Source organism: Lycium ferocissimum, chromosome 8 (assembly GCF_029784015.1).
Source record: "Lycium ferocissimum isolate CSIRO_LF1 chromosome 8, AGI_CSIRO_Lferr_CH_V1, whole genome shotgun sequence".
NCBI classification, from domain to species: domain Eukaryota; kingdom Viridiplantae; phylum Streptophyta; class Magnoliopsida; order Solanales; family Solanaceae; genus Lycium; species Lycium ferocissimum.
In genome coordinates this window covers 29,471,092-29,529,468 of record NC_081349.1, presented here as the reverse complement: position 1 = coordinate 29,529,468, position 58,377 = coordinate 29,471,092, and the positions used below count along the sequence as shown (strand labels likewise).

The window sequence follows — 58,377 nt, the reverse complement described above, 5'->3', positions numbered from 1 at the left end:
TTATAAAAGGGAATGCTACAAGTGACTTAAAAAATTTCCTTATTTGCTCGAACTAATTGTATGACTATATGGCATACAAATAATGTTAATTTGGTAAGAGAACTAAATTCAACGTATGCATTAAATAATTTGTAAAACTCATTACTGTAAATTCATATTTGAGAAAAGTGACTTAAAAAATTTCACCTAATGACTAGAATAATGAATTTTTGACTTAAAATATAACAATAAATAAAACACCTTGTACTTAGTATATTTAGGTTTTTTTATAATTAAAATATATGCAAAATTAGTAGGCGTTTGGACATAAAATATGTTATACTGAAAAAAAAAAACCTAGTTTGAAAATCGAATTGGTGTTTGGACATGCATTATTTGAAAAACTACAAAATTTTGTGAGTCGAAAAAAATTACTTAAAATTGGTCAAAATTATTTTTCAAACTTGAAACTCATCTTCAAAAAAATCAAAAAATCGTTCTAATTTATAACCAAATGGTGTTTTAAAATATTTTTTGAAAAAAAGAAAACATTCAGGTTCAAACAAGACCTTAGATCATGCACTAAAACGAATATCAAACGCCAGTGAGATACCAAAAAAATAAAATATGATTGTACCAATTATTGGATGCATGCATGCTATGCAAGGGCAAACCTCCTCTAGTATATAGTAGTAGAAATAGAAAAAATAGATGCAACACAATTTAATTATATTTATTCAGCATTTACTAATGCCAAAGATTGATAAGTAGTCCAAACTAGAAAGATTCACAAGTTACCACACACTTAAGACATGGAATTTACCTTTCTGCCTTGGGATATTTTGAAACCTAAGACAAAAAGATAAATGCATTAGCAGACCTTTCTGGCTTAGGATATGTTGAGGGCCCCTAAAAAAATCCAGCCTCTCCTTTTTTCACACTTAAACTCCGTGTTCATTTCTTAGCTTCAAATTAATAATGCTTCACTTCACTATAAATATATAGAACCAATTTATCACATTGAACAAATAAAGCAAAAACCTCTACCTGAAGAAAACATCTAACACTACTTTCTTACTCTCTCAACCAACATTCACCAAAAATGGATATTTTTCGAAGCAATTTTTCGGACCCACTTAATGAGTCTGATAATACTAGCAGCTCATCTAATCTTACTGAATATTCGTCAGTGATGTTAGCTTCAAATAACCCTAAAAAGAGAGCCGGGAGGAAGAAGTTTCAGGAAACTCGACATCCAATATACAGGGGAGTGAGAAAAAGAAATTCAGATAAATGGGTTTGTGAAGTCAGAGAACCCAATAAAAAATCAAGGCTTTGGCTTGGCACATACCCAACGGTAGAAATGGCGGCTAGAGCTCATGACGTGGCAGCTATAGCCTTGAGGGGTCGTTCTGCTTGCTTGAACTTTGCTGACTCTACTTGGAGGTTGCCTATCCCAGCTTCCTCCTGCACCAAGGATATTCAGAAGGCGGCCGCTCAAGCCGCCGAATCTTTCCGACTGCCACTAAAGTCGGAAAGAGTTTCAGGAGAATACATATACAGTCCTGAAACGCCACAAAGTATGTTCTTTGTGGATGAGGAAGCGCTCTACTACATGCCAGGATTACTTGCGAATTTAGCCCAAGGAATGATGCTACCTCCACCTCAATGTTTAGAAATCGGAGATCATGCCGAAACTGATCATGCTGACATGTCTTTATGGAGTTATATTTAAATAATTAATTCTGGTTATTACTTCTTTGACAGTTTATGTGCAATCGGAATGCTCAAAGTCTCAAAATAGAGATATGCCTATTTTCGTAAATAATCGGACGGGGATGTAAACAAGTTTGTAATTTAGAGACAACGTAGAAATTTCCAACCGCAAATCGGAAAAACATGTAGTCCTATGTTGTCCTATTATTAGAAAGTGGCTCCACCTTAATGCAAATTAATCAATGTGGCCTAGATGGACGTTAGTGCGGACAAGACTATTATGGCGTCATTATGGTCATCTAATTATAATTTGTTGACTTGGTTTACGCAAGTGAAAAGAAAATTAGCTTTGTTATTTCAAGCCATTGTACTTGAATGAAACAAGTCCGCAAGCTACGTTAATTTGGTATACATGACAGGTAAAATGGACGGAGGGATTAATTTTTGCCATTTTGATATTGAAAAAAATAAAATTTCCAACTTCTTTCGTAGTAGCCTTATGAGCATCTAAATTTTAATGTTTTACAGCCACAGAATATTCTTCCGATCATGGGACTTTTGTAGCCCATACTCAGTGATGTTAACGTACGTATGGACCTCGTTGAAATCATTTTTTTCCCTGGATTACCCTTCATTTGGGGTGGTCTTTAATTTTTGCCCTTTAAGTTAGTGGTCTTTAAGTTTTGCCCTTCGCCTAATACCCGAAGTTTTGGGTTCGAACTCCAGCTCAGTAAAAAAAAAAAAAATTGCATGGCAGAATTTTACAAAATTCTTCCCATGCAAATTCTTCCTTAAGGCAGAATTTTCCAAATCTGCCCATGCAAATTCTGAATTCTGGCCATGCAAGTTTTGTCTTAAGGCCAAAATTTTGCCTTAAGGTGGAATTTGCAAAACTTTGCCTTACGAATTTTTAAAAAAAAAAATTAACTGAGCGGGAGTTCGAACCCGAAATCAAGAAACTTTTAACGAATAGAAAAAGTTAAAGACCACCAATTTAAGGGACAAAAATTAAAGACCACCGCCAGCGAATAACAATCCTGCAAATTGCCCCGCTGAAATCATAATTAGGCTTAGCCTATAATGTACATCAGTACATGGCGGACAATCGAAAACACAGCCAGATGTACAACCAACAAATAGGTCGGGCCTACTACTCATTTTTTGTCTCGATTATCCATATGGTATAAAAGGGCATGCTACAAGTGACTTAAAAAAATTCTTTATTTGCTCGCACTAATTGTATGACTATATGGCATACAAATAATGTTAATTTGGTAAGAGAACTAAATTCAACATATACATTAAATAGTTTGTAAAAAGTCATTACTGTAAATTCATAATTGAGAAAAGTACTTAAAAAATTTCACTTAATGACTAGAATAATGAATTTTTGACTTAAAACATAACAATAAATAAAACACCGTGTCCTCAGTATATTTAGGATTTTTTATAATTAAAATATATGTAAAATTAGTAGGCGTTTGGACATAAAAAATGTTATACTGGAAAAAAAAAACTAGTTTGAAAATCGAATTGGTGTTTGGACATGCATGATTTGAAAAACTACAAAATTTTGTGTGTCGAAAAAAATTACTTAAAATTGGTCAAAATTATTTTTCAAACTTGAAACTCATCTTCAAAAAAATTAAAAAATCACTCTAATTTATAACCAAATGGTGTTTTAAAATATTTTTTGGAAAAAAGAAAACATTCATGTTAAAACAAGACCTTAGATCATGCACCAAAATGAATACCAAACACCAGTGAAAAAAAAATATATAATTGTACAATTTATTGGATCCATGCTATGCAAGGGCAAACCTACTCTAGTATATAGTAGTAGAAATAGAAAAAATAGATGCAATACAATTTAATTATATTTATTCAGCAATTACTGATGCCAAAGATTGATAAGTAGTCCAAACTAGAAAGATTCACAAGTTACCACACTTAAGACTTGGAATTTACCTTTCTGCCTTGGGATATTTTGAACCTAAGACAATGTTTAGAAATTGGAGATCATGCCGAAACTGATGCTGACATGTCTTTATGGAGTTATATTTAAATAATTAAATATGATTATTACTTCTTTGACAGTTTAATTATATGCAATGGGAATGCTCAAAGTCTCAAAATAGAGATATGCCTATTTTCGTATGTCTCAAAATAGAGATATGCCTATTTTCGTACTCAATAATTGGATGGGGATTTAAACAAGTTTTAATTTAGTACGGCAAAATACATCAAAACCCCCCTAAACTATACCCGAAAAGTCATTTTCACACTTAAACTATCGTGGCGACCCATTACACACCTAATATATGAAAAAGTGATATTATTTGCTCCCTGAGAGCTGATGTGGCATAAAATGTAAAAATAACTAAAAAATAAGCGCGTTTTAATTCATTTTTCTTTTTTTTTAATACCAAATTTATAATTTTTTTATCCCACCCTCACCCCCAACCCCCCCCCCCACCCGTCCCTTTCTTCTTCATTTCCCCACCCCTTCCCCCACCCGTCCCTTTCTTCCAACCCCACCCATCCCGTTTTTCTCTCTTCCCCTCATTTCCTCCATAACCCAAAATGGAAAGTTCAAAAAAGAAAGAAGCAAACCTCCAAAACCCCATCCTACCCCAAATCCACAACCAATGCCAGCACCTAAACAAAATATCCAATTTCAATTTTTTTTGCATCAGTACATGAAAACAAGCCAAAAAAAGAAAAGAACAAATTTCATCAAGCTATTTTCAAAGAAAAAAAAAAGAATGGCAAGGACTGCTCGTCCTCCCCGTCACTGCCGAGAGCTCTCTTTCATAATGCTTGTCTCTGTCTCTTTGTGTAGATTATTGGTTATTTGGGTGAATATTTAAATATATGAGCAGTTGGATGCAAGAGAGCATTTTGAATTTAATTTGTATAGCTTGAATTTTCTAGTGATTGAAATGATATTAGTGGTGGGTTTGAAGGTGGGTGATTAAATATATGATCCGCACTTTGATTCTTGGTGGTGGAGAATGGCAAGGGCGAAAGGAGTGGTTCGCCACCGTTGATGTAATAGCGGCGGTAGTGGTGGCGGATTGGTGGGGGAGGAGGGGATAAAGAAGAATGGGAGGGTGGGGGAGGGGGGAAAGGAAAAAAATATAAAATTAAAAATTAAAGGATTTTTTTTTGACGTGGTGCGTGTGTTAACGACGTGGCGATGTGTGGGGAGAGAGTGTGTACACTCTCTCCTAGTCTGTGGTCATATATTATATAAGGAGTAACGAGATATCACTTTTTCATATATTAGGTGTGTAATGGGTCGCCACGATAGTTTAAGTGTGAAAATGACTTTTCGGGTATAGTTTAGGGGGGTTTTGATGTATTTTGCCAATTTAGTACCAATGTAGATATTTCCAACCACAAATCGAAAAAACACGTAGTCCTATTATTAGAAAGTGGCTCCACCTTAATGCAAATTAATCAATGTGGCCTAGCTGGACGACTGGTGCGGACAAGACTATTATAGCGTTAACATGGTCATCTAATTATAATTTGTTGACTTGGTTTAGGCATGTGAAAAGAAAATTAGCTTTGTTATTTTCAAGCCATTGTATTTGAATGAAACAAGTCCGCAAGTTACGTTAATTAATTTGGAGCTATTCATCTCTCACAAAATGTTCAGTATATTCTAGAATGAAACATTTTGCCATTTTGATATTGAAAAAACTAAAATTTCTAACTTTTAATTCTGTAGTAGCTTTATGAGCATCTAAATTTTACGTAATGTTTTACAACCGCAGAATGTTCTGCTGATCATGGGACTTTGGTAGCCCATATTCAGTGATGTTAATGTAAGGACCTCGTTGAAATCATAACTGGGCTTAGCCTATTATCTACATGGCAGACAACCAAACAGCCAGATGTACCAGTACAACCATCATGATAACAAGTAACCTTTATATATTATATATATTAAAGATCATATTAATGAGTACAATTTAAATCTATTGTTATTTTATACGGTAAAAACCGGGGTAAAAAAGTCATGACCATCCAACGAGAGGTCAGAGCAAAATAGGAACGTGGACTTCAAAATGTGACGTTGGTTCGAGCTCGGTGATTCGGATGAAATGAAGTCCGAGGGATCGTTAGTCCATTAGGCCGAAGTGATGCCGGCTAGCATCAACAACAGAAATCCGTGATGGGTCAGATTTCTCGCCGCCCATCCCGCCGTCCGTTACGCTACAGCTGTTGTGGCGCCGTTAATAGCAGTAATTAGTATGTTTTACCATAGGTTTTAACTCTTGTACTATAAATAGAGATAAACCCTCTCATTAGGAGGCATCTGATTTTACTCTCGTACTCTTACTTTGTAAAATTTAATATGCTAGTTCAAGTTATATAGCAAATTGGCTCGGGCACATAGCTTCATACTCTGAACCGGACCAATTTCTCAGTTTCAATCAATACACGATACAGGCCATTTCTATTTTTGTTTGTCACATACGATTGATTGTTAACTGATTGTTATTCCATATTTCATTACGTATTTCATATTTCGGTACGTTAACAACAGATTAAACCACGTATCCTTTAAACCGCGTATAAATTCAATTGTTACCTTTTTAGGGTAAACAATTATAACTCTTTTCGACGAGTTTTCATATTCATGGTAATGTCATAAAGTATTCTAAAAAAATGAGTCTAAGCTGGGCATGAACACCCGATCTATATTGAACTGTGAAGTGTTTAATTCGTCGAACTAGAAAGTGCAACTTAATTATAAGCTGTGTCAATTTAACATTCATATTCATGTTTATGTCATTTATTGTATTTTTGGGTAATTAGGAAACTTTATTACCAATAGGAGCAACAAAAATAACTGTAATTGGATAGTAGATGACGACCCCAATTACAATTAACCACTTAGCTTTCTAATAACAACAAAAACAAACTAATAAGTGAACATAGCTATATGGATACTAGTTCACTAACTATTATCCATGGAAAATTTACTCCAGATGTGTTCAGAAAATTTACAGCCAAAGAATAAATGTTCAAGACTTTCAGATCTAGTGTTACAAATAGCATATGTTTGATCTTCTGTGATTCCCCATCTACCCCGTCTATCCCGGCCTGGTATATTAGCCTCACTTGTACAGTTAAAGTTGGAAGATATAACTAAGATATAATGATAATATAAAGAATATAATTATCAATATGATTTATTTGTTATAATAAATTGCGTACCTTATATTCTAGGTGATTAATTCTATGCGGCTAGTTATTTGTACTTATCTTGAAACTAATTTGATAGTGTAAAAGAAACATTATTATTGCATAGAAGTTAAATTTAAAAAACAATTAATTGATTTATTCATTAACGGTGTGAAGACTTTTTCACACTGTTAGATCACCCATAAGATAACCACATCTAATCGAATTTTACATAATAGATAGAACTAATTAGCTAAGAATTTAAAATAAGCAAACAACCCGTATACTTAATGCAATTGGAGAGAAGTGAGTTATAAGAAAATTAATGGAAGTTGGTGACAACTGCATCATAAATTGAGAGCTGGTAACAAGTGCATCAACAAATTGAAAGTTAGTGATAATGTAAATTAACAAATTGGAAGTTGATGACAAAGTGCATCAACAGTTAGAAGTTAATGTAAAGTGCATTAACAAATTGAAAGTTTGGTGATAAAATGCATCAATAAATTGAAAGTTGTTGACAAGTGTATCAACAGAGTGGAAGTTGAAGAGAAGTCTTTCGACAATTGGAAGTTGGTGAGAAGTCCATCAACAATTAAAACTTAAAGAGAAGTGTTTCAACAATTGAGAGTTGATTAGAATTTAGAAGTGCTTTAACAATTGAAAATTGATGAGAACTTGAGAAGTGCATCACTAATTCAAAGATTGGAGAAAAGTGTTACAACATACACAAAAAAAAATTAAAAAAACCATGCATATACAACTTTAATTACTGGATAATGAAAAGATTAATTCAAAGTTGGAGTCGGGAACCAAAAATATTTAGGATTTGATATTCACTAGCTTCTTTAATTCATGTTTAAATAGAATTGTAGTCAAAATTACATAAATATAGGTTTTCCACTTATTCAGGAAATTATTTTTTCCCCTTCATACTAATATAACATGCAGATTCTTATCTAACTATGCACATGTGAATTTTACACCCACTATGTGAGCTCACGTTACTGGTCAACATAAAAATAGCTAATTAGTAATGCTCAAAATCAAAACCACTATCTTTAATCTTTAATTAATGTTGCAAGAAGAGAATGGGAAGAAGATTTTAGAGTAAATACGTAGATAATGGAAAGAACTCAAATTTACGTACCATGTTTGAAAATCAAAGAACCTAGACAAATAAAAAATAAAAATAAAAACAGAAACTAGAGAACTACCAAAATAACATTATTAATCAAATACTCCTACTGCATAATAGCATGATTGTTATGATCGTCCAAGGGCAAATTTTCGCCATCCTAGTCCTTGCATTGCATGTACAACTCAATATAATGATTCATTATAAATCCCATCATTGAAAAGCTCACACTCGGCAATATCACCCCAACCTCATCCATTGACTAACAGCAAGTAAATAAATCACAAAGATAACCATCACTTCCCAACAAACCGTCATTATTCGAATCACAATCCCATAAAACATTAGCACCCTACACAAAGTTACCAATCCTTTCCCCTTTAACAAATTGGCACTTCTCCTTAGTGTATCGAAACCCCATTTGTTTTCAACCACTGCTACCACATAAGCTAATTAATGACCAGTGTTAACCTGTAGCCATATCAGTATTCGTCCGAGCAAAGTCAGGAGCGGCTCAACTATATCGAGTTTAAGTGTATGGGTTTCTGCTGATGCAGTTACTTGTGAATCTTTCTAGTTTGGACAGATTATATATCTTTATGTAATCTTAGGTTCAAAATATCTCAAGACAGAAAGGTACTGTGTAATTAAATAGTGTCGCATTCCTAGAGCAGGTTTAAATAATTCAGACAGCTATATCTTTCTTTCTCTTTTTGTTTCAGGCCGTTGAGAATTCTGCCACCATTCCTTAAGGACATTGAATACACAATTAAAGCAAGTTTAATCATTCCCTAGTTCTGGAATTTAATTTTCAAGCAAAAGAGTTGCAACTTCATGTTTGGATCGAAATAACAAGGCGTCATGCGAAAACTAATAATTGTAAATTTTGAAAGTCGTTAAATCAGGCAAAGGGAACTATACTGAAAGAAACACAATATCATATATGGTTTGGTCAATTGATCTATATATATATATATATATATATAACTAATACTTAATAGTATAAAAACTATTGAGGTGATAGTCTCCCCATAAACAAGACTGTTTAATGACTAAACTGTAAATGTTATTGTGTTATGCATCAAACCAAAACTTTTCCAAAAAAAATGACATATATGGAAGAGTCTTTTTCCACCAAGAAACCTTTTTAAAGTAAATACAATTATAATACAATTCAAAATATAATGTAGAAAATTCAGGGCTAAATCTAGCACTTCAGTCATAAATATAAACCGCAAAAATCAAAGTTGAGGGGTCGAGTATATTTACTACTAGTAGTACTATATATTAGAAACGAATTTTATTTAACTTCCACTTTTACAAGGTGGGAAATGAACTTACAAAACAACAAAATATTGGAAAATAAACAGACAAGGTGATAAACACAAGGAAATTTGCAAAAGGAAAACAAAAAAGATGAAGAAAAATGGGGAAAAGAAGGAAAAAAGAGACCAGATGATAGAAATCGTCGCAATTAATGAATGCAATCGTGTAGCTAGTTATCTATCTTGTCAAGCCGTCTAGAAAATTAGCTAAAGTTATGTGCGTCTAATCCAATAGGATTATGATGTTTTGAACAACTCTAAGATGATTGTGTTTTTGTGTTTTGCACCTTTTTATCACTACGTCTTTTGATTGGTTTCCTACCTGGTACCGATATCCATTGGATATTTGGATTCGTCTTGGAAGCACCCATTCGCGAAAAGTTCTCTCTCTATCAAATTTTCTTTATCTCAAGATCAAGGCACTACAGTTAAGAATGAAAACTCATTCGTTGTGCACCACATTCTTTGGTGGTACCTCATCACTATGTATTGCGTTATATTAGTGGTAGTCAACTAGTATCACAACTCTTCATATTCAAAATTCAGTTTAAATAACATCTACTGATAATATAGAAAAGTTTGGTACATATTTTAATTTGTTAAAACAAGTTTGTTACTCCCTACGTCATAATTTATAGGCACGTTTGACTAGATACAAAGTTTCAGAAAGATAAGAATTTTTTTAAATATGGGATCTAAAACAAACCTTAAACGGTTGTGTGGCCATAAATCATTTCATTAAACAAATAGTCTTCGAGATTGATTTGGGGTCTACCCAAGAAAAATGATTCTTTTAGTGAGTGTAGTTAAAATTTACTGAAAATATATGATGACGCTATATAAAAAATTTGAGGTGGATTGGAGGTGATTTAGATTGATTTGGAATTACAAATCGTTGCTCAAATCGAATATTGGGAAAACGTCGCTATGCACGTGTATTTCATATATATATCTTTGTATATTATAGTACATAAATATATATCACACACACGGATACGCAATATACATAGATATATAGGGGATATATATGTGTATAAATCATGATATACACATATATATACACCAACTCTTCTTCCAATCTGTCCCTACGTATTTAAAATCCGAATGTAAGTCCAACTCAACTCCCTCAATTTTGTTCTAAATGAGTTAAAATTTGAAACAAAAGCTCCAATCAACACCTAAAACAAAACAATCAACCAAAACAAAAAAATCAGGTTGATGTTACATCTAATAAATCAATGAACTCAGTGTCTTTTCTTTACAAAGTAGCTTCGAAATTTTTGTTTACGATTCAAGTCAACTTCATATGCTAAAATTTCAATAAAAAGGTTCCTTCAAACAATAACAACAGGTTTTGAACACACCTAGTTGATTCCTCGCACTATTTTTTCATATATGATTTTCAAACTCTCGAGCTCTGAAGCTTCTCCAATGTGGATTGATTCTTCTAGCAAGTTCTTCCACAATATCACTAATGCTGAAGCGAAGCAAAGAAACAGTCGTTGTGGAGAAGGAGTTAACGAAGCAAAGAAGTATTATGTTGTACTATGTAAAAACAAAAGGAGTAGGAAGAAGTTAAGAGTTGGGCCAAAATGACTAGATATTTTACTTTTAGCCAAGTTGCAAAATTTTCTATTAAAAATTTCTAAAAAGAAAATTTGATTTTTTTTCTTTTCAAAAGGGTAGATTTTTAAAAAAAGCACCAATCTAATATCAAAGTAATAATTAAATGAAGGAGGTGAACAATTAACAAAGAAAAAATAATGATCTCATGTTATCCCGCACATTTCATCGTTATTAATTTAAATATTGATCCAAATATATGACGTTAAAGTATTCGAAATTGAGCATATATGCCTTTCGTGAATAGCTTAACTCATATATGCCATCATCGTTCAATAGTTGGTCCAAATGTGTCCTTAATTTAATTGGAGCTCCGAATTAACCTAATTAGCTGATTAATAAGCGAAAAAGGCGAAAATGCCCTTAAAGTATGCAAAATTGAGCAAATATGTCGTTCGTTAATGGCACCCATGAATGATACTAACATGGTGCAAATTATCTCGTCCTTTTAGGTTGGTACATGGCTTTTGTTGTTACATAAACATGAGTAGAAATGAAATGTGAGAGAAATATTAAACTATTAACGAATGTCATATGTGTTCAATTTCGCATACTTAATAGCATATGTGACCGTTTTCCACTTATTAATCAGCTCATTAGGTTAATTGGGAGATCCAATTAAATCAAGAGCATATTTGGACTAACAATTGTATGGAGATTCAAATATATAAAAGATTTTCACGTTGTTATTTTATACTGCTTGTAACAGGTTATCATATTTTGTAGATTATTATTCCATGCTTACAATAGAAATATTTTATAATTGATTTAAAATGACTTGATAGTATGAGTTCTTTTTAGCCGCCAATATATATAAATTTAACTACTCAAGTTTATATTCTCAAGGCATTGTGCAATAAGTGAACTCTGCAAAATATCAAAAGTTAAAATAATCTAGTCAATGTATGAGTCATTTACATAAAAAGGTTCAAATAAATGCTACAACACAAATCTATCATTTGTAATAGTATAATTTTGTTTGATACCTTATCAGACGAAAACGTCACAATTACAAGTCTTTGCAAGTAGTCCTCACCCTATTTTTGTATAAGATTGGCATCCACTTTCTAAGGTTACTTAGTACTTAGGTCATGAATAGTTATTTTTCAAGAAAAAACGAGAGAGAAGTTGATGAATTTTCTATTAAAAAAAATCAGCTTGAGCAGTCATTTTTAAATTTCGATAGCACTGTTTCTTATTGGATCAAGCTAATATTTGAACAGGATTTTCTTCACATCCTGATGTTAGATTAGAAACTCCAAGCATAATTTTTAGTCATGTAGCTTCAGATTTCAAATAGTTAATATAATAGCTGCTTTTTTTGTGATTTCTCTCCTATCTACTCTTATTTTGTTGTTGCTCCACTTTTTGCATTGATATGTAGTTGTTCTGAAGAACTTTGTAATTCTCTCATTGATTCAGTGGAACTTTGGTCACGTAGTTTTTTATTTTGCACATTGAAGATGTTTTTCCATGTAAATTTTCGTGTCTCTTACAATTGTCTATTTACCTTGCTTATATCTATTGTTGATTGTGTCATAGTTGATACCCGAATTATTTTGTTCTTGTATTTGAGGTCTCATCTTAGTTTGAATAGTTGGAAAAGTTTACTTGGGTATTTCTTTCTCTACCATCTTGTCGTTCATTATTTGGTGCTTGTTTCCCCAACATAGTGGTATCAGAGTTTGTAATTATATTTATTGGCAATATTCTATTTGAATGATGAATGCTCATGAAAAAAATGGTCTGTTTGTATGGAAGTAATTATTATATTTGGAAAGGCGAGATGAAAATCTTCTACATGCCAAGAAAATAAATTTTCATGTATTTTTTTCTAACAAATCTGATTCAATGTCTGATGAGGACTGAAAATTTGAGCACTTTCAAATTTGTGATTATATTAGACAATGAGCTGAAGATAATATCCGAAACCATATTGTAAATAAAAAACATTTAGAATTTTGTGAAAAAAGCTCAAGACACTTTATGCTTCGGAGACTGACAGTAACAAGTTATTTGTACTAAAGCAATTGCTGAATTTGATATTGTAACGACCCGTCCGGTCGTTATTTTATATTTCGAGGACAACCATGCCCAGTCTAGGTAGAGGATTGTAAATAATAAGCTCCATGATGTGTTGTAAGAGTTAAGAATGGGAAAAAATCAATTTCGGAAGAATTTGGAAATTTCAGGCCTGGGAAATATAACGGTAAGTGGACTGCCATAGCGGTACCGCTATAGCGGCGTAGTGACCGCCGCAGCGGTCCACGCGGGACAGTAGCCCGAATTTGGCTACTTAGTCTATTTTCTCTCCTTTTTCAACAAAAGACTCTCAAGGACTGCTCCTAGGGTTCCATATGAAAGAAAAACCATTGACCCCAAGAAAAAGAAGCCCTTCTAATTTCTTTTCCATCATTCCCTACAAATATTATCGCTCATGGATTCGGACGAAGGCTAAAAAGACGAGCAATTCATGGAGAATCAAATAGTTGTTTGTCAAGGAGGTAGGTTATGATTTACTTTAGTTAGACTTTGATTAGCGAATTGTATATACACTTAGCGTTAACGGGAGAATGCATGCTTAGGTCTTCGGACACGGAGTTTGGATGGACGGACTTGTTGATGTGAATAAAGTATGGTGTAAATGATGGCTATTATAATAATGATTTAGTTTAATAGAAAGTGATGTTGTTGCTAAGGAGTTACCTCGTGTTTACTTTATGCAACCCTAGAAGGGAGTGAATTCCGTCTGTATATCTTATTTTGTTGAACGTTCATATGGTTGTTTCCTTGAAAATAAGAGGTTGTATTAAAATAATTATATTGAGTTGAGTTGGCATTACGCCCATCAAAGGCCAGAATTATGATTGATTTGTCATGTAGTTTCGTGCATTGCATTGCATGGTTCATGTGGAAAATCAGGTAGTAGGCAAGGCTGAGTATGGGCATTGTGTTATCTGGCGTGGCCGTTGAGTTGAGTACGTGAATTACATATATGTATATGATTTGGATCCGCGTCCGAGGTTCGTTATGGAGTGGAGGTTTGTGCTCGAGTCCGGGGAGTATTCTGGAACGAGTGATACATGGACACCATGGGTCCTCTGCAGGTCACGACTACTGAGCAAAGACATCAGATAGCGTGTATATACAGTGTGTTTGGGCCCCGCATCGCATTTGCATTGCATTACGTCTCATAATTTTATGTTTACATGCGTGTACTATTGTCGTTAATATCACTTATTTCATCTCATGTTTATAGTTGAGAGTCTGGGTGTAGAGGGGGGAGTTACATCAGATGAGTGTAGTATTGGATGTCCGATAGTGATTTATTTTCCTAGATACATTGTATTATAGTAAGTAATGGGAGTAGCTGAACTCTATTAACAAAGAGGGTAAAAGTTGTAGTATACGATGAGTGAGGAAGCGAGAGTTACTAGGTTGGATGAAGGAAGGGAATGGTTGTGATTTAGTGGAATACCTTATAGGTTGGGAATAAAAGAAGTGATCCTCGAGAGTAAAAAGGTAAGGGGGCGATGTTGTAATGATCTTTATTTAGAATCTTGAGGTTCATTGACTTATCTGCTTATCTTATTGACTTTATATTGTATTGCGTGAACTAATCTTAGTCGACCTATGATACTTACCAGTACGTGTGGTGTACTGATACTACTCTTGCTACGCCCTTTCTGGGTATAGATGTGTTGCAGGTCTTAGCTGAAGTTTCGCCGCGTGGATTTATCGGACCTTCTCCTACAGCTTCGCCTATCTCACTCCCGGCAGAGGCTGTCATTTCTTTTGTCTTCTTGTATTTTAGGGGCTCTTGTATCTGTTTAGACTAGATCCCGGGGATTTATTTCGGATTTTATTGTATTGAAAAGAGTCTGTAAGAAGTGTCTATTTTAAATCTTGTAATTTTTAAAAGATGGTTGTCGTATGCTCTTAAGTGCTGGGTTTATTGGGGAGGGTTCGCCTACTAAGGCCAGTAATATGGTAAGTGCCCGCACGACCCGCGGGTTGGGTCGTGACAGATATAAGGAGGACAGTCTCTTTTAAGATCATAAAAATAGTTATCAAGGCGTTTTTTATCTTATATTCGACCCAAGTTTTGAATTTAATCTGAACCATGGTGAATGCTCAATGCAAAGAAGGGAAGAAACAAAAAAAAAGGAGCAAATGGAGTGAAGATGTTAGCGTGTAGGGGCAGAAATGTCATTCATAGTGGGGACCAAGTCTTCATTCTGCAAACCATATACTGGCCTAAGGCAAAATTCTGGTGCGAGGCCTTAACTTGACAAAGCATATAAATATGTGTGTGTGTGTGTGTGTTTTATCTTAAATTTATCTTTCTAGCTTCTTGAGATGTAAAGTTATTCATAATTTACTCATAATTAATATCTTGTGATAATACATTTTCAAGTAATAGTATCGCTAATCAGCTTAATCTCTTTTGAACATTGTTGACCTTAAGTAAGATTTTATCAATTTTAATTTTGAAAAACTTCTTTCCGCTGAGGCAACGGTTTCCCTATTTTCATATCAATATTTTTATTGTTCACTAAATAATTATCAAGAGCTACTTTTGGGGGTTGTATTAAAGTTTCTATTCTTCTCTTATTTATTTTTTTAGCTTTGAAGAATCAGATTCATTTTTCTATTTAACATAATTAAATTCTAATACATTTAAAAAGTCATTATATATGTATTAAATAATAATATTAAAAATCACAAATTTCAGATAAAAAAAAAGATAGACTAATAAAACCTGATCAAAAGGTAGATAACGTGATACCAAAAATATTAAGACTAAATTGGACTAATGATAAGAATAATGTTTTATATAGTAATTAGTAAATTATTGCCTATAATAAAAAATTCTCTACCAAAATCTATACCCAATAACAGATTGGATCATTAATGAAAGGTGTCAAACCTTTTATGGCACCAACAAACTCTTAAAAATATGCTAAAAAAGGGGCCCAAAAAGTAGTACGTTTTAAAAAAAAAATCAAAATTAAGATAATTACTACATAATAAATGTATACAGAGAAGCAAGTGGTTTGGGGCCTAAGGCAATGGCCTTATTGGCCTAATGGTCAAGGCGCCCCGCTGTGAGCAGAAATGTCATTCATATAGTGGGGACCAAGTCAACATTCTGCAACGCGTCATCATTATGATCACTTACTTTATTCATCTCTTTTTTGTTTGCTGTTTGAAATGGGTGTTTGGTTTGGTGTAGAAATACACAATGACTTTGATTTTTTAATACTTTGCTCTGATACTTGTGCTGAATTTTAGGCACTTTTGCTTCATATTTAGATAAATAAATATGAATTTGGATCAACTCATATTTCAAAATCCCCATAATATATAATCAATTTAAAAGACCTAACTTGAGGTTTGATTTGAGGTGTAATAGAGAGACAGCCTTGCATATTTAAAACGTGTTCAATGTACATAATATTGTAACGTAATATTTTAACATAAATTGCACCAGATTTCAATTTTAAATGAATAGAATTACATATATCGACCGTATAAATAATTTTCACTCTATCTTGGCTATTTATACCTCTTGTAATAAGTTATTAAACATCGTAGATCATTATTCAATGCTTGTATTAGAAGTTACTTATAATTAATTTTACATGGTTTGATAGTATACATTATTTTTACCTGCTAATGTATATAAGTTAGTCTACTCAAATCATTGCACGATATTCAAATGAATGTCGAAAAATATCAAAGTTCAAGTTCTCAAGTCAATGCACATAAAGGTTCAAATGAGTCCTACAACACAAAGATAATATCCCACAAGTACAGAGCCCAAACATCCCTTTCTTCCTCTTAATTCTTTTGATCCTCACATAACCAAATGATAATTATATCTACCTTTCCACTTCTCTATTCCCCGAAATGAACCCATGTTGACCAGGGCTCCTATAGAAAGGAGGAGGTTCTCACCTCCAAAATAACCAACTCTCAAAACTTTTCAGAATGTCAAACAGCAACTAAGAAGAGATGCCTGCTTTTGTATTGGATCGTCTTCCAATGTATGATTCTGTATCGAATGAAAGTCCAAGTGATAGCCCCAAAGAATCCAAGGAAAGCGAGCCGCACAACTCGACCAGAATCTTGACCGTATCTCCCTCCAGCCGTTTCATCTCGACGAACTGAAACAATGATCTAAAGATGTAGAGAACAAGTTGTTTGATCCAGAAGACCCCCAGGAGAAGGAGGGGGAGGACAAGGACAAGGACGTCCTTGAAGGACCGTCTTCAAGACAAAGAAATGATGAAGTCTTCTTCTAACTCTGACTCTGATGCTCCACCAAAGAAGAAAATGAAAAAAGCGGTGAAGAAAGCGGAAAAGGCCGCTAAAGCAACCCGTAACAAGAATCTATACTATATTAAAAGTACGAAAGGCCTTAGAAATATTGTTTGAACTTTTTGTCCTTCATTAAAAGTCTCTACAATAGACAAAACTGTCATTTACTGTTTTCATCAAATTATTGTCATTTAATTATTTTTCTAATTTTTAGTTTTGAAATCAACTAAAACTTTAATTATTATATTCTTCCATGTTTGAACTAGGTAAAATGTCCTAATATTTAGGACCTTATTCACATTGGTTAGTATTTTAAATCTGACATCAAATATTAAGAGTTTGAAGTCAACTCAATTTGGTATTTCACAATACTAAAATAATAAGTCTCCTCCATCAATAAAATCCTCATAGAGTTCGTGGTCTATGTCGGCATCGCAATATTTCTCTCTAACTTATCTTTATCATCATTAAAATATTGGTGTTCTTTAAATTTTATTATTGTTCTAATTTTTGTTTTCAGTAGTCTAGAATTTTTCATACTTTGTTTTGATTAGTGAATCTTATTTGATTTTTTTTGTGTCTGTGTTATACATGTTTGAATATCTTCACTATTTTTCTCATGTTTTGCAAGAACAACAGTAATGGACGAAACAAAAGTCTTACTAGATTTCTCCCTAATTCTGGCCATGCTACTGGTCAGTCAGTCAGGTATATGTTTATATGTGTTATGTATACATAAAAAGTGTTTCTCACGTTTGTTTCATGTAGTATCTTGCTACGCTTCTTTATCGGCGTTTGAATTGGCTCGCTATACTTTGATTTTTTCTTATTTAGGATAGGTTGTGAATTTTGATTTCAATTTGCATACGAAATTTAAAAAAAAATAAAAATTGAAAGTGTTAATTCATTCCCTGAATCTTTTTTGATCAATTTCAATTACCGGTGAGAATTTTGTATTTGCAGAGAATCGGTATTAATTAGTATTTGCTTGCGTCTATATCTTGTTATATTAAAAGCACGAAAGCTCTTATTAAAACGTTGTTCGTCTTCTTACCCTTTAAAAACATATTTTACATTAAATAAAATTGTAGTTTAGTAATTTTCCTAATATTTAGGAATATAAATTTAACTAAAATTTGGTTATTAAATCTTTCCTTATTTGAATTATGTACAATTTAAAAAAAAAAAAATTTTTACCTTAAATAACTTCTTATTTGAACAAATAGCTCAACTTGACAAAGACAAATGCAATTGTCTTGATGTATATTTGCAAAAAAGTTGAAGTTCAGTGATTTTATCATCCTTTGCGAATAGAAGCTATTAAATCATGTTGAGTTCTCTATTTTTTTGTTTTCCAGTTATTGAGTTCTCTATTAGATCACTAAAATACATCATACAGTAACTTTTGTACTCTTTTATTAAAATATTTCTTAACACAATATTCTTTTTAGTTTTATCTTGTAACTAGAGAATGTTTTAGGATATGTATTGGTTAAAGTTAGAAGAAAAGAGTGGTCCGATAATTATTCATGTAATTATTATTTTTCCGATATTAGAAATATATATTATTTTTTCCCTAAAATCTAGGACTTCTTTTCATCCCTAAAATCTCGCAACTTTCCCTTCCTTATAGATTTAGAAGTTATGTTTCCTCATATTTTAGCATGTTTACGTATTCCTTTTTGTTATTAAATTAGAACAGAAACTTGCTCATGAAAAGAATAACACTTTTGCAAGAGAAAGTAAAAAAGTAAAAATATTTTTAAAAGGATAAAATCAAAAGAATTAAATTAGAAAAGTTCGTATAGAATTATTATGGAATAAAATTATAATTACAAATAAATTTTTAAAATTTAGAATGAACTAATATCAAGAATTTGAAATAGTACACAGTAAGTTATCTCCTTTGATATTGCAAACAAATAATTAAAATTTTGAATTAACTAATGAGCAAAAGAATCCAATTTTATTCTTTTTCAAAGTCATCGCATTGGTATACATGGTTTTTCCGTCCACGTAAAATGAGACTGGCTTCACTCGCTTTTATCGTATAAATACAGCAAGCATGTTCTTATCTCTTGTAGTAGTGATGTTTTTGTATGTCCTGATTGTTAAGATAGACCAGTTGAGCTTCCTCAAAAGCACTCTGAAGTTGATGATCGTAGGCAACTTAGCCTTGATAGCTTCATATAGCTTCATTATTTTGTCAGGCAGTTGCATTTTTTTTCGAGGTACTAGTGTAGTTGAGAGAAGAACAGGGCTTCTTGGATTGGCGGTATGCTTAGGGTTGACAATCTTTTTTTAGTACAGGACGTTGAAGCTCGTATGGAAGATGATTCGGTGCACATATGGTTGGACCAAGTTCCGTAAGTAACGTGCTAGTTTTATTCACTAGCAGTAAATTACTTTTTGTATTTCACACAAATTATTTTTATCTTTTTTTTCCTTCGTAACTTCGGTAGCACAATGATGCGTCTCTTACAAGCGCTTTTCAACAAATTTGACCAACTTTTTTCTCATGTTGATTATTTCATACAATCTGTTTTCCATCCTTATCATTCTAGGCAGAATCGTTTTGACTTGCTATTTGTGAATTGCTGGGAAGAAAATTGAAGAGAGGACAACCTTGTTTGTGCATTATATATATACAGTTGTTGGCTCCTTTTCAATATGTGGTTGTATGTGTAGGCATCTTTGTTCATAATGTACATAAATTAGACGAAGATAGTGAGGATTCAATACATGTGGATGAGAGACAAACTCACCGCCATTGCTTGAGGAGAAAAGTACTGAACCTATTCGGGTCTTTGTCGAATCCTACTATTTGTTTGTGTTGCTATTGCACAAATGCAATGTAAATTTTTGGTTCTTTTTTTCTTGATAAAGGTAGCTTCTATTCCAACTTGCGCGTACCTTGATATAATTATTCAACTGCGGTTCCTAGATGACTCTGTCCACCAAGACTTAGTGTAAATTCTTTGATTCTTATATTTGGAAGATGTTTTTTTCTCCCCAAGAAAGTAGGAGAACTAGGTGTGTTTGGTATTGAAGATGTTTTCTTGGAAATATTTTCCAAAAAAATAAGTGGTTTTCTTACATATTTTCTATTAATTGATTGGTAGGAAGAAAATATCTTTTAAAAAATATTTATAGATAATCTAGAAAAAACAATGGGGGACAAGGGTGTGGGTCGTGGGGGACCCATACCCCTCAAATCTGACCCTTCACCCTAAATCACAAAACCTAACCCATCGAACCTCGACCTCAACCCCCAATCTAGAACTCAACCCTAACTAACTACAAGACTTGATCCCCCAGCCCTGACATTCAACCCCTCAGTTAGAGACTAAGGTGGGGGATCGGTTGAAAAAGTTCGCATGTGGCGCTCAGGTTTTGGGCTCCAGGGGCGACGGTTGGGGGTCAGGGTGAAAGTTGAGCTTGGGGTCGAAGTTTAGGTTCCGGGGTTGGGGCTTTTAAATTCAATGTCAACACAACATTGGGATGTACTGTTAAACACTTTCATGGTCAATAACATTAAAAGACTAGCGCATTATAGGCAAGACATAGAAATTTGTCAAATTTCGGAGAAACTGAGGCAAACATCCGCGAATCACATGATTGCAAGAATAGAAAGTATATGGTGCGAACAATCATCAATGGTCTAATTTAGTATAACTTGCTTTAGAAATAGTCCAAACTAAGAAACATTAGCATAATACATGTCTACATGAGATACTAAGTGTGACTTGATTTTTTAGTAGTAGGAGTAGCATGTGCAATTTTCTGTCAAAAATATTCCTTTGAGCAAATTTAAACCGCAAAGCTATTTGGACAGAAAAGTCAAGTTATGAGATAAATGGGCAGACCATCAAGTGAGAAGAGAATCATGATGAATGCACCTACACGGCGATGTAATAGGCTATCAATTATAACTATCACATAGACTTTATCCAATATTACATCCTCAATCTTTTAAGATTGAAATTATATGCAACAACATAGTTACGAACTAGATACTCAATTTTAATAAAGTCATCAAAGACTCAAAATAATAGACAAGGGGATTTAAAGATTGTCTAAATAAGGAAGGCAGAACATATACGAACCCTTGAGACCAATATTATGCTTACTTCTCGCTTGGGTTACCTTTTCACGACTTGTTGAGGATTGTCCCATGTAGAAGAAAGCTTGGGATTGAATTTAATCTTGGAGAAACCTTTAAGCCCTAGAATTTTGGGAGTGCGGCTCTTCTTGGATGAACAATGAAGGGTTTCAAAGCCAACTTAGAGAGGAAAAATAAAATGTGTCCTATATAGCCAAAAAAAAAAAAAAAAAAAAACTTAAGAGGGAACAAAATTAAATTGGGCGCTTTATGTTTTTTCCTTTATATTTAAATATTAGTGACAAAATAATGTGTCACTGATAACTTAAAATCCATCGCTACTGCTATTTAATCAATAACAGCAAATCGTTTTTGGTGGACAACTTTGTCAGCGAAGTTATGTGTTTTGTCACTAAAAGTATGTGGCTCATGTATTTAAACACGAATGTAATTTATGTCACAAAAAGTGAACAACTATTTTGTGTTCAAACCAACCCTTACATGTACTTCTGAAGGATTTTAGGAAGTGATCTTTATAGAAAATATAGTGTTTAATCTTTTAAAAGGTTTGAATATACTCACTTTTCATTTACAATTCTTAAAATATAAGTATACTGTTTAATTACCACTATTTGATATTTTGAAGACTACCTGCTAGTTTGTTTTATATATTTGTGAACTTGACCCAACAACATAATTGAATTTGAATTTTTGCAAAGGAACTATACAATATATGTTCGATCTATTTGATAGGAAGAAGGTTTCATTGTCTTTTATGGACCAAAATAAAATATACTCGGAATGCTAATAATAATAAATTAAATCAGCGGATTATTTTGTGCAAATTGAAAAGATAAAAAATCATAAAAACAATCTACGCCAACAATTTCAATATCAAACTTGTGATCACGCATGGAAGTAACAATAATAAAGTAAATCAGTGACTTTTTTGTGCACACTTAAATGCTAAAAAAAAAAAAAAACATGAAAACAATCTAGGTCAAATCTATTTCAATGTCAAACTTGTGATCAGATGGATGATGGAATTAACAATGATAGAGTAAATCAGCAGGGGTGGCTCATGAAGGAGGCTAGTAAACCATTGCTTTAGGCCTCAAAAATTTTAAAGCCCCAAAGAAACTTTTATTTATAGTGAATATAGTGTAGTTTGTAGAAAAAATTGCAAAACAAGAGAGAGAGAAAGAATGATTCACTACCCTTTAAATGTAGAATATTTTAGAATTTTGAATCAAAATATTCAAATATTCATATTAATAACTAAATTTTTATACAACAAAATCTAAGGTAATGCGTTGCATTTATGTGGGAAAATCTTATTAAATTGAATTAACTCTTACCTCTATAAATAATAATATTACTATAGGATATTTGTCGCGAAAGTAAAAGCTTTATATCTTGTAAAATACGATACTATAAACAACAAGTACGAAAAAAATGACACTAACTTTGTGTGTGTATAAAAAGCTTTAGGCCTCTTCTTAAAATTTAGCTTTAGGTTACTAATTTTATTAAGCCACCATTGTAAAGCAGTGTCTATTTTGTGCAAGCATAAACATACTCAATACCACGATTGAAATAAAAAGGGAAAAACAACTTCACTCAGATCCAAAAAAAAAAAAAACTTCTCGTCTGAAGGAAAAAACATAAAAAATAAAGAAAATATCACCCAAGCAATTCAGAAATTATCTGGCCACATCCACCATATTCTATGATCGATTTCACCTCAATGATTTGAAACTCCAGCCACTTTGCTCGATCGAGAACATCAATCAGACTCATAGCTTGCTGGAGTGAATCAATATTCATGTTGTCCCTAAATTCTACAAGTTGTTTGAAACTATGCTGGATTCTTCATCCAACAAGTAACTAAGTGGATCATATTTACTGGAAAGGTAGCTAGATCCATCACATTGGGTAGAGCCATAAAAGGAACAACAAAAGATCCAACCATACTTTGGGGAACACATGTTTCCAGGCAAGCACTTCAAACATTGAAAAATAATTTTGTTCAAGTTATTCTAATTTTATATTTAGTGATCTTTTTATAATATATTTTAAAAATTATTCATGCAGAGTGTTCGGATGTTGTAGCTGGCGATTTATGAAGTTACATTTGTTGTGTCTCTTCATGTGTCAACCTCTTTTTGTCTTTGTTGTGCTTGTTTCTGGGCAACTTTGTTTTGACACTGATGCAATGTTATGAAATGTAGTAGCTGGATTAGCATTTTATTAGTTGTATTAGTTAGTTAGCTAATGTGGCAAAGTTAGTTGGTATTGTTCAAAAGTTAGTTAAAGTCCCAAAGTTAGTTACAAGTCAAAGTCCCAAAGTTAGTTACAAGTCCAGAAATCAGTTACAGGTTAGCATAGCTGTTGACAGCTGTGTAAATTGATTAAATTCACTTCATATATACCTTGTAACTCATACAATCAATCATCAATGAATATACATTTTCTCATATCTCTCTCAATATTTCTCTCTCTAGCTAAATATCTCGGTTGAACCGTGAACTTAGCTTACAGTTCTTCAAGTTCCCAACTTCTAGATCTGTTATTTTCGAATTTGATTGCACTTTGTGCATCAGACACATTGGAGAAGAAAGAGAAAAAAGTTTGAATTATCACTCTACAATATAATTGTCTTCCTTTTTTCTTCTTTTTCTTGCAAACCCTTTTTCCATGTTTTGATTTATGACATGAAATTCACTTTTATCTGGTTTTTCTTGGTCGATCAGTTTAATGAGAATAAATTTGATCCAATAGGTGGAATGACAGTATTTCCTATCCAAATAGGTGAAGGAGGGGAAATTTAATCCAATGGGTGGAATGATGACATTTTTGAGTCATTTCTAATATGTTAAGGGCATTTTTATCCTTATCCTATTACTGAATCCACCCTTCTGCACTAATTGACCCCGCTCGACCTCTGTGCTACATTACATCATTGTTATAATAGGGTTATCTTCCTTTACATATCCAATTTCCTAATGAATGTATACATGCAAATTGTAAAAACAATTCTTGATACTATGTAGGTGATAGGCTTGCCCCTGCCCGGGGGCGGGAGAGATAGTGGGCTAGTGACGGGGTTGGGCCGGGGCCAATCAAAGTCGGGGGTGTCAAGGGGGCAGGGGTGAATTTAGGGTGGTTGGGCGGGGGTGGGGTAGAATTAACATAGATTTTCGGAAAATACTTTCCTTTTTTTTTAGTAGGAAAGTCATTCTCCTGAAATTGGAGGAAATTGAGTTCATACGAAAATATTTTCTCAAAAATGTTAAAATTGGAAAATATTTTCCTTCGTATCAAACACACCCATATTTTTGCTGATTCTAGTGAAGGTATTTTACTTGTGACCAATTAGGGTATTGCACTAGTAAATCTGATATTGGAATGTCTGTAAAGTTAGAGATGATTGCATTCGTGTCTGTATAATTAGAGATGATTGCCCTACTTGCATATATATGGCGTAAAGCAGTTTAAGACAGTGAATATGTAGTCGAATTTGTCTTATCTTAAGCACCTACAATATCATGATCACATTAGCTTATTCTAAATTCGTTGGTAGCTTAACACATAATTACACCTCCAACAATAGGGAAAAATATGAAAACGAAAATTATGAAGAAAATCGAGTTTTGACTTTCTAACTGCTTGATTATACAGTCAAAGGGGATAAGCTGTCTTTAATATCATCTCAGGCCCTGCTAATGGTGTTGCTAAGCTCTTTCTTTAGATTGTATAAGAAGAAAATTGAAAAATTCCAAAAAAGCAAGTGAACACATATTGGTCGGGGGCTCTCAGTAGCTCAATTGGTTGATTACCTGAATTTTCACCTAGTTGGTGAGAGTTCGATTCCCCACCTGCTATGTAATTTTTCAAAAAGAAAAAAACTCACGTTGACCATGGTGGACGAGAAGTAAATGGTAGAGTGATTTAGCATGGTGCTTACTAAAGCTCAGTAATATCTAACTGTCAAATCTTATATCAGTCATGAAAACGACAAACATTTGACCAATCAATTTATCAAGAATAGCAAGGCAAGTAAGAGAACCAAGCGGTTTCTCCATTAGAACATTGAAGGCACTCCAAAAATTTGTCGAGTCGAAATCCACTTCCAAGTGAAGGCAGCAAGAAGTGATCATTGAATGCTGCATTTGAGGACAAGAGAATAGACAATCTTTTTCAACTACACATTTACAGCACTTCTCTCACCCAAAAACCAAAAATTGAACTCAAATGGCCAATGGAACAGGCCAAGTCGAAGGTATATACTACTGGACAAACATCATCAACAAATTAAGAAATGTCAATAGATCATCATGCAACTTCAAGAGGTTAACAGAAGAATTCCAAGTATGTTGGGAGGCTCAATGTTTCCTGTTGTTAGCCTGGTTTGATGAAGACGGTACCATCAATCTTCTGACTCTATCATCTTGTTGATCAGAGCCAAAAAGAATGCTACTCCACCTTGTTGATCTTTGCACAATTCGAGTAGGCACTCGATCACTATCCTCCCCACCAGATGCCTCATATCCATCACTAGTAGACCTAGACAACGGAGTGTCTCTCTGAAGAGTCATTCCAGATGATAGGTGGCCTACAAGACGTGTAGCGTCTTCAACTCCGGATGATGACACTCGGAGTGGATGAATGTCAGGAGAGTCCAAACTACTCTCTGGTGAAGAAGCAACAACACCTGAGGTGGACAGTCCTCGGCTTGTTCGGAAATCACTCCGCGCTTCAAGCTGAAGGGGAGCTAAACTGCTTGATGACTCAGTTATCATAGGCCTTCTATTGTTTTGAGCTATATCACTTGGAATTTTACTCAAGGTTTCAAAGGGTAGTTCTGCAGGTAGTCGCACTCGTTTGCTAGCTCTCCTTCTATTGTTATCAGGCCTAGGAACCACCATGCGACGTCCACTACTTCCTAAACTGCTATTTGTTTCAAGAGTGTAAGGTTCTTTGTTTCTCACTATTGGCTGGAGAATTTTCGATTTCTTCCTTGCTTCAGCAGCAGCTTTTGAAACATCCTCTGCGTTCAGTCGTGCTAATGTCCATGGGCTAATCTTCACAGCAGCCGGATTCTTTTTCTTGATTGGTTCCTCAAACGTTGACCTTTTACCAAGTGAACTGACCGATACAGTGTCAGGGGGAACAACATCATACTGCAGGGAACCACCAAAAAAATAAACAAAATTTAGTAAATTAACCTTTTCAATTCACCTATACAACAGCATTAACGCATACATTGTCCCTTTGGCTTTAATAAAAGGAAAGAAAAACAAAAGAAACTGAATTGGAAGCATTACATAAAACTGCATGTGTCAGCCATAAAAAGCAACAAAGCAGGATGGTTTCTCTTCTGAATTTCATTTACTTAACAATGATAAAATTTTGCAACACCCGCTCAAGACTTTAATTCCGTAAACCAAACGTATACACCTTAGATAAAATAAAACACCAAACAATGACCAAAGTTTATCAAAGTCCCATGCAAAAATCCAGCTTTTTGCCCTAATTGAAATAGAGCTGTTATTCAGGAGAATGCCTCTTTATTTCAGACCCCCATACAGTTGACACAATTCCATATAATCTCTCAATGCTATGTCATTCTCAAGTTTCTAACTATAATCAGACCATATGAAGTCCTACCTTATACCAATCGCAACCATACAATCCCCTTGATGGTTGATTACCCAAAGAACCAACTGAAGAACTGTTCAAGATTTACCATCTGTCAAAAGTAGATTACTATGCTCACGAGGATATATTGGCAAACCTCCACGGTGAAAACACAAGGTTTAATTTTCCAAAATACCTTAGGACGTTTGACAGCAGAAGAGCCAAAATCTATCAAGCTCAAGATTGAACTCGGGAGTCCACTTCGAAGAACTTTTATTCAGAAGCAGGCAAAGCATTGACTACATTACCAGGTCAAAGGGATTTTTTTTTCTTTTGATAAGTTTAAATGGAATTGAAGCTAAGAAATATGAAAATAGGAACTAAATTTAAATCCGCAAACTCAATAAAGGGCTGCTAATACCATAACCAACTGTTTCGTACTCTACTAAATTCCTCGAACTTGTCATAATTGAATTTCTGTTGATCCATACCTGATCCTCAACAAAAAGGCGAGGTGGAGTGCACCATGCTGCTCGATGGAAAGTATTGAAGGAGCTTGCGCTGCTTAACCCAGTTAGGGAGCTGACAGTAGACATTTGAGGACTTTGCTGACCTGCAACTCCTTGTTGCTCTTGATCTCTGAGAGCAATAATGTAATCATAGGTGCTAATTCCCTGTCATCCAAGCAAACACACAGTCAGTCCGCTGATAAGAAAAAGCCAATAAATAGGATCACCAGATGAGTGATGACAAAAGACTAACCTTCTTTATGAGAAGTATGTGAAAGAAGAAAAGCTGAGCAAGTGGTAGGGTTGCTATCATGGCCAATATGGTACAGACTGCCTGTTACACATGGAACTAGCTTCAAGCACACTTCGGAAAAAAAATATATATATACAAAGACCAAAAATTTTCTTTTAAATATAAATATAAAAACCAATTCGTGTAGATCCCTAACGTTGAAGACATAATTAGGCAAATAAAAGTGCGCTCTCTCAAACAGCATAAACTTTTAGATGAGATGGTAACACATTTTAACATGGGTATCAGAGCGTTGAAGACATAATTAGGCAAATAAAAGTGTGCTCTCTCAAACAGCATAAACTTTTAGATGAGATGGTTACACATTTTAACATGGGTATCAGAGCAAGTACATGTTCTAGGTTCGATCTCACCGGCCACCGCCAGCCATTATCAAAAAGAATTTTCACGTATCTGGCTAAAGAAAAAAAAATTAAGCCCGCATGTCAGGGTGTGTGTTGAAGACCTAATTTAAGTAAATAAGATGGTCACATACTTCAACATTTCACTTTCTATCACAACTTAGTATTGGTATGAACATTTGTGTTACTTCTTTTTCTGCATGCTACTCTCCCTTTCTCAGTATAAAACTTTAATAATGGCATGAAGGAAACATGGAGTCCTGACATAAAGGCAAAATGCAAGGGTACTCACCACCACAATAACAAAGGGAACAAGGGAGAAACTGCTTCCTAATTTGGAGGTGATTTCCGCAGAAAATTTCTTCTTCTCAATAAAGCAACAGATGAGCACGAGAATTCCAGTTGACCACTGAAGTATAAGCTGCAATCTCAAGTCCAAAGTGCACAAACCATGTATAGACCTGTCAATAGTCAATTAAATGGAAAATGCACAAATATTTTAAACTAGCAAAGATTCCTTGATCATACCAGGAGGAGGGCCGAAACCATGAGCGTAAAGAACTTGCGGTAGTTCCTTTTACCTATACAGTTGTTAATCCACTACAGAAACCAGAAAAACAGAAATACAATTAGGAGGTTTTTACATAAATGTCGAAACAGTCAAGCATCTATGCTATATGTAATATATTTCAGACCACTCAAGGTTGTCAAATACCCGGCAATGATGGTCAAACTGATCTACGCACTTGTCGCATACTCTGCAATGCTTGCTGTATTTAAACACCTGCAAGTGTCATCCGGCATTGACTTATATCTTATGAACATATATTAAAGCAATCTATCTAAAATAAGAACAGTTATATCAAGCTAAAATAACTTCACATCAGTTTTAAACAAAATCACAAATTATGATATTCTTATTTTATACCTTGATAACTTAACAAGAGTGTTTTTACTCCATAATTAGAGGGTGCTTCTGTAAACCAAAAAATAATAACTAAATGGTGCTTCTAAAGTTAGGAATTATATTCTTGTTTTGCAACTAGACATTTTTGCAAAAGTTTTTCACTTCAGAACATAATAGTGCTTCTAATAAGTGAAAGCACGAGAAATGATGGGATGTGAAGATACACACCTCGACTTCACACAAACTGCAGTAGAACATGCCATCTTCACTCAACTGTTGCTGAGAAGATTCCTCGTGTCTGCCCGTGCATTTGCTGATAAGAGCACAAGGTAGTAGGACCCACAATCCGGAAGAGCAAGATCTTTGATGAGTAGCTGTCATTTTCTGTTCAGTTTCATTGTGATCTGAAGCTGGTTCAGCTCCTTTATTGCTTTTCACAGATGCATTTTCCGCAATTGAAGCAGCATTAGCGTCCTGTATAGATGAAGTCGTATCACACCCTAATTTAGACTCTTTAAGTTGAACTTGATTTTTGTTGTCTAGCTTCTTAAGGTACTTCTTGGATTTAAAAACTCCTGGATCAGCAGGATCAGCAGCAGCGCACCAGATATACAAGCCAAATGCACTTATTATCTGGAGAAAAAACAAACGATCATATACCAGATGCGTTTAGATGAAAACTCACAGGGTACATTAGCCAAACTTTGAACCCATTTACATATCAGGTTGTTGAGATGTATTTAAGTCATGAAAGAACGGATATCAAATCGCCAACAATCTCATTGGATAAATTTTGACATTCTATAAGTTAAGTTGCAAATTCTAGCACCTTGTTAAAATCTTCTTGAATAAAAATCCATGTTGTGCTACATGATAACATAAGAGACAAAATAATTCACTCTGCTAAGGCCATTTTTCAGCTGGAATATGTACTGAACGTTCAAAATCTTCAGTTACTTTGGGCAGCTAAAGTATGACTGAAAAACCATCTAGCTTCATGATTCTAGATTAAAGAGAAAAGATGTGATTTTTCATTTTTCTATTAGGAGTACAACCGACTTCACAAAATCAAGTTCCTGTTATGTTCAGAGTATGACCAGAGGGTTTGAAGTGGGTTCAAATGAACACATTATCATTTTTAGCATAGGTATATATGTGTGTGTGTGAAAAAAAATACTAAAATAAGTAGGCGTTTGGCCATAGATTTCAACTATTTTCACTTTATTTGATATTTATGAAGTTGGAGTTGAAGATGGAGTTGTATTTGGTTATATTTTTAGCAAAGGAGAGAATAGAGCACTTTTCCAACTTGGAGTTGAAGATGGAGTCGGAAAATAGGTTTGGAGCAGCTTTCCAAATTTGAAATCCAACCCAGAGTTGGATTTGGAAATTTTGTAACCAAACACTGTTCTGAAATAAAGTGAAAGATTATTCCGGAAAAAAGTGAATAATTCTCATGGCCAAACGGGCCCTTGTATTAAATTCTGAACCCATATTTGCAAATAATTAAAGAAACTTGAACCTATAAAGCAGTTCAACTAAAAGTGAATTTGGATTCTGCTAGCTTGCATTGTATCAAATAGAACTGCCAGGTTTATGTAAGATATGAGCTTGGCCGTAACTCAACCACAAAAGCTAGTTCATATAAGGAGACCACCAGTCTGTTCCCCAGCCAATGTAGGACTCTAATACCCCGTACGCCCAGACCGCCAACTGAAGCGTGGACAACATAACATGAGGGCCCAAACGGGGACAAACGTGGCTCTGATATCATGTAAATATACGACTTTCATAATATGTTAAGTCATATAGAGAGAACAACCTAAAGAAAGAAAAGAATCTAGAAAGTACAATGGAACACATAGAGGAAAGATCTGTGACACTGGTTCACAATCAAGAACCAGAAGGCAAATAACAGATAGATCTGAGTTCTTCATTGCCTTGACAAAATGCAGATATGAAATATAACAAAAGAAGGAAACAGAATTCAAGAATGGCTTACAAGTGGAGTATAAAGCCCTATCACAACATACTGAAGCATTTTCTTTCCCACAAAAGGTGCAAAGAATACATAGAAAGCAAATCCCAATGCCAGAAATACAGCAACAGCTACCACCTGCAAACATAAATAGATACCTAAAATCAAACACATGTTACAGAATTCTCAAATTAGACTAAAATGTACACATGAAACACAAACACACACACACACACAAAAAATTGGAACCTGGAGAGGATGATAGGGAAGTTGCCATCCATGTTTCCTCATTGTAGCAGCCTAAAATTTTGCAAGAAAATGCAAGAGAGTAGAAAAAAGATTTGATTTTTACTTTAATCCTCTCTTAAATCTATCTTCTTTCAGTTCCCCACATTTTCTTGGGGAGTAAAGATCAGTTTTTTATTGTACAACAGAAAATCAAGAAATCTTGCAACCCCATTTACCATATAAATCTCATAAGATATGAAAATGGAAGAAATTGGGAAAAGAAAAAAAAAACACAAGAATAGCACCAAATAAAGGTATAGCTTAAAGAGAAAGAAAATGCATAATGTTGACTGACAGTGGAGTTGTGAGGGAAATGAATGACTTAGCTAAGGCTTTTGTCTAGTTCACTCAATCATAATCCACAAAACAAAACACCCCATAAGCACAACAAATGAGGTTGATGAATGAAGAGAGAGAAAGACAATAGCTTTGAGCCTTGAAAACAAAATCAGTACTATACTACTCATTATTTTGTTCCAAATTTTTTTGGGGTTTCTTTATTTTGAAGTTTTTATTTTTATTTTTTATTTGTTTTTGTTTTCTTGGGAAAAGGCCTGTTAGAGTGATTGATCTGTAGGTGGTGTAACTCTATGAGAGAGATTGGCATATGCTTTTCAAGCTTATTATTACATTTGCCAACCAACACAAACCTGCTTTCACTTTTTCCCTTGTTTCTTGCATTGCCTTTTGACATAGGCAAAATCATGTGTCAAAACAGAGGCAACAACAAAAGCCAGTTGTATTTTTCTTCAGAAATTGACAAAAATGGTACCTTATGTTTGAGGGTAGATTTAAATTAGTTCCTTAAGCATGTACTTAACGGTTTTGGTTTTCTAAGTTTGCCAACAGGTAACACTTTTAATATCTGTCCAATTTTTAAGACCCGTTTGGCCATGAGAATTTCACTTTTTTCCAGAAATTTTTTTCATTTTATTTGAAAATCAACGTTTGGTCATGAAAATTTGAAATTTGAAAAACACCTAAAAACCTATTTTCACTTTTTTCACTTTCCAGTACATTCAAACAAGCAAATATTCTTTGCAAAAACTACAACCAACCACAACTTCAACTTCAAAATTCCAAATAAAGTGAAAAATATTTGGTTTTCATGGCCAAACGCCTACTTAATAATTCATGTTCGTTAAATTTGACGAGAAAAGTAGGAAAAAGATTTAACCATAAATATTAAGAAAGTCCCATTAAATTCTAAAATATGCAACAACAAAAATCTACACTAAAAGAAAATTGAAAATTAACAAAAACTACACTTTAAAAAGTTACACCAATGCTCTAGAAATAAATTGAAAATGACATAAACTATAATAATTGCACCTATAAATGTCAGTTACCGCTAAATTTTCCTTTTTTCCATAGTTCTCGTCGAGTCTAACATACATAGTTTGATTAGAGACAAAGTGTTAATTTTTGGCAAACTTAAAGAACCAAAACCGTTAATTGCATATTTAAAGGACTATTTTAAACCTACCTTCAAACATAATGTACTATCTTTGTCATTTTCTCTATTTTTCTTCTCCTTTTTAATTTCCCAAACAACCCTCTCCACATTTATGGCTCTTTAACACTACTCTCTCTACCTCTTTTGTCATTCTTTCTTCTCTCTCTTTGTATAAGACAGTCTTGTCCATTTCTCTGGTAGATACTTACTTTTATCTTCTTCTTTTTTACTACAATTCACCTAAAATGGTTGTTGAAACTTATTCATTTTTATCCATTCCTTTGATATTACTTGTCAGTATATTTCCTCTTTTCGCTCTCCTGGTGAAAATTAATGAGTAAAATTAGAAATTCAAAAAAATCAGTTTTACATTTTTGTTTTTTTACTACAAATATAATCCTTCATTATCTTACTTTTTTTTATAATCAGTTTCAAGGAAAAACTCATCTTCCTATATTTAGTAGTAACTTTCAAATTCTAACATTCTCATTTATCCTTAATGATATTTCCTTACAGTATTGAATCTATTGACATAACATATTTAAGACGAAAAAAATTCAAGGAATATTTTATGGTGTATTATACACATTTAATTTAATATAAGATTCAAAAAAAAAATCTTAAATTTATGTTCAATTAAACTAAACACAAATGAAGTCAAGGGCGTAGATTTTAAGGCTCGTCTCAAATACACTAATGTGAAACGTGAATAACAATTGAGCAGCAAATAGTTCACGAGTTCGGAAGTGAGAGTTAAAGGGTAAAAAACACACCTCAAGTATCACCTTTTTTTTTTTTAGTTTTCTACCTGAACAATTAAGTCTAAACTATCACCAACTATCAGTTATTCACTTTGCCTATCTAAACTATCACAAACTAACTTGCAAAACACACCTCAACTATCAGTTGTTCACTTTTAATGAGGTGTGTTCTGCAAACTAGGCAGTGATAGTTCAGATAGAAAAAGTGAAAAACTGATAGTTGAACTGTGCTTTGCGAACCAGTTGGTGATATTTAGGTAAGAGACTCTTAAACTCCAAAAAAAAAGGTAATACTTGAGGTGATTATTTATAGCAAATCACATTAATTTATTATGACTAAATGATAAGTTGAAGTATTAATTAAGTATGAATAAGTAATACTCCTAATAATGTATCCAAAGACACATAAATACATCATATTTTGATACAGTAAGTTTTAATTTTTTCTTTCTAAACAGATACTACTCTTTTTTGCTCTTTTGAGTGAATGTTGCTTTTTAAGCTCCTAAATTCTTGCACAGCCTGAAAAGGCATGATTTTATTGCATACTAGCATTTGGAAGCATTGGGTATATTTCTGATGAAAGAATAAATTAGAATATACTTGTAAGTTGTAAAAGGAGCAGCTAAGCCTAAAAGACTATGAGCCCGTTTGGATTGGGTTTATAAGTTGGGCTTATAAATTCGTTTTAACTTTTTTTTTTGAGTGTTTGGGCAGTAGTTTAAAGTCATTTTTGCTTAAAATAAGCTCAAAAAAATAATTAGACCCATTTAACTTAGTTTATCTAAAACGAACTTATAATTTAAAACGAACTTATAAGCAAAAAAATAAGTTGGACTACCCCAACTTATTTTTTCAAATTATAAGCTGCAAACAGCTTTAAAGCTATAAGCCAATCCAAACGGGCTCTATAACAGAATTATCTTATAAGAATCTAGTGGCTTAGCCATGTGTTAGTAAAGGCCTAGCTCTATCGCTATGAGTTAAGAAAAAATGCAGTAACTAATATGCTCAATACATAAGGAAATTGACAAGCCGATTGAAATTGTTTTTTCCTTAATGAATGAAAAGTTTAAATTTATTGGAATTTTTTTTCCTTTTCCATCCGGTGTTCGGCACCCGCGCGCATTGGAGCCGACTAATTTGAATTAGCGTTGCATAGGGCCCATTGGGGGGAAATAGTTCCTATTAATAATTTCTTCATACTCATGGCTCGAAATCGAGATATCTGATTAAGGGAAGAACAACACATCTGTCGCACCACATCCTTTGATTGATTTGTATTGCAATTTAACGTGGCAACTCTATCTTACTATCACGCAATGAAAGAATTTGAAAATAATAAATAATGTAAATATCCACCAATTGTTTCAGATTACTATTTTTAATCCAACAACTACCTACCCCTCTTCCCTTTTTTATTTTCCTCCCGTCATCAACACAACAAATCCTTTAAGAAAGAATTCCTCCGTAACATTATTGAAAGTTATTCATTCTCAATTTGTTGCATAAATTGCTTTATATATTATTAGATATTCAATTTTACATAAATTATGAATTTGACAAGCAGTCAAAATATATAAAAATAAGCAATGAAAATGATGAAATACGATGGTAAACAAACAATATATAGACTTTCAAACGTTACTGTATACTATTTGCTCATTCCCGTTTATTTTGCACTTTTTGTTTGTCTTCAATCATCACTAATTTTCTTACCTAAATCAAATTAATTACTAATTTGCTAAAAAAAAAAAAAGTAAAGTTAGAACAAGTTAAACCTTAGTTTGAATGTCGAGTTTCGCACGGCAACAATAAATAAACTAGTCTCGTTTCTAACAAGTTTATAAGTCTTTCTAGATTTCACCTACTAATTCGATTCAAATAAAGTATAGATATAGTTAAATCAATTTGATCCAAAACAAGTAGTATTGCTTTAGGAAATTAAGAAGAAATTAAAAAATCAATTCTACCCTTCTCCAAGAAATAGTAGATATACAGTACTCCCTCCGTCCATTTTTACTTGTCATGTAGTATTGATTTGACACGCCTATTAAGGAGCAAAAAATATAATGATAATTTTACTATATCACCCTTTGAATATAATAAATGCAATATAAAACATTAATAAGTAATTCTAGTAAATAATAAAGGTAAATTAGGAATTAAGCGTCGAATTCTGTCTTGATTCTAAATTGGACAAGTAAAGGTTGATATCTATTTTCAGTATAAAAGACAAGTAAAAGTGAATGCAGTTTTTGAAAGGGTTCTCTTTTCTTTCGATATTTGGCACAAATATCATGTTTTGTGTCATTTTACATCCTACTCTTATGACTTTTGTCGCTTAATCTATGATGAAATCGTCGTATTTAAACTTATGTCGTTATATTTCATATGTATAGGTACGATGAAGACAAACGATGGAAAATTGGGCTAAAAGTGATTGACTTTGGAGCATATGATTACTACACGAGGTGACGAGTCGAAGACCACAAGTGATGAACTAAAAGAAAAAAAAATTGAATTGAAGGTCTCGCTTTTCATCCGCATCGCGTGAAGAAAGCGGACAAAAACTAGCTCCAATACCATCAGGCTTTCCTTCCGCGATACCTCAGGACATTGCGCTTTTCATCCGCATCGCGGAAGGAAAGCAGGGTTCTGCACAGCTTCCCCGGTTCAACTAGGATTAGGTTTACTTATTTTTTGTTTTTACCCTAGACTATATATAGACGTTTTATTAGCTGAGAACGGTGTGTGCTGGGGATTATTCAAAGACTTGTAAGCCACCATTCTATTTTCTCTCTCTAGGTTTACTTTATTTTTCATCTTTTTCAACCCTAGATTATTCATGAATTCTTTTGTCTATGATCGAATCATGAGTAGCTAAACTTCTTAATTCTAGGGTGGTGGCGAAAGGCTTGAAAGTTGATTTGATGACAATTATTATCTATTGATTTTTCATATTTTGGGTTGCTTATTTATTCTTGATCTTAATTGTTTGATTATCGGCCAATAGTTAGACACTATCGTCGTGGCGCGCGGTTGGACTTAAGAAAGGGAATTCACGTACGTAATAAGAATAAATAGAGTTTGTTCGATTTAATCGTTTCGCTACTGAGGATAGAGATATACCCTTTAGCCCTATTTAATTGAATATGGAGAAATAAATGCGTGCTTGTTACCTCTGATGACCATAGAGATATAGGCGTTATAGTAACATTTACAAGCTTGTGAGTAGTTCGAGAGAATATCATAAAGTATAATTAACCCGTCAACTAGTAACCAGGAAATAAAATAGGTGGAATTGTCCGAAGATCAACTGGATTGTCGAAAGTCATGACCCTAGATCTTTCTCTCATCTGATAATTCTTACAATCTTTGTCAAGATATTAAATACAAAAACACCCATCACAAATTATTTACTTTTCCTTTAATTTAGTACAATAAACATCTTGATTTTTCACTTTCTTGAATAGTTTCATCCGAATTTGAATTAGCTTAACAGTAGAATCTAAATCTCTGTGGGATCAATATCTAAACTTAACAGTCTATATTACTTGTACGAACACGTGTACTTGCGTGTGCGTTTGGGAGCAACATGTTTCAAAAAATAAAAAAAGGTAAAAATTAACTAAAGGAGTACTATACGACTTCCCAAACAATTTGAGAAAAGAGAGATAACTCGAAAAGAAATAAGGCTCATATTTAAAGGTGGATGTTTTGCTGTTGTGACATTTTTTTTCATTTTGTTTCGATAAAATACAGATTGAGGAAAAGGGCCTCAGAGAGTCAATGTAGTTTTTCTATACGACCTGTCTTTTTGGCAGCTTCTTGTCAGTTTCATCGTGCTTGATGAGGTTTTATTCTTGATTTACTCAAATACTTTATATTAATCTATTAATTACCCACAAGTCAAGACCTCTAAAGATTTTATTTAGTATAATTGAGATTTTAGATTTGAACACATATATTAAGGAATTCACTTAGAGCCTGTTTGGAAAGTCACTCATGTAATTAAAATTGGGTATAATTACACAGTTTGATCTATTTGTTTGATTAAGTAATTACACAATTAGGTAGGAATTTGGTGTAATTGAGAGAGTGTAATTACATTCTTCAATTCTCCAGAGAGGGTTGAGAATTGGGTGTAATTACACTCTGTAATTACAGGATTACTTTTTAGTTCCTTTCTTTTTTATTTATTTTAATTTCTTTTTATTTTTAATTTATTTTTTATTTCTATTATTTTAATTTCTTTTGATTTTTAATTTTTTTCTATTATTTTAATTCTTTTTTGTTTTTTAAAGTATATTTTTCTTTTTATATTATTTATTTTTCATTTCATTTCTTCTCATTCACAACCTTTACTTCTTGTGGTTCCATGTAATTGCTCGTGTTTTTTATTTTTTATTTTATTCATTTAACATAACCGTATTATTATTCTAATTTTTGAAACTACACCTCTTAATATTGGAAAGAATGAGTCATTAACAAACTTGGCATATAACGAGTAGAATTTCGTTGTAAATGAGGTTATAAACTTATATTTTCCCTTTCTTTTGAATTATTCACTTAAGTTACGTTGGAACTTACTTATGTAATTTTAGATTTGACATAAGAGTATTATGTTAAAAAAAATCTTTTGAATTTTGAATTTAGGTTAAATTTTCAATTTTAAGTTACTTGCTTTCACGTTGCATGTTATTTATTTTTCACTTACATTTGATGGATTTTTTTTTTGTCAAACATTTGAATAATGTTATGCCATTATATTTATAAATATCATTTTTTTGTCAAACATCCAATCCATGACGTTCTCACAAAAAAAAAAAATTCTTTTAAGTTTTATAATTAATTAAAATTAAAAATTATTAATTTGAAAAATATATATCAATTATTTTTTACAATATTAGTTACAAATATATGATTATTAATTAATATATTTTCAAGAAACATATGATTATTAATTAATGCATTTTCAAGAAACAATGTGTTATTAAATAACTAATTTAATATCATTTATAAACGTAAATATTAATTTTGATTTTTTTATAAATAAATTTTATTTTTAAATTAAACTAAATTGTAATTACACTTGTGCAACCAAACAGCAGGCTTGTAATTACACTATAATTATGTTATGACAAACAAACAGGTCATTGTAATTACACTACTGTGTACCCTAGTAATTACACCAATTCCAATTACCAGGTGGCTTTCCAAATAGGACCTTACTCCTATTCCCTCCGTTCACTTTTACTTGTCTACTTTTGACTTTGTACAACCCTTAAGAATTAATAAATGAAGTATATATTTTATCATAATACCCATATTAATTGACGTATAGTCTCATTGGACTTGGAGAATGATTTGAAAATGAGTAATTAATGTTAAGGGTAAAACAAGAAATAAAGTTTGTCTTTTCTTCATGTGATAAAATGGACAAGTAAAAATGATTTTTTTTTAGTATAGCGGACAAGTAAAAGTGAACGGAGGAAGTATTAATTAAGAGATGTGTTCATTAAAATACCTTTAATTAAGAGGGTCTTTGAAACTATAAAAAATATTAATGTTCATTGAATTAAGAACGTGTTAAGGGTAAATTTGAAAAAAGAATAAAATACCTTCTCGATAGGCTAAAACCTCAATTATATTACCAACTTTTAGAAGCTAAATCCTCAATTATTTTGAACCGCAGGGAGTATTTTTTATTTTTAATATTCCAGATTTATTTTGCGATCTGACTAATTTATATCTGGCAGAAGATTCCACTTGAAAATAAAACGTTCATCATCAAAAGTAATTTCATATTTATGGTTTGAACTCGACACTTTTACTTAGTAGGCGTTTGGACATGCGATTTCATCCCATGAGATGAAATTCCAAATCATCCAAAAAGACATGATTTGGGATTCCAAACTTTTTAAATGTAACAGTTGACCCGGAAGTTTATATTTTGTAAAAATAGATTCATAAGTTGGTAGATATATTTACCAATCATGTTTACCAATCATTTATATTAATTATTAAAAGATCTACAAGTTGATACTATATTTATAACAAATTTACTCTTATCAATCATGTGGGAGGATTATATTAAAGAGTAGTTATACTATAACTCGTGTTCAATTTTCTATTTTATTAAATTAAAGTTTGATCAATTGATGTTGTATTTTTTAGAAAGTCTATCTAGTAGTGTATTAGTTTGTTACGAACTATGACTTGCTCATTTGGTAAGATTGTATAAGAATTGGGAAAGTTTTGATGGTTTTCACAACTTGTGGGGTTTTTATGTCTATAAGAAAAAAATACAAACTTAAGAAATCCAAATTGCATGTCCAAAGAAAATTTTAACTTCAAGTCATTATGATTTCATCTCATGATTTCAAATCATGTCTAAATGGCTCCTTAACAGCGAAGGATGACTTATCAGTCAGTACAGATTTTTTCTCTTTTATATAGGTTTCTCTCTGTTTTTCTTAAATCCCTACAAGGTAAAATAAAACTTAAGTATTTCTAGCTTTTCTCCAGCTAGTTTTTCCTAATACGTCTGCTAGAATATTATCAGGACAAAGTCGATTTTTTTCTTTCATGAGTTAATATAAAGCTCGAAAAGAGAAAGGCATATAATGTTTGTTAGCATGTTTAGTAGTAATACACTACTACTCTTTTATACAAATGGGCTAATTTCGATGATTGTGGATTAAATTTCTCTAGTTTTCAGACATTGACAAATTCCTTTGCTACGATTAAAATAGGTTAGAGGACCATGTGAAACGTACTATCTAACAACAATTATTTTAATAAAAAATATTTAATTGCTAAATAATATAACCTACTCCATTAACTAAATAATAACTAGGACATAGGAGTATTAAAAATAATTCCTTATTGACTTCTTTATTTAAGGATTCCATGCACTCACTAAAGTAACCATTTGACAGAATTAAGGAAAAAACTTTAAAAAATGCTTCTCCTGTTGGAAATAAAGCAATAATGCCTTTCGTTTGATGTTTCGCCCAAAATTATTCTTATCGTTAGCAAAGTGAAGCAGATGCGCTCCTGATCTGTTGAAAATAAAGTAATTACGTCTTCCATTTGGTTTTTTGCACAATAACACCTTACCGTTAGTCAAGTGAAACAAATATGTTCTTCTCGGTTAATGAACTTTACATCATAGATTAATTAACATAAAATAATAATGGATGACCCTATGCTTTTTTGGAGTACTAAGGTGAAATTGAAAAAAAAAATAAAAAATTAATGACCTTATAATTTTATGAAGTGACAAATAGTTTAGACTAAAATACAAATAAAAAACGCGAGGGAGTACTTCTGTTTCGTTACAAGCTCCACATGACTCGAGGAAAATTCGAAAATTTATTTAGAATGTCAGCCATATTTATGGCATATAATAATTAAATGTAAACAATAAATAATGTGGACATGTATAAGCCAGAGAGGATGATGGAGACTCGAGGAGTATTTGATACATAGAGACCCATTTTACACATTTTTTTCTGACACTTGCTTTCGTAGATGCATTAAATCACTACAAGCACACATGCAACATCCAAAGGACACGACAATTTCCCTCCACCAATAAGACAAGGGTCAATTTGCAGGTAAAAGAGTAATGCCAGTTCTAGTAGGAGTACTTTTTAAGATTGAATACTAAAATAAATTCTCATTTTAAACCAAGATGAATTTGAAACCTACCATTTATCTTTTAAAATTTTGTGTCACGCCTCCAAATTAGGGTGGAACGTTACTCAACATGTATTATCCTTCGAATAAATAATTAATTTACTTGTCCGATTTGCTTAACAATAAATGCTATTACCTCCGTCTCAATTTATGTGATATAGTTTGACTAGACACAGAATTTAAGAAAGAAAGAAAGACTTTTGAAACTTGTGATCTAAAACAAGTCATAAATATTTGTGTGTCTGTAAATTATTTCATTAAAGGTAAAAGAGGAAGTTTTATGTTAAATTATTTCTAAATATAGAAATGTATCATTCTTTTTGGGACAGATTAAAAAGGAAAGTATATCACATAAATTGGGACAGAAGGGGTATTAAAATCTGTTATTATTATAATCTGAAAAATTGAATTACCAACATAACGTAAAAATGTCTAAAAGTTAACTCATTGACAAGTCATGAGCCTCAAATAGCTGAAACTTAAATACATGATTTACTAGGCATTCCCCTTGAAATAATGAAATGTCTGCACCAAAATAATGTAAGTTGAAAGATACTAGTTATTGTTGGGAAGAATCAATGGAGCTTACCAACTGAATCTATGAACACATGTGCTAAAGAACTCTAATGAAATTAAATCTAAGTTATTATCTGAAACTGATTTTATATGAGGTTATCTAAAGCTGAAATTGAATCTAAGTTATTAGGGATAAGGCATCATTACCCTCTCAGTAGCGTTTTCTTCTGACACACCTTACCTAATGTTTGGTCCTATCACCCCCTAAACTATTTAAAACCGTAATATTTTACCCCTAAATCGATGTGGCAAAGGAGAGTGTGTTTCGCTCTCTTTGAGAGAGTGAAAACATAAAAAATCGAAAAACTTAATTTTTTCTTAAAAATTTGTATTTTCTTAAAATATGAATATAAATATAGTTTTTCACATTTTAAAAAAATAATTAATTTTTTCAAAATTTTATAAAAAATCAGTTTTTTTTTCAAATTTTGACAAGAAAAACACTTTTTCCGGATTTTTTTTGAAAAATAAAAGTGTCCTAAGAAAATGAAATCATGAAAATCAAGATCTTTTAAGACATTTTAAAAAAAATAATCAAGCTTTCCATATTATTAACAAATCCATTTTTCCATATTTTAAAGAAAAATCAGTTTTTTTAATTCGCATTTTTTTTTTTTTTTTTTTTAAACGGGTTTTTAAAAATGAATTTTTTAAAAGAAAAATGAGTTTTTTAATTCGACTTTTCAGTTTTTTTTTTTTAAAACGGGTTTAAAAATAAATTTTTTAAAAAAGAAAAATCAGTTTTTTAATTCGCGTTTTTAGTTTTTTTTTTTTTTAAAAAAACGGGTTTTAAAAATAAATTTTTAAAAGAAAAATCATTTTTTAAATTCTCGTTTTCAGTTTTTTTTTTTTGTTTTTAAAACAGGTTTTAAAAATAAATTTTTAAAAGAAAAATCAGTTTTTTAATTCACTTTTTTTTTATTTTTAAAAACGGGTTTTAAAAATAAATTTTGTAAAAAGAAAAATCAATTTTTTATTTTTTTATTCTTAAAAATTGACACGTAAGCCGAATATTAAAAAAATAAAAATAAATGCGCGCAAGCGAGAGTGTATGTCACTCTCCCATACGAGAGTGCAAGCGTCGGCGTTTAGGGGATAAAATATTACGATTTTAAATAGTTTAAGGGGGTGATAGGACCAAACATTAGGTAAGGTGTGTCGTAGCAAAAACGCTACTAGGTGAGGGGGGTAATGATGCCTTATCCCAAGTTATTATCTGAATCTGATTTTATATGCAGGCAACAATACTCGCACTTTTTGGAGGTATACTTGCAACTTGCAAGCATGTGATAGTTATCCCTGGCCAGCATGAGTCATGTTCGAGGAGGCTGGTTATTTGTCCCTTCTGAATATGATCGCATTATTTGAGTCTAAATTGAATCAAAGCAATACATACAATTACACATATCACAAGTAATTAAATCATATCATAAAATGTAATCACTTTTTTTCGATAATTTAAATTAAAAAATAAACATATAAAACTTGTTACTTTATGAAATGAATTCTGAATCATATAACTAGTAGGTTGAATATTATTAAATAAATTAATTCTTACGAACAGTCACAAACGTGTAAGCTGCTAAGTCTCTATACTTAAGTAATCTAACAATTCTTTAATATGCATTTTCTTGTCAAGTTCTTAATTTTGGAAAGTCTCGACTTACCTCACGTGACGACTTACATTCTCCTTCAACAATTCTGCGTATCCAACAGCTCAAGTTTCACATAAGTAATTTACAGTGTTAAATTTTTTATCTTATATTATTCAACTAACTTCCACCATCAGTTCTGACATAGTTATTATCTAGGGCTTATGGTTATTTCCATCCTTAAACGCCACAAATCTTACATTTTAACGCCACAAATCTTACATTTTGGTCGTAATATGTCAAAATGATTCTAACTTTAAGGATCTAAAGTAATTAAATTTAAGCGACCTCCTTACAATATTTTAGGTTGCGGAGACATTGCAGATTGCAGCTTGTACAAGATGAGGAAAACTAACATCCCATCAAATGCAAAGGAGTTCGTGATGATAGTATATGGATTGAAGTCAGCTCTTTGACTGTACTGAACCTATATGACGATATCAGTCATCTAGGGGACACTCTGGAAGTAGTTCGTTTTATTTACATATATTAAGGAACAAAAATGAGTACAATATACCTTCTAGTTAATTTTGAAGACCTTGGTACGTGAGGTTTCTTGGGATAGATTTTAATTTTTCATATAGCTTGTATCCGTAACAATGAAACTAGCGATTCTTTTACTTTGTTAATGCATGAACAGGAACTTTATCATTTTGATGAAAAAGAAGTGCTATATATATCCTAAAAGTGCATCTGTTTATGTTATATCTTTATATAAAAAGCTTTTTGCTATATACTTTATATAAATTAATAACAAATTACATTGTGTTTTGGCATTTAAACTAATTCTATACTTACACATGAATAAATAACTCCAATAAATTAACTATTCAAATTGTTAGAGACAAGAGATTTCATTTCCTCTAAAAATTAAATGATCAAACAAATCAGTCTAATTTACATATTTAGTTAAGGGGAAACGGCTGCTTGTTAGTATAAACAATAATACCCCATTACTATTGTCTTTATCTTGTTTTTTACCTTTAAATTTTATATAGTTTTGGAGAAGTCAATAGAGGGAAATGTTTGTCCTATAGGTGATTGTGATATGACCAAATCCTAGTGGGTACCAAACCTTCTCTGCACTGTCAATATCAAAAGAATGGTAGTATTGTTTTTTGCCTTATCGTCTTAATTAATTTAGTTATGTTAGCTGGGTAATGTCAAAATACAACAGTAAACATAGAATATATAATCTTTATGCCTGCGATTACTATATTCTGAAAAGTGCATAGGGAGAATGTGGAGTAATAAACCGATACTTTAATAGTATAAGATAAACAATTAGATGTAATAACTCAATAGGTACACCGTACATATGCAGTATTATCCACTTTGGCTCAATGAAGATGACAGAATCGTCCCTCATAGATTCATTGTCGAGGCGGAAAAAAAATATATCCACCTTATCTCATCAAACTTGGTGTTATTTTATCCACTTACCAAACGACCCTTCGATTTGGGAATAACCTTTGTTTGTCAACTCGCTTCTGACTTGTGAGAAGGTACTAAAGTTCCTCACATTCATCCCCTATTAAGGCTTGAATATACCATGAAGTTTTGTTTCATCATCGTATTTGATACCTTACTGTAATGACCTAATTGACACAAACACAACTTTTATCCTTTATGATCACCGTATGTATCTTACAGATTTCTATCTTGATTCATTATAAAACTCAAAACACGTTGCTCAGGTTAGTTCTAAGTCTTTCTCTTAACATTCAAAACCATATCATCATTTTAATTTCAACGTCAGACTTTAGGTGGTCTGTGGATTAACATCTTTCCAAAATCTCACTTGAATAATTTGTCAATTTCATTGTTCCTACTATTTTCACCTTTGTTAAAGATCTCACAGTTTTGAAAAGTATGAAATGGACCAAACGTCTTATATTCAACCAAATATGAAAAGCAAAAATGTAAAAGTACCTTCAACTAAATTGGTTAAAATCACACGTACGAATCCACTAAAAGCAGTGAAACAAAAGAACTGTATTTTTGTACTTTGAGAAATATAATAGTCGTACGTAATGAATGTAAAGGTGAATATAATTAATCCTTAAAGAAAATACAATATGATGATTGAAGCACCTCCCAAAATCTTTGACGAGAAGCGAAGCAAAGCAAAGATAATTTTGACTCTCCTTTTTCGATAAATTGACTTTAATTTATTCAGTACCAAAACTATATTAATATTTTCTAACACTGCTTTATAAATATATATTCCTTCCTTGTACCTCCCGTTACAAGAAATGATTGTTAAAAAGCAAGAAAGTTGAGAATAAATAAATTAAGAAAACTAAGAATTTCACCCGTGACTACTTTTTAGTGGTTTGTTTTTTCTTTAACCTTTTTTATTTGTCGTTGCTCCTTTTCATCACGTGATTGATCGAAACCCGTGATTAGGCTTTTCTTATAGTCGTATATTACAAAGTCGTCCAGATATTTCATTGATGAATTATGGTGTTTGAGCAATTATTTATTTATTTAGGGAAAGTAGTTCTTCAAGAAAGTGTTAGTGTCCTTGTTACTAAAAAAAAAAAAAAAGAAGTCTTTTGACAAACAAAACAGAGAATTTTTAAAAAAGTGTTTGAATTTTTAGATAAATTTTTATTTTCATGTTTAACGTAGAACTTTTAGAGGAGTTTGGGATAATTAAGAGCCTTAGAGAAGAGCATCTTGATTATTTTGATGTTTTATCCCGGGAGTCGTAATGTCGGGAGTGTTTTCCTGCGTTGAAGATAGTATAAGAAATAATACTATAATTATGGTATAACTAATCTTGAAATTGCTAACTCAAAATAAAAAATTAAATTAAATACGAGATAAATAATCCTGCATTTTATTCCAAAAGTACGAGGTTTGAGAAAGTGACACTTAGCCATTTGAGGTTTGAGAAAGCCGTAGACAAACCCTAAAACTCCAAGTCTTTTCTTTCAATTGTGGCGTTATTTGTTTCTTTGGTTGTTAACTTCACGCCCTAGAATCCACGGTGTCTCAAAAGGAAGGTGAAATAATATTAAATTAATGATTTTGCCAAAGATTTCTAAGGTAAAACGAAAACTAGAATATTCATGACAAAATCAAATGACAGTACGACTATATGACAATTCCATTATCAAACATACATACATGCATACATATCGATCTTAATTAAGTCTTACTAAAAAATGATCGTAAGTATGTCTCATGTCGATTTCTTTCATCCAAATAATTCCAATCTCACAAAACAAAGGTCACAAGTTTGCTAAGTGTAATATTTGCTTTGAAAGATTCCAAATCATAGTTGTAAAAGTGTAATGCGCATTCGAAAACTTCAACATCACGCCGTATTACAAGTTTACAACCTTGGGTGGAACTCGAACTTATGACAAACAAAAAGTAAAGAACAACAAAACAAGTGCAATAGCAAAGAACACATCAAAAAATGGGACATAAGTGGGGCAAAAACATTGAATGTAATAAAGGGAGAAGAAGAGATATAGGTTTATTCTTGAATCCTTAAATGATGTAGAAAGTAAAGAGAGGGGGCTAGTGTAGTAGTACTGTAGTAGTGGGTGTGGCTTTTTTTTCATAATGAATTTTACCAACAACTTTAGACAAGCATGTGACACATTTAATTATACCTTCTACTCCTCCTCTCTCAAGTGCTGTATCTTCAACTTAAAATGCCTTTGCCTTGTGACCTTATTATGTTCTTACACTTGTTATATGTGTTCAGACAACTCCTGGTCCATCTCACTTTTTCTGCCCCCGACACTCGAGGCGAATTCAAGATTTAGAGCCTGTTTTTACAGCGGCTAAAAACTGCTTAGTTTGAGAAGTGCATTTTTAAAAAATGTTTTTCAAAAAAGTTTTTTTGGGTGAAAATCAGTTTGTATTTGGCTAATTCATTTGAAAAATATTTTTGACTGCTTTTAATAAGCAGATTGCGTTTGGTTAATCCTCTTATAAAAGTGCTTTTGAGTGTCAAATTACGAAAAAGGATAGTATCAATGAACGTTTGTCAAGATTATTTTACAGAGAGAAGCTATTTTGAATATCTATTATGAAAAGTTTTTACTTTTATTTAATTAAAATTTAAAAGTATATATTAAAACTTTCAATTAATATAATACATAGATAAATAAAAAAACAAATATAAAATATTGATATAATATCAAGTATCAACACGATGATTTAAATATACTAGAAACTACAACCAAAATAAGATTCAAAATCATTCCATAAATTAAAATTCAACAAAAAGAATTATTAATTCGAAACTAATGGATTAATGAGGGATATGCTTAGTAAATATGTATTTATGGTAGGGGTATTTTTGTCTTGAAATAAATAATTTTATGTTTCCGCTTCTCCCAACGATAAAAAACGCATTCTGCTTCGACTTAAAAGCAGTTTTAATAAATGGTCAAACACCTCAAATATCCAAAAAAAAAAAAAATTCTTTCCCAAGAAAAAGCGCTTTTGGCCTCAAAACCGCTAGGCCAAACAGGCTCTTAGAGTCACAGAATCTTAATTAATGTGATCTAATTATATACATATATTTTAACTTTCTTGGAATATGTGTATACATTGTTTGAGGTATTACGAGTGCAATTAAATCCACCCAACATGCCGTGAATCCTTTTGAAAGAGTGGGGTGCATTCAAGAAGGCGGTTGTCGTGTGTTCATGCTGCAAGGTGTTGGGTTAAGTACTGCGACGAGCGCAACCCTCGTGTTTTGTTGCCATCGTTAGATTGGGAACCATGAGCTGACTGCTGGTAGTAAGCCGGAGGTAGGTGAGGATGACGTCAAGTCATCATTAATTGTCCCTTATGCTCCAGATGAGACACATGCTACATGACCGGACAAAGAGTCGTGATCCCCCAAGGGTGAGCTAACTGCAGAAGAACCTATTCTCGATCAGTTCAAATTGCAAGTTGCAACTCGCCAGTAGAATTCGCCTAAGATCTATCTCTGCCAACCACCACCCCAAACAAAAAAATATCACATAATGGTTGAGAATAAGACATAATCTATATAATTGCTATTGATTAAAATTGATCTTTTGTTTTTCATTCAAAGACCATGAGCTAGTTAAAATTAACTTGTATAACAAATACTTCTCAATTATAACTCCTAATTTGCAATATAAAACAGATTATTGCCTTTTACATTTCGTCATTTACCAAATACAGTCTTTATGGGACAATCCATTATCATGATATCACAATGCAAAAGTAGTATGACGAACACAAATCTTAATGGCACGTTTCCTCTTGGGCCTTTTCATCCTTCATTAATATTATGAAAAGAGGTCAATAAGGACTGTGGTAGAGTAGTAAGTATTCCTCCGTCACTAATCAAAGATTTCGGATTTGATTTGGGTATGAGGTTGCCTTAATTTGGAAAGCTTCATCTCAGTGTGAGACTTTCTGGCCAAATTTAATTGATCTCCAATGCGGGTACCAAACATTGGATGAGAAACAAAAAAAAAAAAAAATAATGGAGAGAATAAATGACATTTTTACAGTCCTTCGGTAAATCCCAAAAGGATTTTCTTCTGATTAGATGTTTATAGACTACGATCCTCAATCTTCAAAGCTAAGGGTGGATGTTTGGGCAGTTCAGATTGAATATGAAAACTTCGAGTTGGATTGTTAGTTTTGGATTCAAGAAAAAAAAAAAATCCAAATTCAATCCCAATAAATTCAAATTGGATGGGTTTAGTTATTTCGGTTCGGTTTTGACCCCATAAATTGAGTTTCTTTCTTCTTCTTACAAAACATCCTAATAAAGTATTTATGTCAAATTGACTTAATAATTTCTCATTCCTACCACAATCATCCCAACAAAATATTCATTCAAACAATGAAACCAGTATCAAGGAAGTTCCTAATCTAAACAAAGTAAAATCATGTTTAAATCGATCATACAACTAATAGTTCATATTCAAGTCAATCACTACTCAATTATTAACTCTATGTGATTTAAACATCAATATGCTTACTTAAGGACCAGTGTCACAGAGCTCTTCAAATGACCATAAAAATACGATCAGATGCATCTCATTTTTGCATTATTCATTACGTAATAGGGTATATCGACTGGTTTAGTAGGGTATTGGACTTAGTATTAGGTATATCGGCGTATGTTAAATCGTTATGGATAAATATAAAGTATAGAAAATTCGGATTTTCGGATATCCGGAAATCGAAAGTCCCAAATCCAAATTTTTTTAAAGTTAAATTTAAAATTCAATCGGAAAATCCAAACCAAAAATTCAACATTCGAATTTCAGTTTTGGCCAAATTATGCCCAGCCCTATCAAAGCAATAAGATGACGTTGTTCGTTTTATTGGACACTTGGACAATCTTCTTAGCCCAATGGGCTTCCTCTTTTCTTTGAGGTCCATTTAAGCCTTACCAGTTATCTGACATCTATGGGCTGAAAGTCGGCTGGACTAAAGATGTGGCCTTCCAAACTAATGGATTGGCCTTTTTTTAATTTCCGACTCACTCGGTACTCGGTGTTCGGTATTCGTGTTGAGCCATTGATTAATTTGGATTCACATTTCGTAGAATTAATTAAAGGGCAAAAAACATATATGTACATAGTAAGAGGGTATATTTATAAAACATGACGAACTTTTCAGTTTACAAAATATATCAATAGATTTCTTACAAAATCTAGACGAATCAGGTATATATACAAAAAAAAGTAAATAAAACACAGTAAATAACTTAAGGAAACTACTTCTCTTCTTTTATCCACTTTTCTCTCCCCATTCAAAATTAAGAGATATTGTTCCTTGATTTTCTCCAACTTTTGCTCGCTTATTTATCCACTTTTCTCTCCCCATTCAAAATTAAGAGATATTATTCCCTAATTTTCTTCAACTTTTGCTAGAAAAGTTCATTCTAATCGGTAATTCTCTCATTCAAAATTCATACACAATCAATTTCTCGTATGAAAACCTATTTTATGTTCTATGGATGCTGGTTCTCCGCCTCTGTGCTTATAGAAATATTAATTTTTTGGATCGATAGTGATGGAGGGTTGGATCTAGGGACGGTTTCAGAGGTGAGAAGAGGATGAAGCAGAGGTGTTGTTATAGTTGTGGTGTTTCAGCCCTATTTTTTGGTGTTTCATGTGGTACTACGGTGCTATGTTTTTGTATCTAACTCCCTATTAATGCTTCTCTGTCACTGTGCATATACTTAGTGAAGTGAATTTCCAAAATCCCCCATGAAAACTCAATGAAGATGCTCTCCCTAAAGTCAGATCGCTTGAAGTTTCGGAAGGCGGGGCGGGGGGTGGGGGTGGGGTGGGGTGATGATGTACAAAGTGTTCATGCGCGAGAAAACATATATGTATAATTTTTGTATGCAATATGTATATCTGTATAAATTCGTTATAATTTTTATATATGAAATATCTATAAAAGTTGTATATATATTTTGATTATGATAAATTATATATAAATTGTATAAAATCTTATCACAATATGTATAAATTTTGAGAGAATATGTATAATAAATTTTGTTAATGATACAAATCAGATTCCATAAAAAATTCATACACCAAAAAAAAAAAAATATGTATAAATTTTCTATGCAATAGCTATAACTGTATAAATTCGATATAATTTTTATGTATAAAATTTGTATGTATATTTTGATTATGATAAAGTACATATAAATTATATAAAATCTGATCAAAGTATGTATAAATTATGAGAAACTATGTATAATAAATTTGTAATTGATACAAACCAGATTCCATACAAGTTCATACACTAGAAAATAAATATGTATAATTTTTTTTATGCAATATGTATAACTGTATAAATTTCTTATAATTTTTATGTATGAAATATGTATAAAAGTTGTATGTATATTTTGATTATGATAAAATACATATAAATTGTGTAAAAATCTGGTCAAAGTATGAATAGATTATGAGAAAGTATATATGTATAATAAATTCTCTAACTGATACAAATCAGATTCCATACACATCAGTTTTCAACATTTTTAGGACTAATTTATATCGAATTTATTCGCATTTCATACACACTGTGCCGCATATATCTAAAAAATGATATATAGCAGATTCCATAAATATTTCACACACATATTTGTTTTCAACATTTTTAAAAACTACAGTATATATAATTTATACAGATTTCAATTATATAGATTTCATATACACAGTGATACGAATCGATTTGGGGATGAAGCCAAATTAATTCAATCGCGGAAATTAAAGGGATACAAAGAAAAGGGAGGAGGAATAAAGATAAATACTTGACCCGAATGGTAGAATTCTATAGACAAACCTAGGTATACAAAACCCAAATCGTTCTAACATGAACTCGAATCCACAAGAACTTAATTCAAGGCAAGATCATTCATAGGATTCCAGAAATTAACAATCTTCATGAAAATCAATGGAAGATAAAGGTTCTACAACCAACAATGAAATCCACCAACATATGACTAAACTAACACTAGATTCTACCTAATAATCTATCACTCAAAATATGAGTATCTCTCAAATATTCATCATCAAAGTCTAACTAATGAAATGAAAGACAAGCTATATATACAAGCTAAGTAAAAAAGACTAATAGGCAACTACAATACTACCCTTAATAAAATAAGGGCCTTGTTTGGCTAGTCTTCTTAGTATAGTCTTCAATTCAAGGATTGGCCTTCAATGGCCAAACACGTCCCTCCTTGTATAGATGGCCCTTTAATCAACCTTGCATGCATGGCCTCCTTGCAATCATAACCCTCCTTGCGCAAAGCAGCCACTTGTACAAATAGCCCTTTGCGCAAATAGCCATCTTCCGGCCTTGAATCACCCAAGCTTGCAATTGTAGCCACTTTAAGAGGCAAGTCTTGGGGCCTTGGACTCTTGACTTCTTCTCCCATGCTATCTCCCATAACTTGAAGGCCCTCCAATGACTCTATTTAAATGCTCCCAAAGCTTCATCCTCCATGAATCTCCATGAATCCGCTTTCAACACAAATCCTTGGAGAAGTTTGAGTAGTTGAGTCATTTATGCCATTTAGGATCATATTATCCTCCCCTTCTTCAAAAGGATTCGTCCTCGAATCCGTACCTTGCAAAATATGGAAGAGAATGAGTACAAACCCTTTCACAAAACAAGCAAGGTAGTCATCATAAGGTCAATGATAATACCTAAAGTAAGCAAAGCATGTAACCAACATACTAAATGGCTCACTTTTATGATATAACCAAGCATCAAATGGATCTAGAAAGAACATGTATCCAAATAATGCCAAAGACACTTGGCTATTCAAGTCATTTTGACAAAAGAATAAATCAAAGAACCCAATGCAAATAGAAATCCCAACATGCAAGTCTACATTAGTCCTAGCAATTAAGAAGCATACATCTCCCCTTAAGTCAAGAAACAAGTGAAATCCCTCATGACTAAGTGTAATATCACCAATAAGCCCAACCCAAGTCAAGGGTCCAACCATCACACTTGCCCACCCCAATAAGGAAATCACTCCTAAGTCAACACCGGGGTCAAATACAAAGGTATCCCCCACACAATTGTTACCACTTACTCCATGTAATTCCAACAAGACATCAAGTAATAACACTAGAAAATAATCACATGAATGGATAGGAGTGCTACTACTATTTTCAATATTCAAAGAAGTTACCTTCATGGCTTTAGAAAGCCCAAGAATAAGCATGAGCCACGAATACATATCATCCGTGAAGGAAGTACAAGATGTGACTTTATACCATGTGTATTCCAACGAGGTCTTCCAACGGGTATCCTCTTTGAAGTCTCCTCCTTTGACGAAACTCACAAACAAGTTAATCACATAATCAAGTTTATCAAAAGAAGGATTTTTACCTTTAGGCTCTTCGAACCTATGCCAAGCTAAGAGTAACATCTCCTCACCCCTTGGAATAGAAGATCGAGCATAGTCCTTCCAAGAAATGTGCTATTTCCCTTTCAAATTGCTCTCCTTCTTTAAAGAGCACTCATCACTTTCGGAAGGCTTTTCCAAATTCGATGTTGGTCTATCAAGTGGGTCACAAACCCTCAAGAAGGATTTTTCGTCTTCGGGGATGGTGTCGCAGCTTCAACCACCCCATGCTTGTCATCAAGACCAAGCCCATCATCATCCCATAGTGGGTTACTAAATACATTATACCCTCCAAAGGTGGCTACATTCTCAACGTTGCAATTCAATCCACTATGTATAGCATACTCACTAGTCATGTTGTCATCGAATAGGACATTATCTTTTAAGAGAGAATAATCTATGAACAACGAAGAGTCAAAGCATGAAATTTCACTCTCATAAAGACAAAGGTCACTTTTCACAACACTTTCATGCACACGACTAGGTAAATGATCAATTATACCAATATCATCACTAAATTGAGGGTCATTAAGCACATCACAAGGTTCCTCAATTAGTCGACTATCATAGCAATCAAATTGATCAACACAATTATCCATACTAGTTGGACGCAAATCGATCTTGCAAGAAGAATCAACTCAGTCATCGCTAGGATCAACTAGTGGGTGAGCTATCATATCACATGATAATGTACTAACATGCAAATCATAGGGATCAACACTAGGTGGACACAAATTGATTTTACAAGAAGAATCAAGATGGTAATCAATAGGATAAACTAGTGTTGGATCACCCATATCAACTACATTGTCAACAATCAATGAAGCACTAAGCTCAACATAAGACAAAGACTCATTAAGCTCAATTACGGAAAAGCTATCATTCACACTCATTTCAACAACATGGTCATTCACATTACTTAGAGAGTTAAGATTAACTATTGTACCTTGAAATCCGCATTCATTTTCTTTGCCTCGGGTTTTAACTTTGGAGCTCGTTTGCTCCTTCGGGAAGCTCTCAACCACCTCAAGAACCTTCAAAGATTGAGGTTCATCGTTAGACTTGCTTCCGAGAATACCTACACTATCATTAAGACCACTAGAGAAGAAAGAAAAGTCACAAGGGTTAGATAAAGAAAAGTCACAAGGGTTAGATAAAGGTTGTGACAACTCCCTCACATCACTTCTCACATCCTTTTTTTTTTCCTCTCTAGAGTTGCCACTTTTCACTCCCTTACTCCTCTCAATCTTTTCTCTCTCAATTTCATTGGAGTTGGGACAAGTGGCAAGCATTCTTTGGGGAGGGTTAATTTGGTGGTGAACTAGGTTAGGCTCTTGATGTGAGCCTTGTGGGTTCCCAACAAGACTCAGATTCTTATTTAGCCCCCTTCTGGCCTCTATACTCACGCGACGAACGTGCAACACACGCATTCCTGTGACGCTTTTCTCGAACTTTGGGTCAAATTTTTTGATTTTTGTTGAACTATTGGGCCCACTCAACCTTGGATCTTTCCCTTTTGGGCTGGAAAAACTACTTTTCACAACTTGGATGAATTTCTTTGGATCAAACTCCCTTTTTGGTTTTCTTCTTCACTATGAAGATATGAAGATGCTCAAGAACATAAAGAACACCAATTTTTAAATCAACTCCAAATCAACTCGTTTTTCCACCAAATTGTAGATCTAGACTCCTAATCAGTAGGAGAACAAAGCCCAGTAGTAATTGAACATCAATTTAACCTCAATCACCAAGACCCATTTGGAGTTCTTCAAAAAGCTTGAAGGTCTTCAATGGTGATTTTCCAAAACACCTCCAAACACTCCCAAAATCGAGCTCTAGATGGATTTGACCACAAGGAACTTGATTCTAATTTCAAATCCACCAAACAATAACAATTTTTCAGATTTTTTTTTTTCGAATTTCTACTTTTTTTTTTGTTCAACCAAGGATTGAAGAATCAATGGAATGATCCCTCAACCTTGCTCTGATACCAAAGGATACGAATCGATTTGGGGATGAAGCCAAATCAATTCAATCGCGGAAATTAAAGGGAAAAGAAAAGGGATGAGGAATAGAGATAAATACTTGACCCAAATGGTAGAATTCTATAGACAAACCTAGGTATACGAAACCTAAATCCTTCTAACATGAACTCAAATCCACAAGAAACAAAACAATTTGATAATTCAAGGCAAGATCACTCATAGGATTCCACAAATGAACAATCTTCATGAAAATCAATGGAAGATAAAGGTTCTACAACCAACAACGAAATCCACCATTATATGACTAAACTAACACTAGATTCTACCTAACAATCTATCACTCAAATATTCATCATCAAAGTCTAACTAATGAAATGAAAGACAAGCTATATATACAAGCTAAGTAAAGAAGACTAATAGGGAATTACAATGCTACCCTTAATGAAGTAAGGGCCTTGTTTGACTAGTCTTCTTAGTATAGTCTTCAATTCAAGGATTGGCCTTCAATGGCCAAACACGTCCCTCCTTGCATAGATGACCCTCTAATCAACATTGCATGCATGGCCTCCTTGCAATCATAACCCTCCTTGCGCAAAGTAGCCACTTGCACAAATAACCCTTTGCGCAAATAGCCATCTTCCGGCCTTGAATCACCCAAGCTTGCAATTGTAGCCACTTTAAGAGGCAAGTCTTGGGCCTTGGACTCTTGACTTCTTCTCCCATGCTATCTCCCATAGCTTGAAGGCCCTCCAATGACTCCATTTAAATTCTCCCAAAGCTTCATCATCCATAAATCTGCTTCCAACACAAATCCTTGGAGAAGTTTGAGTAGTTGAGTCATTTGTGCCATGTAGGATCATATCACACAGTGATCACACATATCTCAAAACGATACAAACCAATTTTTATATACAATCAGTACACAAGTGAGTAACCAAAATCTTTCTATTATTATATATAAATAATTTACACACATTCATACACATCTCATAAACTCATTTTAACTTTTTTACATGCTGCATTAAAGATTTTTTTTCTTTTTTCATGAAACATATTGTTATACCCTATTTTAACCGGGGTCAAAATAGTTTACAACATCCCGGTAATTCTGGGGTTATTTAAAGTTAAGAGTCGCCACCTAATTATTACGGTGAATTAGGGCACCTAAAGTTAATTAAAATAATTATCTAAAGTTGATTTTATTTTTAAAGTCTACGAAACCAAAAAGATTCTAGGTACGGGTTCAATTAGTCTAAAGGGAAGGTATTAGGCACCCTTTAAGACCCATTAACAATGGTTAACCGACCGGACTTATGATTAGTTAGGCTAAGTGTAAATATAGTGTTATAGAAAAGAAAATAACTTCGTAAATATAGCTAAAGTCATAGATAGACATATAAAATGTTGTTTAAAATAGGATTTGTAGAAAGTAATAATTTGTATAAAAGAAGATTTTCAGTGCTATTTAAAAGTAATACTTACAAAAGACTATTAGTTCAATATAGACTATGTAAGATTGTTTTAACAAATATATGTTTCAAGCGATGAAAAAGAGCTGAAGTGAAGAAGTTATCCGTAATTAGCTTGCCTTTTTATTTCTCAGAATAAACTAATATTAATGTAAAATTTGTGATGTTTTGGAAACATACTTTTCCTTTTAACTAAAAAAATGCCAAACTTACGAGGAACGATTAAACTCATTTGATTTAAGGCCTAAATTTACTAGTTAGGACATCCTAATATGAAATAGGCTCGGTTAAACATAAGCAGTTAAGTATTTATCATGATCACACCGCTAGGTAAATGTTAGTCACACAAGTCGTTTAAATGATGCCAACAAATAAACAAAGTGACATAAAATGGTTTTAGCCATTCTCGGCTGTCACGAAGGAGTAATGATGCTCTACAATTCTCTGTTGGATCAAAGTAAAAGCGAAGACAGTGGATGACATGCAGACTCCGTAAGAAGCATCGTCGAGTCTCAAAACGAAAACTCTTCGGCTCCGGTGTACATGTCAAACAAAGAAAAGAAAGTGAAGGAGTTAGAGAGGAATACAAAATTCTTAGCGAATATTAAAAATAGAGGAGAAATACACAATATGCAAACTCATATCAAAGCAAATGTTAGAATGTCATGGTAACTAGGCTTATAAAATCCAACCCACGCTAACGAGAGAGGTTAAGTTTTGATTTCTATTGCAAATAACCTTGGGCTTATCTGACCATTTTGAACTAATGGAAAGTTTTACTTCAAGTCGTGAGAACTATGGTACGATATGCAATCACATAATCACGCTAACCAATTTAAAATAAATACACACACTACACAAAACTCATGGGCACTTTATTGAACACACAAGTTAATGGATAGTTTCCAGCAATGAACTCTCCAACAAATATATAATTTAAAACCTGGAAAAGACTATAAACATTACGTCCACATACATTTTGGCGATTAGAGGAAGAAATTTTGACCATGGTTCTTTAACACATTAAGACTCGAAACATGATCCCAAATAGGTGCATGTCTAAGGGATATGCTTCAATGCTAAACCTTGTGGAGATTTAGAACCATAGATGAAACGAGAATTTAACAAGCATTTAGAACCATAGATGAAATTGAATTTAACAACTACCCAATCTAACTATAACAGGGTCCTAAAACATGACTATCCTGAGTAACAAAAACAGAGCATGTATTAAAAAAAAAAAAACAGTAGTAGTGTAGGATTTACATTTTTTTTTTATTAGTATTATGAGCACAAAAGGCGCAACTCCAGTCAAAACAAAAATAACATTCTTATTGACGAGCAGATTTAACACACTGTTTCTAAGCGACAAGGGATATTATTAGCTCGAGAGATGGAGTAGAGTATATTTATGCGTGAGTGTTTTTATAAGCATGATTCCTACAACTTTGAGCAAAGGCAAAAATTTCAAATACCACCTGA

The 58,377-nt window shown here is 32.8% G+C and overlaps 2 protein-coding genes and 1 long non-coding RNA gene across 3 annotated transcripts; 2 read left to right on the top strand and 1 right to left on the bottom strand.

The window, feature by feature from the left end:
* The first annotated feature begins 990 nt into the window (after positions 1–990).
* LOC132067895 (dehydration-responsive element-binding protein 1D-like) lies at positions 991–2,228 on the top strand. The gene has a single exon (XM_059461297.1). The coding sequence runs from the start codon at positions 1,082–1,084 to the stop codon at positions 1,712–1,714; it is 633 nt and encodes a 210-aa protein (XP_059317280.1). The 5' UTR covers positions 991–1,081; the 3' UTR covers positions 1,715–2,228.
* A 15,455-nt stretch (positions 2,229–17,683) lies between these two features.
* LOC132066814 (uncharacterized) lies at positions 17,684–20,266 on the top strand. Its single transcript, XR_009416946.1, has 3 exons — positions 17,684–18,012; positions 19,515–19,670; positions 19,993–20,266. It is a non-coding gene; the product is annotated as an uncharacterized LOC132066814 (long non-coding RNA).
* Positions 20,267–25,516: 5,250 nt separating this feature from the next.
* On the bottom strand, positions 25,517–31,998 carry LOC132067894 (probable protein S-acyltransferase 22). Its single transcript, XM_059461296.1, has 9 exons — positions 31,344–31,998; positions 31,119–31,232; positions 29,345–29,749; positions 28,925–28,993; positions 28,738–28,809; positions 28,502–28,630; positions 27,809–27,889; positions 27,538–27,720; positions 25,517–26,589 (listed from the first exon to the last, which is right to left on the bottom strand). Exons 1-9 carry the CDS (start codon positions 31,383–31,385, stop codon positions 25,792–25,794), a joined length of 1,893 nt encoding a protein of 630 aa, XP_059317279.1. The 5' UTR covers positions 31,386–31,998; the 3' UTR covers positions 25,517–25,791.
* Positions 31,999–58,377: the final 26,379 nt, after the last annotated feature.

Coding starts and splice junctions, on each gene's coding strand:
- LOC132067895 (XM_059461297.1), top strand. CDS start 1,082: ATGGATATTTTTCGAAGCAATTTTTCGGACCCACTTAATGAGTCTGAT.
- LOC132067894 (XM_059461296.1), bottom strand. CDS start 31,385: ATGAGGAAACATGGATGGCAACTTCCCTATCATCCTCTCCAG. Junction 31,233..31,343: donor TTCCCTATCATCCTCTCCAG/GTTCCAATTTTT, acceptor TTATGTTTGCAG/GTGGTAGCTGTTGCTGTATT. Junction 27,890..28,501: donor TTCCCTTTGTTATTGTGGTG/GTGAGTACCCTT, acceptor CATGTGTAACAG/GCAGTCTGTACCATATTGGC.